Source organism: Condylostylus longicornis, unplaced genomic scaffold (genome assembly GCF_029603195.1).
Source record: "Condylostylus longicornis isolate FDR11 unplaced genomic scaffold, ASM2960319v2 ptg000125l, whole genome shotgun sequence".
NCBI classification, from domain to species: domain Eukaryota; kingdom Metazoa; phylum Arthropoda; class Insecta; order Diptera; family Dolichopodidae; genus Condylostylus; species Condylostylus longicornis.
This window is the reverse complement of record NW_026578093.1, coordinates 52,991-125,079: the sequence shown is the minus strand read 5'-3', so window position 1 is coordinate 125,079 and position 72,089 is coordinate 52,991. Positions and strand designations below refer to the sequence as shown.

Below are 72,089 nucleotides of genomic sequence, written 5' to 3'. Positions count from 1 at the left end.
TATGTACGTATGTAGTTAGAATTTTATTTTTATTGTTCCAAACGGAAAACTGTAAAATGCTAAATTTTAATACATTTATATATACATACATATATTTGAATAAAATTATTATTTTGTTTTTGCCTAAACCTTTTCTTTATTTAAAAAAATTACATTCATATGTACATATATATATTTGAATACAATTATTATTTTATTTTAACCTAAACCTTTTCTTTATTTGAGAAATTTATTTCTATATGTTCACCCGCAGTTTTAAAAAAACTAGGTATACATTTATAATAACGTGTGTTTGTGTTAATAATTTTATTTCTAATTTTTCCAACAGCAAAATTTCAAAATTTTCGATTCTAATACATTCATATGTACATACGTTCATATGTTGGAACGAAAAATTTTAAAATCTTCAATTCTAATCCATTCATATATACATACATACACACATGTATTCATATATACATACATACATATATTTTTACATACATAAATTATTATTTTGTTTTTGTTTCTTTTTTAATTTTCGATTCTAATACATTCATATGTACATACGTTCATATGTTGGAACGAAAAATTTTAAAATCTTCAATTCTAATCCATTCATATATACATACACACATATATTCATATATACATTCATAGAAAGCTTAAAAAAAATTCCTCAGTAAGCTTTAAAAAAAATATACATACTACATACATATTTATGTACTTAAAATTTTTGCGAATTTTTCCAAACTATTATAAGAATATTTTTTTGGAAATTTTCTTTAAACTTTTATATAACATTTATCAGTTATATATTAAAAAAAAATAAAACACAAAATTTAAACAAAATAAAAAAAAAAATTTTAAAATAATCCAAAAAAAGAAAAATACAACATCCAGGCAAGCATTGATCCAATAACCTTCTGGCTATGAGACTACCACTCTAACCACTAGGCTACGCAGTACCTTGAATTTCCCTTAATAATTCTATATTTTATTCATATATCGTATAACTCTTCAAAAACCATCCTATTTTACATTATATATATATAGCTACTTCTCAGGTGGTAAAAAGTACGGGTACTTCTAGAAGGGCTAGAGACATGGAACAAAAGGCATTAGATAGAGTTTTGTCTCCAGGGTCCCAGAAAAAGCAAGAATTCCACCCGCCCTCCCCCTTCACCCCCTCCCAAGATGTTTTGTAACCGTTTTTTACAAAATGGTTTTACATCCTGTAGGGGTAATTTTTTACTTACTTTTGGAAGTATTAATATTGTATATAAATTCATTTTTGGAAGTGTGAGTTATAACAAAAAATGAAAACTTTCTTAAGAAAATTGTTTTAATAAAATCTACATTGTTTTATAATAAGTGTGTACATATGAATTTAGTTGTGCATTCTTTTCGGGATCTGTTGCAACATGTATTAGAAAGCAAAACATAAGTTTACATTAAACTCCTTGACAATATATTTTTAGGGTAAAATTTTATAAGAAAATGTTATTCTATTGCATTAAACTTTTTACAAGTAGGGTAAAATTTTTAGAACGGAAACTCGCTGATATTGATTTGGTAAGGGTGAAGGTTTTTTAATTTTATTTAAAAAAAAATAAAATTATCAATAAAAAAAGTTGATCTGGCAAATCGCATTTTGCAGGGTTCGAACCTGAGACTTTTCGCATAGAAATCGTATGCAATACGTATTACCCTATATACGTTAGTATTGGTGTTAACTCATTCTACAGTCACGCGTTTTATTCGCATGTATTATAAACTCCAAATACATACGTGCATGAATTGTAGTTTATAATTAACAATAATTTATGGCTAAAAGTGTTTATTGTAGAAGGTATTTTACGATTTTATGCGACATAACTCAAAGTGAAGTTTTAAAATAAATTACTCAAAAGGTATTAGATTTCAAAGGAACTAATTATTTGTTTAATTATGTATTTTTGGGTAATTATTTCTCAGAACTTTTTTATTTTAAGTTTTAAGTTTTATCTTATTATTTATCAGGAAAAAACATATCTATATGTATATTATGGGTGTGTTTTTGAAGAAATAAAGTAAACTTAAAATATCTCAGCCACAGAATGGAACACAATTTCAAAACTACAGGCATCATACTTGCAAGGCTTGCAATGCAAGCACACACGACTAGTATTTTATGTAGGGGATGTTAAAATAACAGTTGAAATGGTAAAATATTTTAACATTCCACGTTTAATTTTACAGCTCAAACTTTCATAATCCTTAATGGCTTAGTTGTCAAAATAACTAGCGAACAGTTAATTCCATACAACAATTTAATTCCATAAACAATTATGTTAGCCTTGCAACCGAAGTCCGTAATTTCTTTTTAACGAGTGAATCGTTAAATTTGATAAAAATTTAATAAAAACATATCGGTTGTTTTTTTTCTGGCATATCAACTGTTAAAAAATAATTGTTGAACAGTTAATTTTAAACAACTGTTCAATCAGTTAAATTGAATGACAACTTCAACGTACGAAATTCAACAGTAAATTTAAAAGTTTAAAATTCGCATTTTTAATTGTCGAATTCTGTGGCATAAAAAGTACTTCAAAATACGTTGAATCTATTTACCATTTCAATTAACTGTACAGTGTTTGTTCGTTCAGTGTACTTAAATATCCGATTTAAGCATTATGTTCTCCCATGCAACACGCTGTAGTTATTATGATTACCATTTTCCTGAAATATTATTGAGAAAAAATAATTATTATTTTCTTGGGTTTAATATTGAGAAAAAAAAATTTTAGATGTTTGTTTAACCATTAATTCTCTAACAGAATAGTTAAATACAAGTGTTTATACTCGTATAAGGTTTTAATAAATAATTACATGCTAATCTCTTTATGGCCTATTTTAATTACAAAATTTACTGTTGATTTTATTTCGACAAATTTGTAAGGAACTTGATAAGATTATAATAGTACTTTATTTGTTTTATTTTTTGTTTCTAATAAAACCTTATCGCCGAGTTGGGTTGTAGATTGTTGATTTTACAACGGGGCGACGATGCACCGCGACCTAAAAGATCTATTGTGTCCCCCACTACAAGCGCCCACAGTCCCACCTAAAGCACTCCCTCGAGACCCACACTTTTGATGTGTTTAGATATCCGACGACTTTTCGGCGGACTGGGTCATGAAATATCCACAGTAAAGTATGCTTGTAGTGTACTAAAATTTAATAGAAATCCAGACAAGACGGGCTCACAATCAGTAACTCTCTGGTTTGTGACTGATCCCTGTGGGACGGTAGAAATTATATGTGCTGCCTTACACGAGGGAATTTTTCTTAAAGGCTAGGAGAAGAAAACTCCGAAATAAAACAGACCACTTATTGTATAGTAGATCAACGTTGATGGACCCATCTAGAAGGAGATCGGGGGTCATGCGATCACCCCCATTGGTGATTGCCGACAAAAATGACAGGGTTGAGGATGATAACTCTGAGAAAAACTTCAATCAAGTCTGCAGAAAACAAAAAAATGAAAACCCAAGAGGGTAAAATGAGGAAGCATCTTATACAGGAGAGTAAGTTGGATTTAGGGTGCTACGAAACGAGATCTTCAAACTACAAACAGAGAATATTAATTCAAAAAACGAGTGAAGACAGTTGAAAAAAATAATGAAATGTATTTCAGCAAAATTTTCGCACTTTATGTTATCTTCTGACCATTCGGAAGAGATAACCAAAATCTACAAAATAGAATATTTACAGCACATGAGAGTAAAAATTGAAGCTCTTGGAAATAGCAGGTCCATTCCCCAATGCAAAAGATGCCGGAGATTTGGTCAAACAATTTGCCAAAGAGGTTTAACCTCTCTTTGGCCTGTATTTGTAATCACATGAAGGCAGAGTACAACAAGAAGCATAATTTTCAGCCCAAATGTGCGAGCTGCAATGAGGCACACTCTGGTAGCTCTCGAGGTTGATTGATTGCAAAAGAATTGCAAAAAGGAGGATTAAAAAAGAATAAAACCAAACAAAATCAAGTTAAACTTAATGAGCAAAGGGCTCCAAAAATAGTCAGAATAACAACTCCTAGGAAAGTGTTAAAGAGAGTATCATATTCACAGGCTTCAAATCAAAACAGGATATAAGAATAATAAGGAACCTGAGAGCACGGACATACCAAGGGGAGTTTACAATATCCCGTTATACTCTATTTTGAAATCTTTGTATAGATTGGATATGAGTCTCCGCAGCGCAGCCCCATAACTGAATATCGTAAGCCCAGACAGGCTTAAATATTTGATTATATATCAAAACTTTGTTGTATATTGTCAATTTGGAACGCCTCCCCAAAAGCCATTCGAACTTTCTGTATTCCACCTGTAGTTGAGATCTCTTTTTCCTTATGTGCTATTTCCATCTATCCAACGTCATTCCCAAATACTTCGCTGTGTTTGCGGACGGAATCAAGACGCCATTTATTTGAACCGAAAATGAATTGTCAATTTTCCTATTAGTGAAATTTACGTGTACTGATTTCACCTCGTTAAGTTTTATATTCCACTTTCTAGTCCATTTTGAGATCTCATTGGCCCTTTGCAATTTTTGTGTAGATTCATTTTCATTTCGCCCTATTGCGATAACTGCTGTATGGTCAGCAAATGTAGCTGTTGTCACTCCTTCCGATTCAGGAATATCACAACGTCTATAGCAAGTATAGTATGGGACCCAATATACTCCCCTGTGGTATCCCCGACTTGATATCCCTAAGCGAACAGTACTGGTTCTCTTCCTGTTTAACTCGAAATACCCTATTAGTCAGGAAGGACGCGAGTAGGTCAACATACTGCCTTGGTAGTAATCGCTTAAGTTTTTTTATTAATCCACAATGCCAAACCTTATCGAAGGCATGGGTTACGTCCAAAAATATGATTATAATATATTGTTTTTTTTTCCAGTGAATTTTCTATTAGATCAGTTATTCTATGAATGAGTGGTTCCGACAAAAACCAAATTGATAATGCGGGATTAACCTTTTACTTTCAATTATAGGCTGAAGTCTTCTCAAAAAAAGTTTCTCTAGGAGTTTTGTAATCATCGGCAACAAAAGATTCGTCTATAAGAAGTCGACCTGTCTGTAGGTTTGCCAGGTTTGTGCAGCATGATTATCTCTGCAACCTTCCAAATGTCAGGCACGTAATTAAACCTTATACACGCATTTATTAGGCGCGTAAGCATCGTTATACCCTTTTTGTATAACTTTTTCAAGATATCGGCCGTTATTTGGTCAAATCCCGGAACCTTTTTAGGTTTAAGAGCACTGATTTCCTCTATAACATCTCTTTCCTTGACAATTGGAATAGTTACACCATCCCCAACAAAAGCAGATACCTCATTTTCATACACGCCCTGACTGTCATGCAGACAGAATATATCGGCCAAATGATCGGCAAACGCATTTGCCTTGTCCTTGTCAGTTTTTGCCCACGTTCCATCTTTGTTTTTAATATTGCTCTTTGTATTTTCTAATACAGCATCTTAGTTGCTGCGATTCACGATTATATCTGCTTTTATCAGTAGGATCACGCGTTTGCTACCACCATTTTCTCGCCCACCTGCTTCTTCCTACTTTTGCTAGTATATGTGGGGGATAGTTAATGTCTACCCTTCTAATAATATTAATTTTGGAACTACTCCAAGCCGCATTTTGAATAATTTTAGTAAAGTTTTCGGCCTCCTCATCTATGTTGGATGCTGGGTCGTTTTTATTCTTTTCCTTCTTGTTGCTCAATCTCTAAGCGAAATCTTTTCCAATCTGTATTTCCATTTGTCACCGCAGGTTTCGCTCTTTTCATATATATATTTTCTTTAAGTTCAAGAATAACCACTGAATGATCGGAGTTAAGATCATAGTTATCATGTACCTCGATGAAATTTTTCGCAATCCGTTTTGTTATGAAGAAATTTATTAAATCTGGACACTTCTGTTGGCCAATACGTTATTAAATCTAGCATCCGTTGGCCAATACGTTAGCATCGCAGTCGAATGAAAAAGGCACCCCGTGCCGCCAGTTGCTGTCCTAAGTTCTCTTCCTCTAGTTGAAGTATGCCTTGAACCCCAATCAGTGTGCTTGGTGTTAAAGTCACCCCCCAATATAAATCTATCGCCTAGGTCTGTCAGAACGCTTTGAAACATTTCTGTCATAATTTTAAATCTGGGGTGACAATATAATGCAGCCACTCTAAATTTTTGCTTAGTCGAAGTGATCTGAACCCCCGTCATTTGCATTCCCTCGGTTTGCATCTGGTGCAGATCGCAATGCACCACATTTTCTTTTATTATTATCGCCGTTCCGCCCTTCGCTATATTTCCAGGGTAGCTCTAAATTCTATAACCTTGAAATCGAATCCTGCTTCTTAAGGTCATATGTGTTTCAGTTACGAGGCACACGTCTATATTCTGTATATGTAGAAAAACTTCAAGCATGTCCTTTTTATTTGCAATACCATTGCAATTCCATCTTGCTATTTTAAAATTACCTCGTGCTATCATTTACCAGGTTTTTTGGTACTCGATTTTTTCCCTTCGCTCTCTAAAATGTTCAATCTCTAAGAGATTTTGTCCATCATATCTAGCATGTTCTGCATCATATTTTGCATTTTAACTAAGATGCTCTATTAGAAAATACAAAGAGCATTCGGTTGCTGATTATGTTCAAAATTTGACGGCGTTTGAGAAAACTAATTACTCACTGTGGAGGGTAACCTATCAAACATCTCGCTCCTATTAAAAACAAAGATGGAAAGTGGGCAAAAACTGACTAGGACAAGGCAAATGCGTTTGTTGATCATTTGGCCGATATATTCTGTTTGCATGACAGTCAGGGCGTGTATGAAAATGAGGAATCTGCTTTTGTTGGGGATGGTGTAGCTATTCCAATTGTCAAGGAAAGAGATATTATAGAGGAAATCAGTGCTCTTAAACCTAAAAAGGTTCCGGGATTTGACCAAATAACGGCCGATAACTTGAAAAAGTTATACAAAAGGGGTATAACGATGCTTACGCGCCTAATAAATGCGTGCATAAGGTTTAATTACGTACCTGACATTTGGAAGGTTGCAGAGATAATCATGCTGCACAAACCTGGCAAACCTATAGACAGGTCGACTTCTTATAGACGAATCTTTTTGTTGCCGATGATTACAAAACTGCTAGAGAAACTTTTATTGAGAAGACTTCAGCCTATAATTGAAAGTAAAAGGTTAATCCCGAATTATCAATTTGGTTTTCGCCGAAACCACTCATTCATAGAATAACTGACCTAATAGAAAATTCACTGGAAGACAAAACAATATATTATATCATATTTTTGGACGTAACCCATGCCTTCGATAAGGTTTGGCATTGTGGATTAATAAAAAAACTTAAGCAATTACTACCAAGGCAGTATGTTGACCTACTCGCGTCCTTCCTGACTAATAGGGTATTTCGAGTTAAACAGGAAGAGAACCAGTACTGTTCGCTTAGGAATATCAGGTCGGGGGTACCACAGGGGAGTATATTGGGCCCCATACTATACTTGCTATAGACGTTGTGATATTCCTGAATCGGAAGGAGTGACAACAGCTACATTTGCTGACGATACAGCAGTTATCGCAATAGGACGAAATGAAAATGAATCTACACAAAAATTTCAAAGGGCCAGTGATGAGATCTCAAAATGGACTAGAAAGCGGAATATAAAACTTAACGAGGTGAAATCGGTACACGTAAATTTCACTAATAGGAAAATTTACAATTCATTTTCGGTTCGAATAAATGGCGCCTTGATTCCGTCCGCAAACACAGCGAAGTATTTTGGAATGACGTTGGACGCGAAGCTCAGATGGAAATAGCACATAAGGAAAAAGAGATCTCAACTAGAGGAGGAATGCAGAAAGTTCGAATGGCTTTTGGGGAGGCATTCCAAATTGACAATATACAACAAAGTTTTGATATATAATTAAAAATATTTAAGCATGTCTGGGCTTACGGTATACAGTTATGGGGCTGCGCTGCGGAGACTCATATCCAATCTATACAAAGATTTCAAAATAGAGTATAACGGGATATTGTAAACTCCCCTTGGTGTGTCCGTAATGCCGATATACACAAGGATCTCACGATCTTAAGTGTCACAGACGAAATTAAAAAGCAAGCAGCCAATCATAAAATGCGTTTATCCAATCATGTCAACATCGAGGCGGCTCGATTGGTTCACAATCAAAACTTTGTTAGGAGACCTTAAACGTACAAGACCTCTCGAGTTAGTTTAGAATTTTTTATCTGGAACAATGAGTACTTAGTACGCTATTTTGCCAGATCAAAAGCTTGTAAATAATCAAAAAGGTTAGAGCAAAATTATAGTTTTATAGTTAATTTTGAGGAGGTTGTTTTTTAGTGGGTTAAAGTTCCACACTTCTGGCAGTGTCTTTCAAGATTTTTTACCCTTCTTCTCGGTAAGAAAAAAAAAAATTCTAATCAACATAGCACTACGTCATTAGTGCTAGTGCTATCTACGGCCTTGCCTCGCAAGGTTTGCCCAACCGCAGTATGCGAGGTATTGTCAAATTCGCCTTCGGTATCTAGGAAAGCACACATCGCTTTTTGTTGGTGCTCCAGCGTCCAGCTATGGCAACGGCCAACTTATTCAAAGCAGTGTCCGTTGATTTTCCCGCTTGGTGTGCGTGGTAGCAGCCGCTGTTTCGTCCTGATGTACCGATCGATCACCTTCTTCATTGTCCGCAGAAGAAAGGATGTTAGGCTTATCGTGAACGACTTGGGAACCGTATCCTTCGTCGCACCTTCGGGATGAAGACTATTCTGAAACCGAACCGAAAGGCTTTCTGTGTACCTTTCCCAATTCGTCTCTTGAAAAGTAAGTCTCCTCAGTGATTCCCCCAAGGTTAAACTAGATGATTCTGTAGTTCTAATTGGAAATCTCTTCAGATATCCTCCCACACGAGGTTTCTCACATTCGGGCTGCCGAATGTGATGTCTAGCATCTCTTTTCTAACCCTTGCTATAAAAATCGGGGAATTTCCTACATTATTTATATACTCGTATATCTAGGTTTTCTTTAAATAAAAGTTCTAGTAAGCACTCACCTCTGTGATTGTTGTTAGTGCTTCCCCAAGAGCTGTGATGTGCATTTGTATCACATCAAATGAAGAGAGGTAGTCTCTGCCTGTTGCAGTAGTCTATCAACCTCTGTATTTCCAATGGCAGCACCAGGTTCACATTTCCTGCGAAATAGGCTGACGCTAGAATTACATCCACAACTCTGCTCTCCGCGTTAACGCGGGTTCTGATAGGTGTCAAGTCCCTCGTCATGAATTCTAAAAGAAGAATATAGTTAATATTTTTTCTTATTAGAATCAAAACTTTAGGTAGATTCTGCGCACAATCATAAACTATCTGTGTATCTCTAATAGACAATAATAGACGTACCCAGAGCTGTTGGATGAGCACCAGCTCCAATTGTTGCTTGGTGAAAATTCTTGCTATTACTACTAAAGAAGCTCCGACATGATGAAGATTCACCTGGGCCACCTCGGTTCCCTTCTGTGTTCTCATTGGAAGGTTTCTTAACTGGGAGGATCTTCTCTCCGTGGTTCGTCTTGAAGACTGAGGAGGGTGAGTTCCAGGTCTTTAGCCATCATCTCAATCGTGACGGACGTCTTCTTTCCTGGAGAGCCTGGAGAATTGTCAGCGTCTTTCCCCATTTCTGGTCGGTATTTCTAAGCAAATACAGCATGATAATGTGTGGCTTAATGATGTTGTCTCCCCTCTGTTCCGCTTTTAATACAGGTGCCCGGCGGATGAGCCAGTCAGGTGTCTCCTCGCTGGAACACTCGATGAGAAGCATACCCGGCTTGAAATGTATAGCTTCAAACTGAATGATGACATTCCATCCAATGGAAACTCGTCGACAATCGCCTCCTCAAGGTGCGTGAGATCCATCTGGCCTAGAATCATTTCAGAGTAGTCCCTGAGGAACACAGCAATTCGTACTTGCTAGCTCCCACTTCTGTTCTTCTCCTTTTGGCTGTTCTAAAGGAGTTCTTTTTGTGTTGTCCCCCGCCGTTGCCTATCTTTGTTCTGCCAACTTACTAGACTGATCAGATTATTTCCTCTGCACCAAGAACCGCAGGTACCATCTTACGTGCGCGCCACTTAACCCTCGCCTTCTGGGGTGATCTCGGCATCGTCTTAGTTTTACGAGTTTCTTCACGGAGGTTGGTCTCCATTTCACTCGCTGAACTGTCTGCACCGATATCTCTCCTTCCGGCAGTGTCGTCTCGTCTTAAGTTGTTTTCGCTTCCGAAATCAGAGAAGAGCTGTTTATGTAGCGTTGGAAGAGAAAAAATTCGCCAGGATCAATTCAAAAATCGGTGATCCAGAAAATGGTGCATTAAGAAGGCTCTGTGCCAATTGCAGCCGTAATCCCTATAATGAACTAACCTTCAGACAACCAAATAAATTCAAAAGAAGAATGCAGAAAATGGGGCTACAACCAAACAAGAAAAACAAATCATACTCTGACAATCATACAAATTCGGGAAACCCTCAATGGCCTGGGTCATCAGGGCAAAAAGAAAAATAAACGAAAAATCAATTAATTTAAAAAGAAACATCAAGCAAGACGCGTATATTAAAACACAAAGTTCAAATCTAAATTCAAAACTAAATATAAATAAAAATCACAATCAAATGCTTAATATAAAAAAAACTCAAAATCAAATTCTAAATCAAAACAAAAAACAAAATCAATTAAATTAAAATCTATTTCAAAATTAAAGACATTCATTACAAAATCTAAATCTCAATCCAAATCTATAAGAAAATGAAAATGTAAACCTTAAGTTCTATAAAGACACATACTTCTTGAACAATAATAAAGAGGATTTTTTCAGCATAAGTGAACCAGCAATACATATATACATGTGCAGTTATCTATATTTTCTTCTATTTAAATACTATCTATTTATTCTTCTGTTTTGATATTCATAATACTTTATATAACTTTTTCTATAAAAGGTATTTCAAAATTAAATGTAACAAAGTAACTGCAAGTCAATGCCCAAATCCGCCATCTCTTGCGGAAAATTCGGTCAACATCACTTTGCAGAAAAGAATACAAACGGAAAATCCTCAATTATTATTTTATAAAAAAAAGAAAATAATAAAGAAAGAAAATGAAAAATTTATTTTTATGTACTATATATGCTATTGATTTTTGTAGCTATAATCCCGAACTTGAAAATTGTATAATATAACTTGAACTTGGAAATATTATAACACATTTTATTTTATATTATCATATAAAACCTTGTAATGTGGCCATTAAAAAAGAAAAAAAAAATAATAACAAAAAAACTTAAAAAAAAAAAATTTAGTGGTACTCGTAGATGTTACGAACTATTTCTAATTTTAAAATACAATATGTATGACTTAACACAACAAATAAATTAAAACAAGAAACTCTAAAAATAATAAAAAAAGAGAAAACAAGCAAAAATCATAAACAGCAATATAGGTCATTCAAATCTTATTTTAGTTTCACATTATGTATAAAGAAAAAGTTATATGAAGCGTTCTATTTGAATATTTTATAGTACGAGTATTACTTGACACTTTTTTTATAAACAAAAAATCTAATGTGGTCAGCAGACTGCAATGTATATTGTCTAGATTAGAAAGAGTTTTCTACATAGCTATTTTCATAAAAAAAGATTATGAAAATGCGTTTTAAATAAGGACACTAATAAGCTTTCAGTTTACAAATGTGAATTTGGCTCTTAGTACAGTTTCAATTTATGCCATCCGAATTATACAAAAAGTTTGTAGTAATTTCTGGGCCAAATATACATTTTTGCGCACATAAAGAGAAGTAATCAACCGATTTCATTGAAATTTAATTTTTAAATTAGAGGTATTAAAGCAATGAATCTATAATTTTTTTGGAAAAACCAGGGCTCGGAAAGCAATTTAGGGGGCCGATTCTACATTTTTTACTATATCTACGAAATGCAAATCTGTTATCCGCAAGTCCATTCCGCAATATAAGAGATGCCAGACACACACAAAAGCTAGATGTGTAAAATGTGGTGGTAATCATATGCAGCAGAGTGCAAAAATAAGGATAATTTCTAGCCCAAATGTGCGAACTGCAATGAGGCACACTCTCCTAGACTTCAAGGAGTAAAACGTTATAATAATACAATCAAACCCAAAAGTGAAACAAGAAAACTGAGTCAGAACTGGTTTTTTAAAATTTTGTCTAATGGCGAAAAGCTCTTAAGATCGTGGATGGTCTATTTACCATCGAAGAAAAGTATTTATTGCTTCCTCTGAAAACTGTTTGATAATCTTTGTCAAGCAGGTTTTAATACGAAAAATTGTTTTAACAAATGGTGAAAACTTAATCCCAAAATTATTCAACAGGAGTTGAGTCCACTGCACATTCGATCATATTCCAAATGGAAGGAATTGGAAGTAAGACTTGGACTTGGTGCAACTATTGGCAAACTACAGCAACGGAATATTGATAAAGAAATAAAAAAATGGAAGGAAATCTCATCAAGAATACTTTATATAATTAGATTTTTAGCAAAACTAAATTTTTCGTTTCGAGGACATCGTGAAAGTGTTCATCAGAAAAACATCGATTCAATGGAAAATAGAGGAAATTTTTTTGAGCTTGTTGACTTATTGGCTAAGTACGACCCAGTATTACGAGAACACGTAATAAAAATTAAAATGGGTAATAAATATAGTATCTCATATTTGTCGCCGAAGATTCAGAACGAATTCATATAGCGATTAGGAGGCGCAGTCACATAAACAATTATAGATCGAAAAAAGCAGGCTAAATACTTTTGTATATTATATTTGACAGCGCTCCTGACATTTCACACAAAGATCAAACCAGTCAAATTATTAGATATGTAGTTATTGATGGTAGCGAAGTTAAAGTTGTAGAATCGTTTATTGACCTTGTAGAAACTAAAGGAAAAACTGCTGGTGAAATCCCAGATATGATTTAAACGAAATTAAAAAATGGCGGTTTAGAAATTAAAATTTCAGAGGACAGGTTTGCGGTAATGCTGTCGTCATGGCAGGAAAGCACAGCGGTGTTCAAACTCGTATTAAAGAAATAAATCCAAATGCAGAATTTGTAGCATGTACAAATTATTCTTTAAAGCTGGCATGTTTGCACGCAGTTTCTACAGCTATCAATTCCATCACATTTTTTGGAACTATCGAACAGTTGCTTTCGTTGTTTTCTTCTTCCACTCATAGATGGAATGTTTTACTTTCTGTCACTGGTCAAGGTGTTAAACGCAGTGTATAAACCCGCTGGAGCGCTAGAGCTGCCGCGGTAACTATAGTAAAAAAACATTTTTTTTATATTTTAAGCGCTTTGGAAAAATTGATATATAGAGAAGAATCAGATGCTGGAGTATTACTCAATTCTATGGAATCTTTTTCTTATCTATGTTAACTTCATTTATAGGAACCCGTTCTTTTGTAAATTAATGACGCTCAAAAATACCTGCAAATAAAAGGGTTAAATGTCCCCAATGCCATATAAAACCAAATTCTTTGCAAATACATTTTATGGAACAAAGAGATACGCTAGTACAAAACGCTGTTGTAGCAGCCAAAATAATTGGAAGAGTTGAAGATATCGACTGAGCGTCGAGTTACAAGGAGAAAAAATATGCGTGGGGAAAATTCGCGAGACGAGGAGCTATCCTTAGAAAAAGAAGTACGAAGAGAAAGGTTTTAATCTATGGACAGAATTATAAAGGAAATAAAAGAACGCTTCAATCAGTTGCATAGCCTTGCAAGAAAATTTTTATGTTTAATACCGATAATACTAAAAGAAGAATTTGAACGTCAAATAAATGACTTGATTGACATTGATAAAGAACAGTTCCATATTAAAAGAAAAAGGTTCCAGGTTTTTATGGCTATACCTACACTAAAAGAAGAGGCAAAACAATGGCAAAACGGGGAGAAGGACCTCTTTATCTGCTAAAATTTATTCAGCAGTATAGGTTGGAAAATTCAGTTCCCAAAATTGTAATTTTGTTAAGAATTTTTTTAACAATTTCAATCAGTGTTGCTAGTTACGAAAGAAGCTTCTCAAAATTGAAGTTGATAAAAAATTGTCTTCGTTCTACAATGAGTCAATTAAGGCTACAAAATATTGCAATATTGTTGATTGAACAAGAAATTACAAATAATATAAATTTTGAGAGCATTATACACGATTTTTCTAATATGAAAGCTAGAAGAGTAGATATTATATAAATATGTTTATGCATACAAATATGTTTAAAAAAATTTACTCGGTGTATTAATTAATATTGATTAAACAACTTAATAATTTATTTATGTGTATTAATTTATAAAAACCACTATTTGATTGACTTAAAATAGAAAGGACGGCACCTGGAGATCGCCCCGGGAGGCAAAAGTTCTAGGTACGCCACTGATGCCAAACATAAAGATTTGGGTTCTAGAATCACCTCAACTACAGGAAGAGAGCTAAGAAAAGCTATTCAAGAGCTAGGTTGTTGCTCCACTGGCACTCCTACTTATTGGCCTACTGACACTAACAAGATTCCTGATGTCATTGACTTTTTTATAACCAAAAAAATATCAGAAAACTTTCTAAGTCTTAAAGATTACTGTGATTTTAATTCGGATCACTCTGCTGTCATATTAAAACTAAGTGAAAAAAGAACGAAAACATTATTTAAACCCACTTTGACAAATAGCACTACAGATTGGGCGAGATTTAAATACGAAATAATAAACAATATTGAAGTAAATATTAATATACAATCAAGAAAGCAATTAGATCTTGAGTTAGAAAAATTTATTAAAATCATACAAAAAGTTGCATGGAACAATACAAAAATGTCAAAGTATAAACTGACAGCAAATAACTATCCTAAAGAAATAACTGAGAAGGACCAAACGTAGATGACAACGTTCGCGTCGCCCTGATGATAAAACTATTTTAAACAGACTTTCCCAGACTTCAGAAAAATCCAAGACAAAGAAAAATCCAAGAATTTAAATCGGCAACATGAAAATTACATAAAGACCTTGTCAGCTACGAAGGAAACGAATTATTCCTTATGAAAGACTGCGAAGAGCAAAAAGAGACCGATTAAGCATGCTCCGCCACTGATGAAAGCAAATGGCAGTTCGGCGATGAGCAACATAGAGAAAGCCGAATTATATGCTGATCACTTAGAAAGAATATTCACACCAAACGGAATTACATCAGATGTGAGTTTGGTATAGTCTATCGCAAATCAAGCAAGCAGCATGCCTCCATTCACGCAAGTAGAAATTCCGGCAGAGATGAAATCCCTGAAGTTGGAAAAATCGCCAAGTTTTGATCTTATTAGTGCGGAAGTACTGAGAGAACTAGTATACGAGGCATTGCAACATTTAACGAAAATCATGTATGCAGCTATAGATTTTGGGTATGTTCCTTGTGCTTGGAAAGTCGCAAAGGTAATAATAGGAAATTCTTGAGGAAAACAAAGTCTTACGGGCCCATTTCACTGTTACCAAAGATGTCTAAGCTTTTTGAAAAACTACTTTTAAGGATATTAAAGCCAATAATAGAAAATAGGGGTCTTATACCGAACCATCAATTTGGTTTAAGTAGAAACCATTTTACAATAAACCGAATAGTCCATAGAATAAGAAATATTATAGAAAAAAATTTAGAAAATAAAGAAATTTGTTTTTCTATATTTCTAGATGTAGCACAGGCATTCGAAAAGGCATCGTACAAAGGCCTTATATTTAAGTTGGGACAAATGTTACCATCGCCATATTTTGGAATCTTACTTAGCTGATAGATTATTTAGAATAAAACATGACACTGAATACTCTACGCTAAGCGAAATAAGAGCAGGTTCCTCAAGGCAGCATATTGGGCCCATCGTTGTACTTGCTTTACACGAGTGATTTGTCACAAATAGAAAATGCTACGGTAGCCACTTTTGCTGACGATACTGCAATATTGGCAGTAGCATCGAGGCAAGTAACAAAATAAGCCAGTGGACTAGGGATTGGAAAATGAAGCCAAATTTACATTTTTCTAGGTATGTTAACTATAAGCTTACTAATGCCCTAAAAATTTAAAGGAAGTATAAAGAAGAGGGATTTTTATTATATTCTGTAACTAAACAATGCACAATATATGTATAAAGGTATGTGTACCTAAGTCGACAATAAGCATTGCGGTCGGTTATGTGCTGATCACATCAGAATTTTTGCTGTTTATAGTACTAGAATATACAAATGGTATAATGAAAGGATTGATATTAGAAATAAGTTTATAATACATGATTAATTCGTTGCATATAATTCTGTAAAATTATTCATTAACAACAGAATGACTATACAATGAATGTAATATGAAATGTTCGGTTCATAACCCAAATGAGCTGACACATTTTACTAGAAAAAAGATTTATTTTCAACAATTGAAAAATTTGCATAATATCTTTCCATAACAAAACTTTCCGAAAGAAATAACGTAACAATCGTTCAACCTTTCTTTATTTGGGAAAACAAATAAATCCGTATTTGATAATGAGTTTAATTAAAGACTTAACTTTAAAAAACTTTTGCCAAAAAGTATTGAAGCTCTTTTTACTTCGCCCAGAAGTCATATTCGCAAGTCGGATATTGAAAAAGTTCATGTAATGAAAAACAGTAATGGAACATATACGAATCTTAAACATAACAGAACTTGACTTATATACTGAAAGTAAAATTTTGAAAGCCGTAGAAGTTTATAAAACCAAAATCAAACAAAAATAAAAAAAAAAAAATTCAACTACCAAATATGGACGAAACATTTATAAATAATATACAACAGAATTACCAAAATTACAAAAATAAAAATTAATATAAATAATAATTGAAATCCGAATTGAAAAATAATTTAAACTTACAAGTAACAAATAAATGATAAAAATAATTCTAACATTCAAAATAGTAACAACTTAAGGCCAAGCAACAACTATGGTGACTAAATTAGATACCGAAGCAGGTTATTAAACATACAAGTAATTGATTCTTTAAAATCTCATTTAATGGAATCGGCTTGGGTCTAGAGAGAGGTTGGAAGTCTTCTAAACTCAGAGGGACAACTTCGTTTGTGACCAGTGCATAAATGATCACATAACATCTCCCACTAGTTATTCGAAAGAAAGACTTACTTGAAGACCAGCGGCAGGTTACTGTGAAGTCGAGTAAATCCAGCGATGCCAATTGTGAGATTTTCTCTCATTTGTGCAATCGCGTTTATAACAATGAGCTAAGAAGTTCTAAAATGTGTATGGTCTCATTGAGAAAAATTAAAACGGAAATCCTTCAAAATGAACAAGAGGAGATAAATGCTTGCAAGACTATATCTTCGTATTTCGGAAAAGTGTCAGAATCTATTTATAATATCGATACAATATTGACCTCAATCGGCCACCTCAAAGACCTGGATGAACATATGGTTCATGCTGACACTAAATGGTTGCCAAACTTCATTCGAAAATATTTTGGACCGAACAAAGTCAAACGCAAACTCGTCACGCCTAAAAAAATTCAGAAAAGGAATCTGTCATTCCTACATTTTAAAATAACGACAGACTCAGAATTTACTACGGTGCTATTGGACCAGCGGAACCGGAAAAATGGAATAATATGCAATGTCAGCAATATAATGGCATTAGCAGTTTCGAAAAGAGGTAATATTTCTCATAAAATAAAAAGTCTAATTATTAATAAAAATAATAAAGAAAGTTTAAGTATTAAGTAAAGGAACAAAAAGAAAAATAAATTAGAAAAAACTATAAAAATCGATACTAACTCAAGTAAAATTAAAAGTAATAAAGATACTAAACTTGATAGACCGCATAATATAAATACACATTCACCTACATCTCCTTCTTTTTTAAAACGATCTTACTGATGATAATTTTAATTTTGGGCATTGGAAATGTGAATCTATCGAAATTCATGACACACTACCAGTTTTTAACCGTTATACTAACTTTTTATGTAAGTTTTTACATATCAAAACAATACTTCATTTCCGAAATTCATGGCATTACCTACATATTCACTGCCATTGAATAGTTCGTCTCACTTTTTAGATGCCTAATAACATTTCTAGGGGTTATTGTAACCCATTATTTTTCATTTCAATACGAGGTTTTCTGTTTTGTAGATCTTCCCAAAATAACGTGGACCCAAAATAACACATGACGGGGAACCCTTTTTTGGTTCCAATAGATTGTTGTGGCGAGTTGAAGTTATTTTTTGTGGATTTCTTTTACTTGAGTAACTTACAGCACTCAATTTTCGACATTTTGAACCACCAATCAAAGCAATAGGTTAAATTGGTTAATAGGTTAATCCATTGGTTAAAGTTAACTCCTTTCATCCTCCGATTTCTAATTCATATTGTATTGGTCAACCATTAATGATGAGGGCCCTTACTACCGACTTGATTTTAAGGAAGCTTATTTCACAATGTTAGATGATTTCATTTCTGCTTACGATTTTTCTTCTGTATTTAATATTATTGATATCGTGGCAATTACGGATAAGTTTTATGAAATCTTACTTGCTGCGTTTGAATTATGTATTCCAACTATACGGAATAAGGATTCCGATTTTGGTCCTCCATGGTTTTCTAAGGAAACGAGAATTAGTGCTAGTCATTACGGAAACGTTCAGCTTGCATATAATGCTTTCAATTTAGGCTAAATAACATTATGATATTTTAAGAATTTCTGAAGACATTATACATAATCCTACATGTTTTTGGAAATTTATTTATCATAAGAGAAAATGTGATAACTATTCAACTTTTTTGAAGTTTAACGGTTCTTCAAATAATAATTCTAAGGTGATTTCTGAGCTTTTTCGTCACTTTTTTGCGAAATCGTGTTCTTCTACTCCATTTGCAAAGAATTTGGATGATTTTCGACACATAAATAATTTCCCAAAAACCACTTTTTCCAATTTTGCCACAAACTCGACTACAGTTGAAAAATACCCACTCAACTCAGGTTCTAGCCCTTTTCCCGGGCCTGATGTTGTTCCAGAAATAATTTTGAGTAAGTGCTGTTCTCCTTTAGCGGCTCCGTTATTTTTTGTTTTCAATAAGTCTTACTCTTCAGAAATTTTACCTTCCATTTGGAAGAAAGCCTTCATTAGACCCACTCGTAAAAAGGGCAATAAAAGTGACGTGACTGTTGCTAAACTTCCAGCCATTCCAGAAATTTTTAAATGATATATGATGGCATTTACTTCCATTGCATTCCATTTGTTAGTAGTTGCCAGCACTACTAACAAATGTGTCTGAAGAAATAACAACGGTGACTTATCTGGAGGAAGCTGCTTCTGTTTTCTTAAATAATATGGAAGATGGGTGTCAAATTGATGTGATTTACACTAATTTTAGCAAAGCCTTTGATGTTTTACATCACGACGTAATTCTATTGAATTTGAGGGTATTAGGTTTCCCCAATAATTTTCTAAGTTGGGTTGGCTCTTATCTTTCTGGAAGGTAATACAGGGTCCTTTCTCGTTCATCGGTGTCATCCTTTCGCTTGTGGCTAGTTCTAGAATTCCCCAGCGCAGTCACTTTTGTCCATTGCTCATCGCTTTTGCAGGTGGTGCACTAATAACAACTTGAAAATCAACGTTAGCAAGCGCGCGTTTATATGTTATTCCAGGCAAAGGCAGCCTAGAGTGCTCAAGTACTTTAAATGCTCAAGTTCTTAGTATGGTTGATTCAATTATGGACTTAGACGTTTGCTTTGATAATAAGCTATCATTCGCCAATCACTGCAACTATGTTTTGGCAAGGCAAGATCTGTATTGGAATTTATCAAACACTGGTCAAGGCAGTTTAATGACCTCTATATTTTCAAGTCCCTATATTTGTCTCTGGTTCGTCCCCATCTTGAATATGCCTCACAAGTTTGGTCGCCTTAATCATATTAATAGGATTGAGTCAGTTCAGAAGAATTTTTTCCGATTTGCGCTTCGTTAGCTTCCTTGGGAGGATCTTATTTTTATATCCTCCTTATGAGGAAAGGCTCAAATTGATTAAGTTACCTACTTCAAGTAAAAGACGTGATGTCGCGGACGTGCTATTCACTTTTCAACTTATAAAATCTGATTTGATCTCTCCCGTCATTTTTTGATAAGATCGTCGTCAATATTAATGTTAGGTATCGTTCTCCTGATTTTTTTATAGTTCCGTTTCATAGAACTAATTATGGGAAACACGAACCTGTCAGTAAAATGTTGAACCTGTGTTACAAGTTCAAGAACATACTTCACTTCACTATAACAAAGGACACTATAAAAAACTTTTATTTTCTTATAGATAATTCATCTTTTTTCTAGACAATTCTAACTTAATAATAATACATGTATTGTAATTTTATAATATAGACATATAAACTCTTTTCTTGTTTTTATTTTCTATTTTGGATTTAATATAGATTTTTAAATTGATATGTATATTATATTGTAATGTTTTCGAGCCAAGTATATAAAATAAAAATAAAATAAAATATAGAATACGAGTAGTATTCTATTTTTTATTTTATTCACAATAGAAGATATATGAAATTTAATGATGCTCTATCCGAAAATATCGATTTTCGTAAAAATGTTAGTTAACCCCTTTGTCCATTTCAAAAATAATATCCGTGATTTTAATAATATCCGTGCAAATGTTAATTTTCAACAAACGTTACCACATCATTAAAAACATAGCATTTTTATACTGCATTTTAGGAAAAAAATTTAATAGGTAGCACTTTATTGCTGAAAATATATACTAGCTTATTTAATTGGTTATTTCTGGTAACATTTAAATGAATATATTAGAAAAGCGTGCTCGATTTTATTGACACCTGATACACCTGACACCTGGTTAAAAGTGTACAATGTCAAGAGCTTTTACTAAACTTTTTGAAACGTGATACTTTGTTAAGTTTGCGTTATAAGCGCTTTATTTTATTGTCACGGTATAAGTCAAAACCATTTATTAATTGCAAAAATCTCCAAATATACATAAAACGATCATAAAAATGTGTCGAACCAATTACTAAATTTAAATATTCCTTCTTAAATAAATCTATTGGACAACGATGTTGAAAAAACAAGAAACTGTCATGTCAGCGAAACGTCAAACAATGTTAAGATAAATTCTGACCCTAAAAGAAATTGATCATTATGACAGGCACGATCCAGATGCATTCGTCGCTCTAAGCGGTTCCTAAAAAGTGCCCCCCCCCCCCCCCTTTCACCGTTTCACCTATTTTATTACTGTGAACAAAATTTAATAGGCATTGCACATTGTGCACCATAAAGCACTTTCTTGTAACCTTATTATGCTGAATACTAATTATAGAATTAAAGTCTGGAACTAAACTTTCAATTTTTTGTTTTATAAATTCAACAACAAAGTAATTTATTTAACTGTATGTTTTTTATGAAGTTATGATTAGATTTATTTCAATCATTTAAACCTGATTTTTTGATTTTAACAACCAAAAATTTACTTTTTGACGTAAGTGAAACTTAGTGTAAAAGGTTTTAAGAAAATTATATCAAATGAGAAAACTTATTTGAATATGTAAAAAGGTAAAAATTTATTTACTTATATACTTAAATGATTGTAAATAACGAAATTTTATTCGTAATTTTAAATTTACGAATAAAATTTGGCTTTTTATTTCACAAATCGCCTGAGAAATGAAGCAGTGTTCGACTTGCATTCAAAAATTTAAGGAAAATCAAAAATTCGGTCTACAATTAATAAGCTTTTCATGTACATAGGTATAAGCTTTTATACTGTTCTTTATATATTTTAGATTTTATTAAAATAAATGCATTTCTGGTATTTATAGGCTTGTGGTTTTGAAATTTCAGAATGTCGTTATGTTTAACTGTTTAAATTTTGGAGATAAATGTGTGAAACATATTATGTGCCATTTCATTTTGCTTTTATTTTGTGGATGACTTACACTACATCAATTCATCATAAAATTCTTAACATTCGCTTGATTATTAAGGAACATTTTTTCAATCCAATATAAGTAGTAGATATTACCAATTAATATTTAATTCTGTGATTATAATAAAGTCAGATGCAATAAAACTTGGCAGTTGTGTGTCGCGTTATAGATCAGACATATTTCTGAAGTTTTGGTGGAATTGCTTGACAGGTTCGAGTAGCTCCCATACAAGTCCAAAAGCTTATTCCAAATATTTGGAAAAATAATATATTCAGATTCATGAGACTTGGCAGTCGCGAGTCCAATTATAGGTCAGATACTTTTCTTAATTTTTGGTGGAATTGCTTGACAGGTTCGGGTATTTGCCATACAACTCCAGAAGCTAATTTTAAATATTTGGAAAAATAATAAAGTCAAATTCATGAAACTTGGCAGTTGTGTGTCCAATTATAGGTCAGATATATTTCTGAAGTTTTAGTGGAATTGCTTGATAGGTTCGGGTACCTGCCATACAACTCCAGAAGCTTATTTTAAATATTTGGAAAAATAATAAAGTCACATTCATGAGACTTGGCAGTCGTGTGTCCAATTATAGGTCAGACATTTCTGAAACAACGAAAAGTGCAGGGTATAATTCAATCGGTTTATACCGACTGAAACGTTTTTACTTGTTCTATTTTCTTTCTATACTCTCATTCTTAATTTTTGTTTTTTTTTGTTCTTGTTTTTTACTAATGCAATAGTATACAGAAAAAGTAATACATTATAATAATGTGTTTGTTTGTTGGTGAGTGGGCGACAACTCAGCATAAATAAAATTTTGCATATATGAAACAACTTAAATATAATGTGTACGAAATCTTGCTTTGTGATATAATTATATGTGTACAAGCGAATGTTGATAGGAACACAGACTTCTTTATATAAGACTTGACAATACACAATTTACTAATACATTCATACGGTGTATTGAAAATTGATCATCGTACTTTTTGTTAAAAAATATATTTTGTACTAGGTATTTTCGAATAAATTAGAAATGTTCATATGGTGATTTGGGATGTTTGTAAAATAAAAAACGTTTATATACAAAAAATATGTAGAAATTATTTTATTTCATTTAAATATTAACAAAATTATATTTCTTGTTGTTACAAACTAGTCACTTATTACAGGTAACAAATTACATTATAATAAATTCCAGGTAACAAAATATTTTTCAGGTAAAACCAAAATACAAAATACATAACAAAATTGTTTTTGAAAAAACTGCATGACATATTTACATAAAAATATAAAATTTTTAATCAATATTTTTTAAAACTAGTAATATTTGATGAATAAAACAATTCATTTTATAACATAAATGTACCTATGTATTCAACTAAATTCACAAAATTTTTTGTCTTTTGTAAAAGATTAAATTACAGTAAAACACGGTTAAGTGGAAATCGATCAGCCAAGAAAATTTTGTCCACTAAAGCGTGTTTTCCACTTATACGAATTCGACTATAATATTATAACTTTAATTTTTCAACACTCAAAATTTGACAATGACAGAAACTAAAATATTTTGTGTAGCTACATAGTGTTGCTTTTCTTATTTTGTAGTTGAGAGTGTAGTTTTTCATTTTTGACATTTATGCTAAATAAAAACAGGGATGTGCAGTTAACCGAATAAATTTACATATTAAGTATTACATGAGGGAAAAAATATATGTGCAGATAAGCGTGTTGTGCACTTATCCGAATTCCACTTAAACGAATTTTTTTATATGAAAAAATCGAAAAAAGTACAAGCCACGAAAATTTGATGCAATTAAGCGTGAAATCCACTTAAGCGTGATCCACTTAACCGTGTTTTACTGTACATACTTATTTAAATTGTTAAAATCTTAACATCAGTAGGTACTTGATTAAATTATATTTGCAACAGGCAACAAAATAATATTTAAAGTTCTTACAAATTAAAAACAGTTCGGTGGTGTAGAACTCCTTTTTCCTAATGCTTGTATCCATTTGTCCCTGATGACTTCGTTCTTTGGTAAAGTAAATGTAGTTCTCGTAGACTATTGCTTCTGCATCCTTCGACGCAACACTTTCAGGGCATTTTTATTTATATGAACGTAATCAAATATACTTTTATATTTTATTTAAATATAATTACAAATAAAACTTCGAAAAAGTAAGCCAAATCTTACTAATTTATTAAGTGATTTTTCTTTTTAAATAAATTTTAGTACTATTTTTTCAAAATCTACCTATGTTTCATACAAAATATGATAAACAAAAGAAAAAATTTAATTATATATATTATAAATCTTCATTTTTTTTAATAACACGAAAAATTAATATAATTATTCACTAAATTTAAATTAAAATTAAATTTTAAACAGGAAATCAATTATTTTACTGCATAGCAACGCAGCCTTCCCGTACGAAATTTATTTATGGACTAAAGAATATTATAGTCTAATTTTTTGTACAATAATCAAAAAACACAAATACAAAAATATTAACATAGCTTGTACATTATAGTAGTCCATGATGATTGATGATAGGCAGCAATCCCAGCAAAATAAAAATTTTGCTTTATGAGATAATTATATGTGTACACATAAGTGTTGATCTTATCCATATTAGACAATAAAAATTATGTGTATTTTTGAATATTTTTATTTTTTGCGTATCTTGCTTCTATGTATATACATATATGAGACGATTTGACTTATGTATATGTAGGATTTAATGTGTACAGCTGTATGAAATAACATTTTATATAATAATACATTATAATACATTATATATATAATGTCTTTATATCTAACAAGTCCCAATACTCAATTTTTTTACGAAATATTACGAATTTTTGGCTTCGTTGCTGGTTTTTTTTTTTAAATGCCACTGATCGTGTCATATTTTTTATTATTTTTTTCTTTTTTTACGTAAAAATGAGTTTAATAAATAAAAAATCTCAGGATATTATACACATTTTTTAAAAAGCTTCCCATTTAAATTCTATTGCATGAAAAAGAAAGAAAGGTAGGAGGAAAAAAAAATGAAAAATTTCAAATTCATATTTCAGTATGGTTTCAAATATTAATGAGGCATGATTTTTCATGCACATTTTGTATTTCCCAATAAGGTAAGTTGAGTAGTGTCGGCTAACAAAAATGTTAGTAAAAGTAATATAAGTTGACACATTTCAACAATTTGAATTACTCATTTCGGTTATCTATAATTACTTATAAAATTGTTTCAAATAATTTCAGTTAGTTCTTAAGTTATTAAAAATAAATATGTATGTACCTACTTCCAATAAAATTTTTTTTAAAAATTATTTTAAAACTATTTGAAACATGTTATATTGAGTGCTTCAAAAAATTTTTTGTGCACTTCTTTCATATTTTATTAGCAGGTAAACAAGAGCAATCTATTTATAAAATGGCTCTGCCTGTGTATGAATCTTAATAGTAAACGCAAACGGACAAATATTTACATCAGTACCTACTACCTGTCATTTTACAATCGGAGTTTTTGAGTCATTTGCTATTCGTAAGATACTATTTATTTAAAAATTAAAAATATATTCGAATCCGGTCATAAAAATAAACCTTTTAAATATTTTTTACTTAGGTAATATATTAAGTTTTAAAAAATTTTCTCACAGATAGAGGTAAAATTTAGAAGTGTATATAAAATTTATATTTAAAAAATAATATTTGATTGTATTTTAAATATTATTTTCTAATTCCCTCTTCAAATTTTTTCTTTACTACGTATTTATATCAATATTTAATAATTATCTTTCATTTATTATATTTTCAACTTGACACCACAGTCACTTTCCATATCTTGAGTTAACTTACCCATTTTTTTTTTTTTTTGTTCTACTGGGTGAAAAAATCTCGAAAGACGAAGAAGGACGTGTCATATTTTTTATTATTTATTTTTGACACATTTCAACAATTTGAATTATCTCATTTCGGTTATTTATACGTTACTTATAAAATTGTTTCAAATAATTTCAGTTAGTTTTTAAGTTATTAAAAATAAATATGTATGTACCTACTTCCAATAAATTTTTTTTTAAATAATTATTTTAAAACTTTTTAAAACATGTTATATTGAGGCTTCAAAAATTTTGCTGTTCTCTTTTTTCATATTTTATTACCAGGTAAACAAGGGCAATCTATTTATAAAACGTACCTGCATGTGTATGTATAACCTATCTTAATTCTAAACGGAAAGAATATTACATAAAGAACAAAAATTTTAAAATACCTGTTATTTTACAGTCGGAATTTTTGAGTCATTTGGTAAAATACCATTTATTTCAAAAATAAAAAAATATTCAAATCCGGTCATAAAAATATATGATTGTTTTTTCTAAACATTTTAAATATTTTTTTTTCTTAGGTAATTGATATAAATAATAGTAAGTTTTTAATATTTTTTCAAATAAAAATAGTGGTAAAATTTTGAAGTTTATATAAAGTTTGTATTTAAAAAATAATATTTGATTGTATTTTAGATATTATTTTCTAATTCCCTCTTCGAATTTTTTCTTTACTATGTATTTATATCAATATTTAAGAATTATCTTTCATTAATTATATTTTCAACTTGACACCACAGTTACTCCCCATATCTTGAGTTAACTTACCCTATGAGAAAAAAAAGCTGTTCACTTAAAAATAATGAAATGCTTTCAGTAACATATAAAACGTTGAAGGCGAAGGATGTGCTTGTTGTTTTTCCGCTTTTTTTATAATTTTAAAATAATTACCAATGAAAATATTAATATATTTTTTTGATTTTTCAAATATATTTTCTAAATTTTACGTGCTTTATAATAAGTGTGAATTTATTTTAATATTTCTTCTCAAAAAATAGCCGCTTCGATTTAAAAAAAACCCATATAAAATAAGGTCGTGCTTTCAAGTTTCTCCCTGAGCATTGGGACTTGTTAGATATAAAGACATTAATGCATGTTAAAGGAAAAATTAATAATTGCAATTCTGATGATTCATATCATTAAAAAAAATATTTTGCGTATTCGTACAATAAATAAAAATAAATGAGTAGTGTAGAGTAAGAAAATGTGTGAATAATTTTCATTCCATGAACATTTCATTGTATGTTTTTAGTGTTCTTAGTGTTTTGCGTAACTGACCGTTTTTTTTCATCCACATTTTTTATAGTATTAGGAATAAAATCTTATGTTTGTATGTAGGTAAATTTTATCAAGTTAATTTCGCTGTAAATTCAATTAAATTTGTTTTAAAAATTTTTTTTTAAATATATGGTTTTTTTAAAGCTTTTATTGGTGCTCCTGCTTTTTGTCGCCCACTGCAAATGCATACTTTGCATATATGAACCGTCCGACTCTGCATTATGATATTGATGTTTTCAGAATTCAGGAATTAAAAGTTCACTAACTATTAAAAAAATACACTAGCTTTCATTTTACAAATTCCTACATTAAGCGAATAAAAAACAAATCGATTTAAAGTAATTCCAACTCCAAATCCAAATTTTGAACAAATCTCTATAGATATTTCAGACTTTATTATATTTTCTAACAAAACATTTCATCACAATGAGGAATAGTATAAAAATAAGTTAAAACCAGTTTGAACATATTTGTCAAGTTTAGTTCAAAAATAATTCGAAAATTATTCTAAAAGTGTTGAAAATATGTTTAAAGCAATTAAAATTGAAATTGGCGTAGTTCTAGTATTAAACGCCAAACGCAAAAAATTATTATAGAAGTTATTGGAGTTACTGGAGTTTATTCTAAATAAAAATCATATTATATTTTTTAAGAAATCATATTAGAATATAAGCAAAAGTTTGTAATAAATAATTACCTTAGTTTAGAACAATACATAACATTCGTAGACTTTGAGAGAGCATTTGATACTATAAGACGTGAGCAGATTTGGAGGACGCTGGCCAGTAGGGGAGTACCAGAGAAAATAATAAACATTATACGGGCCCTATACAATAACTCAGAAATCGGAGTGCTGCACGGCAATGAATTAAGCGAGCCATTACAAATGAACAATGGTGTAAAGCAGGGTTGCCCACTCTCCCCCCTACTGTTCAACTTAGTTCTCGACGAAGTAATGCGTGGAGTAACAACAACCCCTAGAGGTATACAATGGTCCATTACGAACCGTCTAGAAGACTTGGAATACGCAGACGACATTGCCCTACTTTCCCACACGCACGCAGATATGCAAAATAAATTAAATGAGCTAAAGATAGCGGCAGAAAAAGTAGGTCTCAAAATTAACAATAACAAGACCAAATCGCTCCGAATAAACGCATCTAACTCAGCCCCGTTTAACATCGGTTCTATGCCAGTAGAAGATGTGGATCATTTCAACTGCCTTGGAGGCATCATATCTACATCGGGAGGTGCCAAGGAAGACATGGATAATAGATTAAAACTGGCTAGAATGGCGTTTGGCAGACTGTGGGCGATTTGGCGATCCTCGCACATAACAAGAAAAACGAAACTTGCCATATTCAACGCATGTGTAAAGTCTGTGCTTCTATACGGCTCTGAAACTTGGCTGGTCCAGAAAAATGCAACAAACAAGCTCCAGGTCTTCGTAAACGGATGCTTGAGGGCCATCTGCAAAATATACTGGCCCCAACGTGTAAGCAACACAGACCTATGGGCGATAACTGGCCAAGAAAGAATTGCGATTGCAATAAAGCGTAGAAAGTGGGGTTGGATTGGTCATACCCTAAGGCGGCCACCCAGTGCGATTGCCAAGCAGGCTCTGGAGTGGAACCCTCAAGGAAGAAGGAGTGTTGGGCGCCCTAGAAACACATGGCGCAGAACGATATACAAAGAAATAGAAGGTGCAAATACCACATGGACAGAAGCAAAAAGAATGGCCAACAACAGAGTACGATGGCGAAGCTTTGTAACGGCCCTATGCTCCCGCGTGGAGTAGAAAAGGCAAAAAAAAAAAAAAAAAAAAAAAGAACAAGTAAATTTTATTGTAAATTTAAAAATGCTTAATATAGAACAAATTGAAAATAACAAAACAAATATCTGATGTCAGCCGCACATAACCGACCGCAATGTCTAATTCCTAGTTTAGTGAAAGTGTTATAGAAGATTGTGAAAATGCGTTTTAAACACTTAAATTTACAAATTCAAGGGCACTAGTAAACTTTCAACTAACATTCATAGAAAAGTGTAAATTTGGCTCTTAATAGAATTTCGCTTTTCGCGGCCAGAATTCCCTGAAAAACTCATGACTTAACTTCGGTAACAATCAGAACTCAAATATCAAATCTCATGGAATTTCCACCGCTTAGGTTTCCGAGCCCTAGTCTTTTCAAAAAATTTAGATGTTAATTTTTTTAACACTCCGAATTTAAAACTTTTATACGCCAAAATGTAAAATTCGCCCGCAAAAAGGTCCAGTTTCCGAGATCTGATATGTCACAGAAGTTGCCACATTCCAAATAAACTCACATATAAAATTCCATCAAAATCGGCTCAGCGGAACTTGAGATACACAATTGCACACACAGAACAACAGGCCGACAGGCCAACATCTTTCTAAATGTTGTTTATTTACGCTTCCCTACAATGGAGAAGTGCGTTCCCGTCGAAAACTCGACATCCCAAATTAGGTGCCATCACATAATCTACAGCACTCGAAAACTAAATTTTAACATATTTCAATACATCTTTTGATACTTTCTTTATATTATTAATTATAGCCGCATTTAACTTGTACAAAAGTAAATGTTGTATATAGGTTGGGGTAGAGAAAGTAATGAAAAATTCAGGAAAAGGAGGGTGAAATTATATATTCGTCGGTAATACCAGCCAAATCATTTTAATTTCAAACTCCCGCTTCTATAAAAATACCTAAAGTAAAATATTGCATCATAATTAGATGTTTATTTTTTTTCAAACTAAATTCAAAATTTTAAAGATACGTTTTGTTAAATGAAAATTTTTATTGAAATATCATATTACAAACTTATGCGATATCAACTTTTAATAGTGGCAGTTTAAATCATTAGTTTGCTGCGTTAACATCCAATTCTTTTTTTTAATTGTTTTATTGGAATTTTGTGATTAGAATAAAATTGCACATTAAAAGCTAAATTTTCGTTATATATATACAGCTCCTTCTCAGGTGTCAAAAAGTATGGGTACTTCTAGAAGGGCTAGAGACATGGGATAAAATTCATTAGAAAGGGTTTTGCCTCTAAGATCCCAGAAAAATCTGACATTGGAATTTTTTAACCCCCAAATAGCCCTATTTTATTTTTCGAAGCTTCTTAAACCGCACCTCCAAATGTAGTATCGGATCCAAATAACGTAAATAAGCACTACTTCTCCAATTTCAGGTCAAATAACTTACACTCCCTCTAGTTTTGAAATTCGTTTTTTACTTTAACATATATACAATTTATTTTATACCGTTAAGTTTATAGGTAGAAATTTTGTATATTTTTCTTTACATAAAAATTATTTGATAATGAATATGGATGAAATTGGGCATGGTTTATGTGAAGATGATAACGATGGAGAAAATTTGAGTGATTTTTCAGATGGAAGGGAAGATTTGTATGCCACCGAAGCTTAATAATAAAGAAATTGTTTGAGTTTTTTGTCGATAGGTAATTTCTTACCAATATATTTTGAATTGTGTGGAGGCTTTTATTCGTCCTGTTCATAAAAAGGGCCTCAAAAACGATGTAACCAATTATCGGCCGATAGCAAAGATATCTTCTATTTCTAAATTATTAGAACTCGTAGTTTTCGATTCAATCTTTCACCATAGTTCAACCTTTTAGTTCCAAATAAACATACATAGTTTTGTAAAAAAAACGTTATACAAGAATGTCATTTATACGGACTTATCAAAAGCCTTTGATCTATTACCATATAGTGTGATTCTATTTAAATTGGAGAAATTTGGGTTCCCTTCATATCCGCTGAAATTGTGATCTATGCTGATGACATGAAAATTTTTAAGGTCATTGATAGTTTGGAAGATACTATTAAACTGCAAAATGATCTGCTTTCCTACACGACTTCGTGTAATCACAACAATTTACTTCTTACTATTGATAAATGTGCAGTTGTTAGTTACACTAGAAGATCAATTCCTTTTATTGTGGATTATTTTATTAACGATGAGCTTAGAGTTAGTCAATTCGTTATTGTGCCAAAGACCAAATTAAAATATTTTGTATGCTATTTTATGAAACACAAACTAATTTTGCGTAGAAAAATTTTGAAAATCCGATCCTGGTGAAATTATGTCATTTGAAATAATTTTAATTTAAAATAAAAAAAAAAAAAAACAGATGTTTTCTTTGCAAAATTAAAAACTTAATAAAATTACAAATTATGAATTAGTCAAAGAACTATTAAATAATTATTTCTTTTAATTATTGAAATTAACATGTGTATGATTTAAAACAACTATTTGTTTCTACAAATGGGAATAACAATTGAGAACTTCACACTTTTTTCTTTTTCAACAGATTCTTTTCTTCTTTTCGCTTGCTATATTTTTTGCATAAGTTTTGATCAAATAGTATTCTTTTTTAACACTTTTTGTTAAATATTTTATAATTTTTTATTTACAAACTGCAGTAATTTTATAAACAGAATAAAAAAATCTTCTTTGTTTACTTTTTGTATAGCGGGGCGTAATTTTCTAAAAAAAAGCACAACATTTTGCTCTTAATGTTAATTTGACAATACTCGGAGCAAAGGAAGACTTACCTAAAGCTTTTGGCTTCACTGTGTTTGTTTTTTCAAGATATGATTTTTTATAAACATCAAAGAAACAAAGATGCTCCTTCCTTTAGTATTTCTAATTCGTTGGACGGCAATTCTAAAATTTTAAAATATTAGGTGTCAGAAATTTTAATGGGTGATCAAGTCTCCAAAGGGATCAAGTTTCGCCCCAATATGTATGTCAACAAAATTTTTAGTAAGCTATACAACTTTCAACGCAGTACTTCATAGTTATATTCCAAATATTGCATTTTTTAAGCGTTTAATTTTGCATTATTCTAAATTACTAATTTTAATTACATACATTTTTTTCATGAATTCATTCTTATTTTCACAAATACTTTACATAACAAATATAAAAAAATATCATTAAGGAACTAAATTTTTTTGAATGTAAATAATTCTAGAAGGATCTAAAAATGGGAACTTAGCCGCTCTCAGTTTTGAGCAGAGAATATTTATCCACAAATTAACATAAACCAATTTAGTATTGGTGACTTTTTTTAACCATTATTATGAAAACTTTGATTTACCAATATAGTTACGACGTAAAATTTTTAATGGACAAAATTCCTTTCACAGAAATTATTAACCTGATGCTTTTTTACTCACTGTTAATACTTGATTTAGTAATAATAATTTTGTTATAATTTTTTTTGGATTGATTTCGACAGTTCATTGTAACTTTACTTTTTTTCTAATATATTCTAATACTGTTTAACTCATTTTAATAAATTTATATGTAAGATTGTATGTGTATACATGTATGTAAATTTGTAATTTTCGAATTTCTTATTTTCTCTTGCATTTTTTTTTACTGTATTATAAATTCTCTTAAACTTAATTTTACTGTTTTTTGAATTAACATTAGCAATGTCTTAAATTCTAAAATATTCCATTCGCAAAAACACCGTCGAATCGATCGAACATAAAATTGTTGGTATTAAATATAATTAGTTGTCGAATTATAATTCATTTTTTTTATTTTATTTGTATACAAGTAATTTTCCGTGTCCTATTTTCAAAAAATTATTATAAGCTTAGAAACACCCTGGCTAAATTAAGCCAGAGTCAAAACACTCACTTTTTATTCATTTTCAAATAAGAATTCTCAGTATGGAAAGATCTAATGGATGCTATCCATTATCCTTACATGTTTCACTTTTCCAATAAGATTGCTCATTTTTTTAATTGGATTTTTGCATTTTTTTTCAATTTGTCGACTGAATATTTCATTTTCAAAAACAAAGTGTCAAGTGAATAAATTTTGTATACGTTTTAGGAAAAAACGAGATACGAAATACCAAATAATTCTTCTTCCTTGAAACTCTATTTTATTTCAACTGTTAAAATGTTTATTTAAATTTTTTATATTGCTATTGCAACAACATCAAATTTCACATGAATTTTTACTACAAATGTAATTTTATGAATTGAATTGAAACAAGTATGTACATACTACAAACGGAATTGAAAATATAACATTAGTAATTTTTATACCCTGCACTTCGTGAAGGGTATATTAACTTTGGTATGGAGTTTGTAACTACTTGAAGGAGTCATCTGCGGTATGGACATATATATATATTCTTGCTCAGCGTAAAATTCTGCGTCGATTTAGACATGTCCGTCCGTCCGTCCGTCCGTCCGTCCGTCCGTCCGATCGCACGATAACTCAAAAACGAATAATGCAATCGACACCAAACTTTCACAAGTTTTTTCTTTTGTGCCAAGGACGAACCCTATTGTTATTGGACTAATTCGGACAACGGGTTCGGGTAGCTGCCATACAACTCCGAGAGTTTATTTTAAATATTTCAAAAACTAATAAAGCTATAAATATAAAATTTTGTATACATGTGTCCAATTATATTCTACATATGGTCTAAAAATTATAATAGGATAGCTGCCCCGGTTCGGGTGGCTGCCATACAACTCCAACAGCAAATTTTTTATATTCGGCAAAATAATAAAGTCAGATTCATGAAACTTGACAGTCATGTGTCCAATTATAGGTCAAATATATTTCTGAAGTTTTACAGGAATTGCTTGACAGGTTCGGGTACCTGCCGTACAACTCCAGAAGCTAATTTGAAATATTTGGAAAAATAATAAAGTCAGATTCATGAAACTTGGCAGTTATTTGTCGAGTTATAGGTCACATATGTTTCTGAAGTTTTGGTGGAATTGCTTGACAGGTTCGAGTAGCTCCCATACAAGTCTAAAAGCTTATTTTAAATATTTGGAAAAATAATAAGTCAGATTCAAGAGACTTGGCAGTCGTGTGTCCAATTATATGTCAGACATATTTCTGAAGTTTTGATGGAATTGCTTGACAGGTTCGAGCAGCTCCCATGCAAGCCCAAAAGCTAATTCTAAATATTTTAAAAAATAATAAAGTCAGATTCATGAATTTTGCAGTTGTGTGTCCAAGTATCAGATCAGATATATTTGTGAAGTTTTAGTGGAATTGCTTGACAGGTTCAGGTACTTGCCATGCAACTCAAAAAGCTAACTTTAAATATTTGGAAAAATAATAGTCAGATTCATGAAACTTGGCAGTCGGATGTCCAATTATAGGTCAGACATATCCGTGAATTTTCTATAGAATGATTTTGCAGGTTCGAGTAATTGCTACACAATAACGAAAGGTGCAGGGTATAATTCAATCGGTTTATACCGACTGAAACGTTTTTACTTGTTCAAATGTCAGTACTACGGGAAAAATTTAAAATTTAACGGTGTATGCACATTTAAAAAAAAAATATTTTTAAATAGAAACCAATTGCAACGTTAAATTACAGCACTCCTTGGAAAGCAATCACTAATTTAAGGCCGGTGTCGGTCAAAGATTTACAATGATGATTGAGATTAAAGAAAATGTATTATAATTTACTTTTGCATTGCATCTTTCTATATGTACTTAAAATTTAAAAACTGCTACTCCACTATTAAATAACAAATAGCAAAACAAAAACTTGTGTTTACATCACTTTTTATTTTATTCCTACCAAAAATTATTAGAATATAGAACCAATATCTATTTTTTCGTCAGTTAATAGTTTGATGAAAGTGATAGATTGATGATGTTTATATGGTCAATCTTCATCAATCCCAATACTGATTGTCAATCTGTAATTTTAAATTTAAATCAAACGATTAAAATAGAAGCTTGATTTTTCTTAATTTAAGCTCTTTTTTTGTTTGATTTTGCTTGATTTGATTGGACCTTTACCAATCAAATTTTCATCAAATCTTCATACAATCAAATGAAATCATCAAACTTTGTTTGATGTGTAACCGCTGTCTTTTATATCAAAGGTTTGTTAGTTTTTTCTTTCTATAGCAGCAGAGGTTTTAAAAATCAAACTCGAAAACCGTTTGCTTTATAAAGGTATTTTAAAATTGTGTATGGATTTGAAAATACATACACTTAGTAGAAAAAGTCGGCGTACACTGAGTGTTCCTATATATTTTGCTTTAAAAAAAGATCAATTATATTGTTTAGAAATTTTAATTTTTTTTAATGATTTTTATAGAATTTAACATTTCAAAATATAACATTTCATTTTATAAGAAAAAAAAACCACAAAAAAACAAACAAAAACAAAATGTCATACCAAAAACGAGCAGAAAAAGTCTGCATACAGCATCTGAATTTTTAAACAAATTAAGAAGGGTTTTTAAAGTAAGTTTTCTTTAAGTTTTCAAATCTTGTTAAAATTCTCTTATTTTGCACCGAAGAGTACTGGGATACAGAGAAGAGTACAATGTCGTTTCTGTTATTTTCGAACCACAGATTATTAGTTTCAGAATTTTTAGACTGTGTAATTAAAAAGAAACTTAGCTAAAATTTTCGCATAATGTTCAACGCTGCAACTTAGAAATTTTAGTTCTAATTTAGGACCTTCAGTGCAGCGTGCATAAACGAAAACCTCTTTTGTTTACGGATCTTATACTCTAATAAATCCCAAAATATTCTATAGGATTGTGGTCAGGAGATTGGGGTGATGTATGCACCTGCTTTCTGACATTATACAATAGCCACAGCTTCACAATTTCAGCGGTATGATTAGGGTCATTTTCATGCTCAAAGCAATATTCTGCCTGAAGACCTAATTTCTCAACACTATTCTTTAAATTTTCTGTCAATATCTCAATTATTCTCTTTTGATAATTCTCATAATTAATTTTATAAACTTTAAGACTCCTACCCCACTAGCTGCCATACACCCCAAAATTATTACCGCAACTCCCCCATGTTTTACTGTTGGAAGTGAATTTTTTTAAGCGCGCTTTCACATTTCCTCCACATCAACTGACGTCCTTTGATTCCAAAAATGCAAAATTTACGTTCATCCGAAAATAAAACTTTCCCTTAGAAGCTAAGAGACATACGAATATGTCTTTTCACGACTATATATTAATGTCTTTCTACGTACCAGTCAGCCTTTAGAAGCAGCCTTTTTGAGAGTTTTGCATAGTACGAGTATTAGCGCAAGAGCTTTTTAAAATTTAAATTTAATATTTTTTGCAATTTCAGAAGCCGTCAATTTTGGATTCACTTTTACACTTTTGACTATATCGCATTTCTCCTTAGGCGTCAATTTAGATGGGCAACCAGAACGGGGCTTAGAGACTAAAGAACCTGTTTCTTTAAAATTATTACTTTTTGTACAGAAGAGTGTCTTCTCTTTATGACTTTGCCTATTTCTGTAAAATTTTTACCCTCTTTCCAGAAGCTTAATATCATTACCCTTTCTGTTACGGATATTTATTTTACCTTTGAGGTCATGTAAAACATTTTTGAATAATTTTCAACTGCCAATGTTGTGTAACATCTAGTTCTTACAAACTCAGCTGAGAGTACATTTCTGGGAGCTCTCTTCTGAAAATCATATACTGTACGTAGACTTTTTGTGCTCGTTTTTCATATAGACTTTTGTTTTTGTTTTGTTTTTGTAAATAAAATGTTAAATTCTATAAAAATCATTAAAAAAAAATGAAATTTCTAAGCAATATAATTGATCTTTTTTTAAAGAAAAACATATAGGAACGCTCAATGTACGCATCCTTTTTCTATTTAGTGTACATTAAAAAAATTTCCCCCTATTTTAATAAATATTTATCCCTTTCTATATTTTAATGACCCCAACACTGTATGTCAATTTGAAATAAAATAATTTTTTGTATTAGAATTTTCTAAAAAAAAATTCTTGATTTTTATGTAATATGTAGAATAAATTAGACAAGTAAAATTACCGTAAAACTTTTAAAAACAAAATTTGAAGAATGTTATGTAAATCTTAAACGTAGTAAAACAAATTTCAAATAAAATAAATAATTGGATTAGCATTCACAGTTTCCGATGTCCAGCAGTGACAAGGACTTCCCATAAAAACTGGAACAATTGTTACCCTTTCTCTAATTACCTAACTAATTTTCTTCGATAAAACGGCTACAAGGTCAGTTAACCAGTAAAACGATTGTCTTAAATCTCCTTCACATAAATATGGCGCCTTGGTCCATGCTTCTAACTTAAAGCCAAAATTTTCTAAGGTCTCAAAAAATAATATAGCTTCAGTTTCAAAGGAAAGCTTCCTTGCTTTACTTGGCCAATGATTCAACAAAGGTTGGAGCGGCATATGTGAAGTATCTAAAAATATTTGAAATTATCCAAGCTATTTAAGTTTCATAGGAAAATATATATTATGCAGTTATTTGAAAGAATAACTTACTAAATTCACAGTAATGCTGATATGGAAGAACTAACGCAACTAAAACTCTGCCATTAGGTGCTAGTACATCATAAATATCTTTCAAAAGTTTAAAAGGATCTATACACCGATCTAATACATTCAAACAAGATATCAGTGGTATATTAGCGACGTCTTTTATTTGGTTTATAACAATAAATTGTCTTTCGGATAAACGATTTCTCATAGTCCAACTCGTTTCAGTTGCATATATTCGTATGTTAGAAGAGTTATTAAACATATTAGCTATTGAATTGGCCAGTCGAATTGTAATCTTTCCATCGCCTGCTCCAATGTCTAATATGTCAACCTAAACATAAAGTGGAAATTTATTAAATTGTAGAAAGCACTATTTACTTACAGTTTTATATTCTGCAAAATTTGGGGGGTAAAAACCCCCAATTTGTAATAAATTTGAAAATTGTTTTTCTGACAAAATAAACATTGATCCCCGTTTTAGGAAGCCGTTTATATCAGTTTGTGTCATGAAAAAACCTAAAAATACTCTAGCCACAGTATGCCATAACTGAATCCAAATATTGGCTGATAACATTTTTGCTTTCTCCAACCAATTTACGGTTATTTCATCCGGACACTCTAAAAATACAAACTTACTTTGAAAGTAATCCGGCAGTCTAGTTGAAATTTTGTACCACTGAAAATTAATTATGTTACCAGAAATTAAATTATTATATTGCATATGTATATACCATTCTGGTATCATATTCATCCAAATATTGATCATTATGAACCTTTTCAAAAATTGCCCTTGCGAATGTACCACGAGGCTTATAAAGCGACATTTGTAATATTTCACTTATTTTGATATTATAAAAATAGTAAGTTATTGCATTTTGCAAATTTGTAGTTAATTCCCTTTTAGTTCTTGAGTTGCAAGTTTTTTTTAGTTTTAATCGGTCAACAAAACTTCAAAAATATTACTAAAATAATAAAAAATATAAAATTAATTTTCTTATTTTGTATTCTAATATATTACATGTGTAATTCTGTATGTACATGCTTGTATACCCATATGTCAATTAATTTTCATTTAAAATTGAATACCTAATAATTATTGTAAAAATTTTGTAATAATAGCAGTAAAATTAATAGAACTTTCTAACTTAGTGATGAACTATAAATAGCAATACTGATACTGTGGCGAAACTATCGATGTTTTCACATCGATATAATTATAAATCATTAAATAACTTAATATATTATAAATCCTGTTAAAGCATTATTAAATTTTTTAAAATTTAAAATATATAATAGTACATCAAAAATTTTAAAAAATTTAATATTATTTAATTTTCCAAAAAAAACATTTGTTCTTGTTTGGTTTCAAATTAAAGTTACTTTGAATGACATAATTTTATAAGATATATCACATACGGAATTAAATTTTAAATTAAAAATTAAAACAATCCCTCTTTTTTACTAATTATTAACTAACTTTACAACGAATTACAAATATTAAAGGAAGGAGCATCTTGAAAAAACGATGAAGCCAAATTGTTTCTAGTTGTTTTTTCCTTTGTTTCGAGCATTGTCAAAGTCAAAACAGGAGCGTATTTATTTTATTTTCTTGTCTGACCTCTACTATAAAATATGTGTAATTTATAACTTATCCTTCATAAGTTAAAATTTTTGTTTAAAGTAAAAGTTCAAAAATATTTAAAAAAATTATTTCATCTTTATATCTGTGAAAAAAAAAAACAAAACTTATTTTTCTTTTCTCTTTGAATAGATTTATTTTATAAATTCCAAATATTTATAAGTATTTTAATATCACAATATTTTATGACGCTCGAAAATGAACATATTTTGTTTAATTTTTATAACTCATATGATTTCTTATATAATCAGCTTTGTTTGACAATTTCCTTGAACAACTCTAAACAATATTAATAGCAATATATATAAATAAATATAAATTTTAATGACTCTAAAACAGTTTAATTTTTAACCAACTTTAATTAATATGATGGTATGTTGTCATATTCTTCCTTATTCATTAATTGAGCTTCATATACTAATTCCTTCTAAGACAAAATATTTTAGAGTATAAATAATTCACGCTGAAATTTTATTTTTCTTTCTGAATTCAATGGCATCAGAACATCTTCATGTATTTTTTTGGTAATCAAACCCTTACTCTATAAAAGAAATATATTTCATTTCATCATTTCTAGGAAAACTAAAATTATACAAAAAAAAGATAATTTAAAATATTTGTTGGTATGCTATATTTTATCAAACACAAACTCATTGTGCTTAAATCCGGCCCAGATAAAATTATGTTATCCAAAGTCATATTAATTTACAACAAAACAGAAACAAATGTTTTTGCAAAATTACAAACTTAATAAAATTACAAATTATGGATTATTTAAAGCACTATTTTTTTTAGTTCTATTACGTGAAAAAAAATACCGAAAGACGAAAAAGAACGGCACTACCAGACTTTTTCCTCAGACAGTGGGAAGGGCGTGTCTCCTACCCTAAAAGTCACCTATACTCTGAACGGATAAAATTGGTTCTGCAGAACTACTATAACCTTTGCGCTTACTTGGTCTTTCCCTACAGGAATTAAACACCTTCCATAAAGAAATTGGTATTTTGTTTTAAATCAAAAGGTCTTGTTCGTTTAACTCTTTGTGTCATAACGCCATTGTCTAGAAGCTGAGCTGCTTCTGTGTTTACATGCTGTGCTAAACGAGCTCTATGCTTTCTATCATAACTCCTAATTTTATCTACAACCAAAGGAATTCCTAAGCCCTTGTGGATGTCACTGTTACGCATATACCATGGCGCATCTACCATGCCTCGTAGAACTTTATTTTGGAAGGTTTGAATTTTGTTAATGTGAGTCTTCTCGGCTTAACCACACAGTTAAATGCCATATAGCCATATTGCTTTAATGATTTGGTTATAAATCAATATATTATTATCAATTGCAAAATTGGACTTGCGACTTAGGAGCCAATGATTTTCTATATTTTTATTTTCTAATTCTATGCGTTTCTTTTTTATATGCTCTTTCCACCTTAGCTTGACATCTAAAGTCATTCCTAGGTATTTTGCTGAGATATGGATTACTATGTTCGTTCCATTTACGTTAATTTGTGGTGGATTCACTATTTTGCGATTAGTAGCAAAAGTTGCTACTGTAGTATTTTCGATTTGTGGTAGATCACTCGTGTGAAGCAAGTATAACGTTGGGCCCAATATACTGCCTTGAGGCACACCTGCCTCTTTTCTCTTAGCGTGGAGTATTCAGCATCTTGTTTAATTCTAAATAATCTATCAGCTAAATAAGAAAATAAAATTGCTACAAACTGGATGCTATCATTTGTCCTAACTTAAATATAAGGCCCTTAAGCCACATCTTGCTGAATACCTGTGCTACGTCTAGAAATATAGAAGAACAGATTTCTTTATTTTCTAAGCTATATTTTAGTTATTCTATGGACCTGGTCTATTGTATAATGGTTTTATTCTAAAGCCAAACTGATGGTTTGATATGAGACCCCTATTTTCTTTTATTGGCTTCAATCTCCTTAATAACAGTGAAATGGGCCTGCATTCATGATTTTCGTCAAATGTTGCAATACCTTGTCTGCACTAATGGCGATTTTGTTAACTTCAGGGATCTTATCTCTTTCGGAATTTCTACTTGAATAAGTGGAGCTTGCTTTATTTGCCATAGGTTCCACTAAACTCACTTCTGATGTAATTCCGTTTGGTGTGAATATGCTTTCTAAGTGATCAGCAAATAAATCGGCTTTCTCTATGTCTCACCTCGCCGAACAGCCATTTGCTTTTATCAATGACGGAATGTGCTTAATCGGTCTCCTTTTGCTCTTTGCCGCCTTCCATAATAATCCTTTGTCAATGTCCTTTGTATTTGACAAGTTCTTAATATAATTTTCATATGTTGCCGACCTAAATTAGTTTTATCATCAGGGTGACTCGAACGTTGCTTTATACGTCTATCCCTTCTCATTTCACCTATTAAATCCGTTATTTATTTAGGATAGATATTTGTTGTCGGTTTGTACTTTGAAATTTTTATATTGTTCCATCCAGCTTTTTGTATGATTTTAATAAATCCTCCTAACTCAAGCTGTAATTGTTGTTTCGATTGTGAATTAATATTTACGTCAATATTGTTTATTATTTCGTACTTAAAGCTCGCCCAAACTGTGGTGCTATTTGTCAAAGTGGGTTTAATTAGTGTTTTAGTTACTTTTTCATTTAGTTTAAATATGACAGCAGAATAATCTGAATTAAAATCATAATTATCTTCAAGGCTTATAAGTTTTCTGATATTTTTTAGTTATAAAAAAGTCAATAACATCAGGAATCTTGTTAGTGTCAGGAGACCAATAAGTAGGAGTGCCAGTAGAGTGATCAGCAACAACCTAGTTCTCGAATAGCTCTTAATAATTAGTAGAAAAGAGGGATTGTTTTAATTTTCTTAGCTCTCTTCCTCTATTTGAGGCGATTCTAGAAGCCCAATCTGTATGTTTGATATTATAGTCACCTCCTATTAGATATCTATGTCCATGTTTGTACAGGAGATCTTTAAAAGTATTTTTCTTAATGCAATTTTAATTTGGTGGATAATATACAGCACCAACACTAAAGTCGTGTTTAGTAGACTTAACTTTAATCGCAATATGCTGAATTTCAGTTGTCTCTATCTTGAATTCTTTATTACGTTCTATACTTTCTTTTATTTATATTGCATTACCTCCTCTCGGCTGATTGCTGGGATGTACCACTTTATAGCAATCATAACCTTTTATTTTAAGGCCCGTATTATATGTCAAATGATCCTCCGACAGCAAATAAATATCTATATTTCTCGTTTTGAGAAAAATCTTCAATTCTCGTTTCTTATTAAGAACACTATTAGCATTCCAAGTTACTATACGTATCTCATTTACGTACATCTTTTCTAAATTTCTTTGGTGTCCCCGTATACATTTCAGAGTATCTATTTTCTATTTTTAATAATCCTTTAAAGATCTTGTCAATTCTAATCAACATACTATGCATCATTTGCATAATGTCTGCGTGAGTTATTTTTATTTGTGGAGTTTTATTATCAGGTTCCTTATCATTCTTATATTCTGTTTCCTTCTGAAGCGCCTGTGAATACGATACTCCCTTTAACACTTTGCCAGGTGTCGTTATTCTGGCTATTTTTGGAGCTCTTTGCTCATTAAATTTAACTTGATTTTGTTTGGTTTTATTCTTTTTTGCAATTTTTTTGCAACCAAACAACCTCGATAGCTAGCAGGGTGCGCCTCATTGCAGTTCGCACATTTGGGCTGAAAATTATCCTTCTTGTTGCACTCTGCTGCATATGATTACAAGCACATTTTACACATTTAGCTTCTCTTTGGCAAAACTTTCGTGTGTGTCCAAATCTGTGGTATCTTTTGCATTGCGGAATTGACTTGCTGTTTCTAAGAGCTTCTATTTTTACTCTCATTTACTGTTTATAGATTTTGGTTATCTCTTCCGAATGGTCAAAAGATAACATAAAGAGCGGAAGTTTTATTGAAATATATTTTCCATTTTCTGCTTTCCTTTTGATTTTATTTACAACATCTAGACATTTAAAGCCGTTGCTAGTGAGCTCTTTTTTTATATCCTCTGGCTCACACTGGATGGAGTATCCATTTACTCTCCAGTATAAGATGGTTTCTCATATTACCCTTGGGTTTTTATTTTTTTTTCTGCAGACTTATTGGAGTTTTTCTCAGAGTCATCATCCTTAACTCTGTCATTTTCGTCAGCAGTTACCGATGGGGGTGATCGCATAACCTCCGATCTCCTTCTAAGTGGGTCCATCAACGCCGATCTACTATGCAGTAAGTGGTCTCCACTAGAATCCATGAGAGCAGCCTACCAAAAGTGTGGAGAAGAGCTTCCGAACTTCCTGCATTACTGGATTATCACCTTTAGTATACTATCCTTGTGTTTTGTTTATTGCATGTTTTTTGTTCTATTTCGGAGTTTTCTTCTCTCGTTCAAGGTAGCACATACAGTTTCTGACGTCCCTCAAGAATCAGTCGCAGACTATAGTGCCGCTCATAGTGAGTCCGTCGCGCCTGGATTTTAGTGGACTCTTATTAAACTTCTATTGGATTTTAGTGGACTCTTATCACAAGCATATCTTACTGCGGATATTTCGTAGCTCAATCCGCCGGGATACTTAAATCACTATTGAATAAATATTTCTTTTAATTATTGAAATGAAAAATATTCACGTGTTGTAAAAAAAGTAATTGTTTTTGGAAATCGGAATGACAATTTACAACTATACACTTTTTTCTTTTTAAACAAATGTTTCTCTATTTACCGACCGTATTGTATAAACAATAGGTAGGTTATGTGATGGCAACAAATTTTGCATATCGAGTTTTCGGTGGGAACGTACTTCTCCATAGTAGGGAAGTGTAAATAAACTATTTTTAGCAACCTGTCGGTCTGTCGGTCTGTCCGTCTGTCGGTCTGTCGGTCTGTCCGTCTGTCGGTCTGTCGGTCTGTCGGTCTGTGTGTGCACGCGTGTATCTCAAGTTCGGCTGAACCGATTTTGATGAAATTTTATATGTAAATTTGTTTCCACCATGGCGTGGATCGATCAACTTTTGGTATATATCAGGCCTCGGGAACTGCACTTTTTAGCGGACCTGTTTTACATTTTTGAACATTTTGAAGAAAATATTCAACCGATTTACTTGAAATTTTATATATAAGCTCAGCTCGACCGTCCACAAAAATTCGTATGTTTTGGAAGAAATCAGGCATCGGCAACTAGACGTTTACTACGGGCCAAACATACACTTTTGTGTATATAAAAAGAAATAATCAACCGATTTCATTGAAATTTCATATATGAATTCCTCATACTAACGAACATATAACTTTTTTGGAAAGATCAGGACTCGAGAACTGATTTGCGGGCCGATTTTACATTTTTCACCATATCCACAGAACAAATTGATGGAATTTCTTTAAATTTGATATTTGAGTTCTGGTTGTTACCGAAACTAACTGGCGAGCATTTCAGGGAATTCGGTTAGCACAAAGCGAAACTCTACTAAGAGCCAAATTTACATTTTTCTAAGTATGTTAACTATAAGCTTACTAATGTCCTAAAAATTGGAAAGAAGTATTTAACAGACATTTTTATAATATTCTGTAACACTTTCATTTAACTAGACCAGCACCCGGCAAACTATGACCCGCGGGTCACGGAGTGACCCGAAGCATGATTTTATGTTACCCGCTTCGAGTTTTTAAAGTAACTTTCCAAATCTATGTAAGAAAAATAACAAAAAATTGAAAAAAAATTGTTTGCTGTTGCACTCTGAAGTTCGTTGGTTAAGCAGAGGGAAGGTACTTATAATAGATTTATAGATTGCTTTGATGCAATACAAATATTTCTGGTTGAAATCGGAGAAAATTATCCCGAACTTGATGATAAGAAATGGTTCTTAAAACTTTTGTTCTTAACGGATATAATGAACCATTATAATGAATTCAACAAACGACTTCAAGGTAACGGTCATACAATTTTAAAATTATTTGAAGAATGGAAGAGTTTTTGCTCAAAAATAGTTTTATTTGAAACAGATGTAAAAACTCGTAAGTTTAACTATTTCTTACATCTTAAAAGTCAAGAAGAAAAAGGCACTATTGATGATTCCGACGTAAAGACATTTGAGTCTTATATTAATAGCATGAAAGACGAATTTGAAAATTGATTTCAAACTTTGAAAACGCACGGCCCAATGTTTACGTTTATAACGAAGCCGGATGTAGTTGATGAAACTATTTTAGAATTACAATATTTTGAGTTCCTCGAAATCACCAATTTCAGCTTAGAACTGATTGATTTGAAAAGTTTCACTTTATGGACTGATAAATTTGAAACTTTACGTCGCGATTTAGAAAAAACTGAAGACAATCATCTTGATATAATATCCACATGCTGGGCATCTCTTCCAACAAAGTTTACATGCCTAAAAAAAGTTGCATTTGCTCTTTTATCTGCATTTGGATCAAGTTATAATTGTGAACAAACATTTTCACAAATGAAGTATATATTAAATAAAAACAGGAGTAGTTTGACTACGGAGCATTCTGATGAATGTGTCCGACTTAAGGTATCAACATATGAACCAAACTTGTCCAAATTAACTGCAACAGCACAGCATCATGGAAGTCACTGATTTTGAACTTATAATATTAAATATTGGTTTTGTTATTTTTTGATTTATTTTTATTATATGTGTATTGAATTTATTTCTGTTATGTTTCTATTTATTTTAATATATAATAAATGAATTAACTTTTCGTTTAACTATTCTTTTTAATTGCTTTTTTATAAAATTGCCGCTGACCCGCTATGAGTTTAAAAAAATCTGATTTTTGACCAATTTTACCCACGACCAAAAAAGTTTGCCGACCACTGAACTAGACAATACACAATGCGGTCGGTTATGTGCTGACCACATCAGATTTTTTTCATTTGTTGTAATTTTATAAGTTTTATAAAATAATATTCTTGTATTTTATGAATTTTCATTTACAAATTATTATTTATAAATAAAATAACAAAATCTTCTTTGTTTACTTTTAATATAGCGGCGTGTAATCTTCTAAAAAAAAAAACATCTGACATTTAATATTAATTTCAAGCAAAGCAAATTTATCTGACGTTTTTGACTTTACTACGTTTTTGTTCAAGGTACACTTTTTTAGGAGTGTAAGCGAGATAGAAACAAAGATGCTTCCTCCTTAAGTATTTCTAATTTGTAACTTAAGTATGTAACCTTATATCTAGGTTAGTACTTATATAAGATTGTTATTACATTTACTTTATATTCGTTATTTTTAGGTCAATAAAGTAATATTTTTATGACCAAATATTTTGGTTTTAATTAGATTTATTGAGCACTTTTGGTAATATTTTACGGCGGAGTATTTGCGTCTGTATAATGCAATTCAAGTATGACCTTGAAACGATTTATCATAAAACAAATTATATGGAGAAGGTAGAAATGTAACTGAATTGAAGAAATTAAAAAATTTTATTTTAAGAAATTTTCTCAAATATTTTAACAAATACAAGATTGTTTACCAATTTAAATTAGATTGTTTGCCAATTTTGCGCAGACCGTTGTGAAATATTTGTTAAAGTAATTACTTATTTCATATTTGTCAGTGATAAGCAAGCTATTCTCCTTAATTTCATTTATCGACTCGCTTTTAATAGTATGCTTGTTCACAAGTTCTTTGTTTATTATATTCCAAACCGTTACCACTAGCCAACAAAACTTGGATTTACTTTTCAAAATTTTGTTGCTTAAACCTCTTTAGTACTTAGACCGTAATTTCGTAATGTAAATTGTTAACTGCCATTTTAAACCCCTTTTTGAAGTTTTGATTTTCCGGTTTATGTCTACTTTTCTGAAACCAGTAATTACTTTTTTCATGGAGCTTAATATCTGATTGTTGAACCAAGTGTGACCTTGTGTTTTATAAGTTTTTTCAACGGTGCACTGGTTCTTAGCAACTATAATCATTGAAATTAGCTCATTTTCTTCCGCGATCATCATATCATCAAGAGCTGCTTTGACAGTTTCAAAAGATTTTTCAGCGTTTGAGGTTTTAATCTTTGTTATTGTCATTTATTTTATTGTCGAATGTTGCGATATCTTCCATGTGAATGCTGAATGGGTATTTATTGAATATTCATTATTATTATAGAAACTCTAAGTTGGAGTTTATCTCGTCAATCAAAGTTTCAGTGGAACTAATTACTCTCATGGCTTGATCAATGGAAACTTCATTTATAATGCGCCCTGTTGACATTTCAATTGTATCCATATTAATTTTTCATTTGACTGCATTAATTTTTTCACATATGTATATTCGTTATATATTCTGTCGCAATTCTTAATTTTAGAGGGCTATTTACTAGTTCAAGTACAGCCAGTTTTTCCATTGTGTTGAACTCAATGTCGTTTTTTATAAAAATTGCTTTACCACCTTCAACATTTTCAGTTTTACAATTAAAACCGAAACATGGTCATTATAATTGACATATCTTGGGGCTTTTATATATTCTTTAACGAAATGCTCTATGCAACTTTGTTGTTAGTTTTAATGTTATTTTCAATGTTGTCGAGCCTATGTCCCATTTTTTTCTTAGATTGTTTTTTCTTCAAGAGTATACACTCGGTAAACCAAATTCTGGAACTAATTACATTTTCCGTGTTTTTGTGTATTTGCTTTAATATCGCGACACAATTGGAGTGATACCACCTGCTGCAATATGCATCGCATTGTCAAACAAGATCCTTTTCGTTAACATATTTTTGACATTTAGGCCACTTTGAAATTGCATAATAATTAAATCGGCAGTCTATTTAAAAGCTAAATTGCCAACTCCGTCTCAAAAGTAACGCGAAGTGGATATAAAATAGCCGTGTTTCGAATCAATGCAGTCAAATAGTCAAGGGCAATAACGTTTATTTCAGTGATTTTTTCTGAACGAACTACTTTTTTTCACTGACCGATTATAAAATCTCGTTTAATCGTTCATTTCGTTCACTTCCGTTCTGTATATTATATAATTGGATGTTTTTTGGTTATAACTATATGGCTATTCATGTTTATGGTACATTTTAAAGAAAAGAATATGTATGTAATGGGTTTGTAAGTTAGTAATAAGTTTTTAAGCACAAAATGTCTCTACTTATATAAACCAAAAAGTTTAAAACGTAGCGAAAAATTTAAAACTTACTTAAAAAATTCTTCTAAGAAATTATAATTAATTTCTTAAATTTGATGAAATAAAAATTTTAAAGCATTTGAGTTTAAATTTATTATTCCTTGTATCAGACATCCTTTGCTTAGATCAAGCATTAAGCATATCGCCTACAGTCGCAAATAAAAACATCATCTAGTCGCAACTATACAACTATCAGTTATCAAGCAACGGCGTCTTCATTTATAGGAAAGGGAGGGAACAAGAGGGGAATATGTAGGAAAAAAGAGGAAGGAGAAAAAGGGCAAGTAAAATAAATGACGAGCACAACAATAATAATAACCATAAAAAACCCATAACGAATAAAAAAAAAACTGATCACCAGGCATTATAATAGGTAATATAGATAATATAGATATGTATATAAAGACGAGAAAAAGACAAGAACAAGAAGAAACGAAAATAATTCTACAAAATTAAATTAGACCAAGAAGAATTAGAATTAATAGAAACCTGTCCTAACAAAGAAGGAGCCACAAAGGCCCACGATACTAGATGATGGATAAACACTATGTCAACAACAACTTTACGTGCCCCCAAGGACTGCAAATCAATTAACATCAACCTAGTCTCGTACGATGGCAACTTAAAAGGATCAGACTAGCCCAAACCCCTCAAAGCAAAACGCAAAAATTTCTTCTGAACAAATTCAATACGAGAAACATCCACAACACGAAAGCGCGCCCAAAACCTGATGATCATACTCGAGAATTGGCCTAACAAAGGACATATACAAATACTTAGCAACATACGGATCCATAAACTCTCTAACCCCCCTCATTACGAAACCCAGCCAAGGCAATAGTCATGGCGGACAGCAGAAGACTCCTTCCTTCGCTAAAAACTCATGAGCCGACACATACCAATGTTAAGTTCCAAGCTATTGACCCCACACTAGTCCCAAAAATAATCCAAATCCCTCTGCGACTCTAGACAATCAACCTCTGATTGAACCGTCCTACAATCTTGGCGACATCTGCAAAACTATAAAGCGCGGAACACACAACAGAACCAAAAGCGTCGTTAGTCGCAACTAAAAAAAGTATGGGACCCAAATGGCTATCCTGCGGAATACCCGACCGGCACAGTAGACTTCAGAAAGAGCAGAGCGGGAAGAAACCTGAAAAAATTTGCAAGACAAATAGGAGTAGATCCACATCAAGCTGGGAAGAGAAAAACCCATGCTGGCCAGTTTTCTCAGTATAACCTAATACAGAATAGTATCGAAGGCCTTACTAACATCCGTAAAAATAACATCGACCTGATCACCCTCCTCCATAAGATTAAAATTATCTGAGACAAACCCAACCAAATTGGTAACAACAGACCTGCCCCCTGAAAACCATGCTGGCCAGGGCGAATATGGTAGACATATGGTAGCCCAGTTAAATGCTTCCTTTTTGCTATTTCGTACAGGTAGCTTTTAATTTGAATCAACTAGTCCAATCTTTCAATTTTTTTATTTGGGTAGATTTTTAATTTGGTCACTTTTGTTTGTATTGCATTTATATTAGTGAATCGGTCAATTTTATTTATATTTGATCAGTTCTCGTTCGTTTTTATTTGTATTGGATCTAGTATATCTTTCAATTTTACTTGTATTTTACTTATATTGGCAACTGATTCGGTCACTTGTGTGTAAAGAATTTCATTTATTTTACTTCTCATTTGCTTTTATCAATATTTCATATAGGAGTATATCGTTCGTTTTTATTTGCATTGGATTTATTATATCGTTCAATTTTACTTATATTGTATTTATGTTGGCAACTGATTCGGTCACTTTTATGTGTATAGCCTTTTATTTATTTCACTTCTCATTTGCTTTTATCAATTTTCCATATAGGAGTATATCGTTCGTTTTTATTTGTATTTGATTTAGTATATCGTTCAATTTTACTGGTATTGTATTTATATTGGCAACTGTTTGGATCACTTTTGTGTTTATAGTATTTCATTTATTTTACTTTTTATTTGCTTTTATCAATATTGCATTATAGGAGTATATCGTTCGGTTTGATGAGTATTGGATTTAGTATATCGTTCAATTTTACTTGTATATGTTTTATATTGACAACTGATTCGGTCACTTTTGTGTTTATGGAATTTCACTTATTTTACTTCTCATTTGTTTTTATCAATATTGCATATGGTAGGATATCGTTCGTTTTTATTTGTATTGGATTTAGTATATCGTTCAATTTTACTGGTATTGTATTTATATTAGCAACTGATTCGGTCACTTTTGTGTGTATAGAATTTCATTTATTTTACTTCTCATTTTCTTTTATCAATATCCCATATAGGAGTATATCGTTGATTTTTGTGAGTATTGGATTTAGTATATCGTTCAATTTTATTTGTATTGTGTAATATTGATACAGAAAGAAATAAGGAAAAATATAAAATGTACATCAATTACCAATGTATATGCAGTAATATTTTTTAACCAAGTATATCTATTAATAAGTACTTCGACTCTTCATTTATATCACACTAAAGCAACCACTCACCAATATTTATATTTAAAAAATTCCCTTAGCTAAAAGAGTTAAGCAGTATACCTTCTTATTTTCATTTTTATACACATAAGAATTTTTGGGTGAGGGACAGAGTACGCAATAGATGTCTACCTGTTTATAATATATTTTTAAAAGCGGGAGTTATTTATTTTTTCCTATATAAAGTGTAGGAAAAAATATTAAGAATTTTAAAAGCGGGAGTTTTATTTTTGTAACTTATTCCAGTACAAGGTGGCAAAAAAAGTGTATTCATATTATAAAAGCGAAGTGGAAAAAAGTGTTTAAAAAAATTATTATAATTTATATAATATAATTTTGAAAAATAATAAAAATAAATTTGAAAAAAGACGTATAATATTAAAAAAAATTTAAATAGTTGCGAAAAAAAATAGTTTTTTTTATAATAATGGGTAAACATCATTTGAAGTGTTTGGGGAATAATTTTGGAGTGAGGAGAAAAAGCCGACATGAAAACTTCATTTGTTGCCATAAGATGTGAATAGGTAAATATGTACTTTTGAAAATATTTTAAATTTTTAGTGTTAAGCATTTGTAATTAATAATTATTAATAAATAAAATAAATAAAGTATCTTTAAATTTTTTATTTCAATCTTAATAAATTTAAAACATCTTTTTTTCTTTATAAATTACTTTACTTCTATGTATTACATGTACATGCAAGTTCAAACTCTTTTGCTTTCATACATTTTAATTTTTTACCTTTAATAATATTTTTAATATTTTTAAAATTTTTAACTTTAATAAAATGAAAAATAAATTTTATTATTATCAAAATAAAAATAATAAAATTTTTACCTAGGTTAGGTTAGGTTGTGATGCCGTCAGATCCCCCCTCTCTCCCTCACTAGAATCTTAGCTCGAGTTCCTCAGAAACCGGCCAAGGTTGCTAGATCCGTGGGTTGCTCACAAAAGTGGGACCCCAGAAATCTCTGCCTGGAGTTCGTCAACGCCGGGCACGAGCATAGCAGGTGGGTCACCGTTTCTCCTTCCTCCTCGTCATAGCAGCTCCTAAAGAGATCATTTGCGGGGCGGCCCATCCTCCTGGCATGATCGCCAATCAGACAGTGTCCAGTTAAAACACCTATCATCGCGCCAATATCCTCCCGTCGGAGAGATATTAGATCGCTAGTGCGACGCGCGACGCAAGTCTAGCTTTGGCCACAACTTCCTTACCGCGTTACACATAGTTCCATTCGCCCATCTGAGATTGGTACGTACCATCGCCGCACTGCGTAGCAGCAGCTTGTGAGTGCTTAGAGGCATGCCAACGTTCTTCTTTTCAGGTAGAATTCCGAGGGTCGTTCCATGTCTCGCAAGCTCATCCACCTTGTAATTCCCTGAGATCACACTGTGTCCGGGAACCCAAGAAGAGGTCAACCAAGAAGAGATCTCCTTTTGCGGCTTGGCTCTCCGTGAAGATGCTAGCACTGCCCACGAACACTACATGCTCACCAAGCCGGTGCAGAGCTTCCGCAATTGCGACCACCTCTGCTTGAAAGACACTGCAGTGGTCCGGCAGGCGGAAGGAACCCACCTTTCCATCAAGTTTGGATCCATCCGTGTAGCAATGGACGGAGCCATCCTTGACCGCGTCCCGCCAGCTTTGCCTCGGCAGGACTGATGCCTCGAAATTCCTCACGAATGAGAGCACGGGAGAAACCAAATCAATTGACCCCACCCAGTGCCGCCAGTCCGCAAGAATCGAAGTGTGGTCCGTGGGGCAACACGACCACTGTGGTGCGGCCCCAAGACGCACCTCAGACTCCCCAGCCATCTGGCTCCCAGTTTATCTAACAGCAGCAGATGCAAGAGAATCTCAAGAGCCTGTGTAGGGGTGGAGCGCATAGCTCCACCAACACACAACATTGCCATCCTCTGAGCCCTGATGATTAACTTCAGGTTTAAGGAAGTACGGAGCGCCGGCCCCCACACCAAAACTCCGTACATCAGAACCGGTCTCACCACCGTGGTGTACAACCAATAAACCATGTTTGGTTTCAGGCCCCACCTCTTCCCGATGGCCGAGCAAAGCGCAATAGTTGCTTTCGTTACTCTCTCCATGATGTTAAGTCTCCAGTTCAGGTTTGAATCCAGAAAAAGCTCCAGCAATCTAGCCTCCCTGCTGAAGGATAGGCCGATTCCGCCAAGTTTCGGAGGAGCCACGCTCGGGATCTTACATCTCCTACTGAAAATGACTAGCTCCGTCTTTTGAGGGTTAAAAGATAGCTTAGTGCATGGAGGTGGTTCCCAGGCACGGCCACTGCCACGTCATCTGCGTAGGCGACCACCTTGTACCCCTTCCCCTCCAGGAGTACTAGTAACCGATTGATTACCAGGTTCCAGAGAAGAGGATAAAGCACACCCCTTTGCGTCCGCCCCTTGGTTCCGATCGACAGCATATTCCCTTCAATGTAGTATATCAAGGAGTGTGGGGCCGCTTTCGCTGACCTACCCTTCCGATACGCATGTTGTGCCGCACCCACCACCTACCTCGGGTTAAGGTTGCTCCCTATGTATGCGTCTATCAATTTTTCTAATATTTTTAGTAGAAACCATGTTAGACTAATTGGTCTAAAATTCTTTGGGCAGCTGTGAGAGCTCCTCCCAGTTTTAGGAATGAAGACGACCCTGGAAACATTCCACGATTTTGGAATGTGAGCTGGGTCTATACAGCATTCGTAGATAATTTTCAGCCAGGGCAGGATGACTTCTGCCGCATTTTCTATATTGTTCCGGCCCGCCGACTTCAAAGGCTGAAAGTTGCGGATAGCCCAAAGAATTCCTCTCCCGGTGACCACTTCTGAGGAACAAGATTCGCTGTCGCAGACATTTAAAGCAGACTCCCCCAAGGATTCTGGGAAGTGTGCATCCAGCAGCAGCTCCAAGGACTCCGAAGCGGAGCTGGTCCAGGAGCCGTCAGCTGGCAGCATATAACTCGGCGCGACTGGGTCACCTGCCAGGACCCCCCTTAGCCTAGATGCCTCCGCAACCCTGCCAATCCTTCCGCAAAACTCCCTCCAGGAAAATCGTTGCGCCCTCCTCAGCTGACGCTTGTATTTTCTGAGGTCATCCTTATATGCGTTCCAATCAGATGATGCCCTGCTGAACTTTGCTCTATTGAATCGAATTCTGCATTTTTCCGAAGAGCATTCAACTGTTCGGACCATCATTGCGGCTTTCTTTTGCCTCTTAACCGAGTGAGTGGACACGCCACGCTAGAGGGTGGTAGACACGCCATTTATTGCGTCGGTGAGCGTGCAGACCATACTATCATGGCCCTCACTTGTCCTAGGACGAGGTAGGACCCCACTACCAGGAGGTCGCTTAGCGAGTCTCTGAATTTTCACCAATCAGACCTTTTGCGGTTTCTGAAGATCAAGGGAGCGTTTCGGTTGGTTACCAACTTCTATATAACGGTTATATCTATAACCTGCCGATTTTTAGTAATAATCCTGCCGATTTTTAGTAATAAAAGTGGGCTCTGAGCCTCTATTACATAATGTGAGCTTCGTGCTTAAAATAAATTCTAAAAGTGACTCACCTCTCATGTTGGTGCCCGAGCTTCCCCAGATTACATGATGCGCATCCGCTTCGAAGAGATTGAGCCTTCTCCACCATGTCCTTCAAATTCTCGGGTGGCAGCTCTCCCTGGAAGTCGAAGGGCAGGTATTCTGATGCTCACCAGAAGATACTACCACCAGCTTCGAGACTGACTGCAGTCAAGTCTTCATTACTGTAAAGAGGTAGTAGAAAAGCATTTAAGTTATTTTTAATAAGTATGAATGACCTCACCTTCGAACTGCCGCGCTATAAAACAGCTTTTATCCTGGCGTCTTGAGTCCGCAGATCTTTCTCCCCGCTATCCAGGGCTCCTGGACCAGGACTATATCTTCTCCACCTATTTGTAAGCGGAGAAGAAGCGCAGCCGAAAATGCTTTAGAGTGGTGGAGGTTGATCTGAATTGCACGAAGCATTACTGCTTGCGTTAACCTCCACCAGCGTCTTATCTGCATCCTCGTCCAGATCCAAGTCCAACAAAGATCCCTCCAGATCCAGATCACGATGCATTACGTCATCGTCTGTCAGCTGCGCTTCATTCAGCATCTCTGCTTCTGATGAGAGCGGGGACTGACCAAACGATTTCTCCGGAGCCCTATTGGCGTCGGCCCAGAGCCCACTCAACTCTCGTGTCTGTTTTATCCACTTTAAGGGTTATGGAGGAGAACCCATAGTTAAGGATAAATCTCTGACTTTCCAGAGGTGCCAAAGATTCCCTATTTATTATTATGAGGGCCTGCCGATAGTCGCCCTTTCTCTCTTCCAACTTTGCCACCCGCCAGTTGGCTGTCCGTAAGTTGGGATTGCCTAATCTGATCATCTCTAGGATGGTATTAGTGTTCGACGGCTCAACTGGAATCCAAGCTCGAGCCCGCCGTCTTCTTGGGATTTGGTCTTTCGCAACGACCGCGAGCCTAGTCCCGGGCCAAACTCCTATCGCTTTTTTGTACAGGTCGAGAGACCTGCCATCAGCACAAGCCACAAGTTTGACAAATCCCTGGTACCAACCTTGGACTATGCACGGGGGATATAGGCCGGGATTAATCTTCATGATTTGAGGAAAGCCCGCCATTAATCGGCTTTCAACTTTCCTCCAATTCTCAGCAGAGATCCTGCCATCTTCTTGCGCCTGATCAACCATAGCGACAACAAGATGGTCCTTCAGGATTCACTCTAAGGGATGCGTTCAAGGGTTTGTTCGGTGGCCTTGGCTTTTTAGCTTCCCGAGGTGATTCCTCTGTGGAGCGCTGTTGTTTTGTTGCCACAACCCTCTCGCTTAATCGCTTGTCTACAATACTCTTGGCCCAGTTGTATGTGGGCCTTTCTTCTTCAGACCTAAAAATTTTTACCTAACTTAAATTAATTTTATTTCAGTTCAATGTTTTTGATACACTCGTTTGTTTACAATATTTTGTTTCTCTCTTGCCTACACAACTCTTATTACCATCTATTTCTAAATAAAAATGAAATATTTTATGAATTTGGAAGCAAAATGCAAACGAAAACTAACCGAATGGAGCGAGTTGAACAACATATTATAGATATACTTTGTTTTTTAATAACTGAAAAAGAATATTGGAATTCTTAGTGAACAATGAACGATTCATTTTTGAAGAAGTGAACTAATCAGTTAAGTTGAGTGAAGTGATTCGTTCTTTAAGATTAGTTCGTTCGCGAACGACACATCATGACTAGTTGACATATAACTATGTTCATTTTTCCCCTCAAAATTGCATAAGTTGTCTTTGCTTATATAAAAATTAGTTAATCCACTTCAAAAAAAATAATCTGCAATATGTAGAAGCGTATTGTATTAACTAATGAGCTAAGAATTGAGAATCCGCTAAAACTGTACTGTATGTAAATTTTTTTTTAAAATTTAACCATTACACAGTTTTTTGACAACTTCTATCGGAATATTAGGAAAACTATAGATATTAAATCCGGATAATTACTTTCAATTTGGTGGTAATTTTATCAATAAGTGCTAACTATTTTATTTTAATTTTAGAATCAGAGCAACGCTTTAGGTATACTTCACTAATCAACACTGCTAAGAACCCTATCTTTCTTTTGTGCATCTTATTTTAGACTTTCCAATCTGTATTTTCATATCTTTACAGGAGTATAAATTCCTCAGAGATCACTCTGTTTAATAGCAATATTTTCCTTTTTAGTCATTGAAGTTGTCTTTATGTGTAGAATCATGTGCATGTGATATGTTGGCTACTACATTTTCCTACAATATTGCAAAATTGTATTCTTCCAAATTTAATTTCATTCTTGTATGTCTTGAAGAAGGATTTTTTAATGAAAATAGGTATGAAAATTGTTGATGGTCGCTTTTAATTATAAAATGTATTCCATAAATGTATGAACATTAATATTTTATTGCAAAGTGTATTGCAGCTAATTTTTTTTTTTATCATTGATTTATTACTTTCTCCTTTTGTGAAGGATCTTGACGCAAATGAAATGAGTGATAATAAACCGTTGTTTTCCTGATTTAATGCTAATTATAAATATTTTTGTAAAGTCAGTATAGTGAAGGATTGATGCTTTTAATAGACAATTTTTTAATTTTTCAAATGATTTTTGAGCCTCCTTAGTAAATTTAAAACTAATTTTTTTCTTACATTGTTAAGTGATTTTGCTAGTTCTGCAAAATGTCGAATAAATTTCCGAGTAATTTATAAAGGCTTACGTGAGGATAGATTCCCTGATCAGTGCAGTTATGTGCCAAATACGTTACTTTTCCAAAAAATTGACACTTATCTGGATTTAATTTTAAATTATATCTTGTACATGTTGAAAATATCGATTCAAGATTATTTAGATTATGTTTTTCAAAACATCCCACTACTAATGCAGGTAAAACATTGTAATGACATCATTCTTGAGAATGAATTTGGTGAGACATTAAGACCAAATGGGGGTACGTTCCAACGGATCACTTAAAAGAATTTTGCCCTTCCTATAATATTCAATATATGTATCTTTCATACGTGGTAATGGAAATTTATCAACTATTATTTTTTTGTGGCCCCGGTAGCCGAGTGGTAAGGCACTCAGATGTAGAAATGTAAACAACCGGGGGAGCGTGGGTTCAAATCCCAAGGGTGCCGCATTAACTATACGTTGCCTTTACACCACAGCGGAACCAATATAGCTAAAAAAGAAATATCTAATATTAGTATAAAATTAATATAAAAATATTACCTTAATAACTCCAATATGAAATATTATAGGTTCAAAATAAAACAATACATAATATAACCTAATAATACTAATAATAATAACCCGATACTGAAATACAAACACCATATGTCACCTGTCACCAACACCTGACACCTGTCATCGTCTGACAATACTGACAATAAATAATCCATCTAATGCAACTAACACCTCTATGCGGCGGATACAGACAATAAAAACAGACGACGTCTCTCTACTAGACGATAGATGGCGCGCTTCACGCTACGGCAGGCTAATCACCTAGCCTAGTGAACAATAACGATTCACGAAATTGAAACAGAGCCTCGGATATCAGATGAAAACACGGTAACGACCTTTAGAACTAGAAAAACGACACGAATAGGAAACTGGAATGTAAGAACACTAAAAGAAGCGTCAAGACTAGCGCAAGTTGAGAAAGAAATGTCAGACTATGGGGTTGAAATTCTTGGAATAAGCGAGATGAGGTGGCCTGGCACTGGAGAAATGACAACTGCAAAAGGAAATGCTCTAATATACTGTGGAAATGAGAACAGCGAAGATGGAGTTGGGCTACTAATATCTAAACGCCTAAAGAGAAGCTTAATTAAGTGGCATGCAATCTCTGACAGAATAATAACTACGAGACTCTATTCACGCATCAGAAAAATCACTATCATCCAATGTTACGCACCCACGGAGATGACTAATGATGAAGCAAAGGAACTGTTCTACTCACAACTAACAACGGAGCTGAGCAACACACCCAAAACAGACATAGTCATTGTGATGGGCGATCTAAATGCGAAAGTAGGCTCAGACTGTGATGGAAAAACAGAAGTGATGGGTAGAAATGGTATGGGCACTAAGAACAACAATGGTGAACGGCTGATCGAGGTCTGTCAGGAACATGGCCTGATGATAGGTGGAACTTTGTTCCCACACAAAACAATACACAAATATACATGGACGTCACCGGATCAGCGAACCCGCAACCAGATAGACCACATATGCATTAGTCACAGATGGAGACGATCCCTGCTCGATGTAAGGACATGGAGGGGTGCAGATATACAATCGGACCACATGCTTCTCACGGCAGATATCCGCCTAAGACCTGCAACAATAAGAAACGAAAACCCACTAAGAAAAAAGAAGATCAACACGCACAAACTCAATAACGAAGATACAAAAAGGAAGATACAAAAAGGGAATTTGTATCGCAACTTGACAATAGGATTACAAATCAGACAAGTGTGAACGAGAATAGTCTTCAAAATATAATTAGAGAGGTGGGTGAAGAAGTCTTAGGCACATAACAAACACATAGAAAAGAATCGAACAGAGAAAACAACTAAGAGCAAAACTTCTGATGCAGCCACACGACACAGAACTAGCATCGCAATATAGAGAGAAGGCCAGAAAAGTAAAGAAATCAGCAAGAAAAGACAAGAGAAACTACTTCAACGGGCTGGCAAAAGAAGCGCAGAGAGCTGCAGCAAACAACAATATGCGCGCTCTATACAAGAACACACAGAAACTCTCAAACAAGTACAAGAAGCAAAATCAACCAGTCAAAGACAGGGAACGGCGGCCACTCACATTCACGCAAGAACAATTACAGAGATGGCAGTAATACTTCGGGGAGGTCAACAATGGCGACCAGCAGTATCAGCAAGAACAGCGTCCACAAGAAAGCAGTGACAACACCAACAGAATAAATCGGGGCCCGCCAAGCAAAAGAGAAATAATTGATGCTATCCAAAAGCTGAAAAATAACAAAGCAGAAGGTCTCCATGGAATACCAGCGGAACTCCTGAAAGCAGGCGCTAACACAATAGCCGACACTATGCTTCCAATCCTGAACACAATATGGAGCATAGAAAGTATACCTAGAGGCTGGAAAAATGGCATCATAATAAAGATACCAAAAAAGGGTGACCTGTTAGAATGTCAAAATTGGCGAGGTATCACAATACTAAACTCTGTTGTCAAAGTGCTAGCACTCATAATCTACACAAGATTAGAAAGTAAAATAGAAGCGGACCTCAGGGAAGAACAAGCGGGCTTCAGAAAGGGACGAAGCTGTATCAAGCAGACTAACACACTAAGGATAATAATAGAACAGTCAGTTGAGTGGAACTCACCGCTATACGTCGCCTTTGTTGACTTTGAAAGGGCCTTCGACACGATTGACCGAAAAGCATTGTGGCGCTCCCTGACAGCTAGGGGAATTCCTCAGAAAATAATAAACATAATCAGGGCACTATATGAAGAAGCGGAATTGGCAGTGCTTCATCATGGGCGCTTGAGCGACCCAATAGAGCTGCGAGCAGGAGTCAGGCAGGGATGTCCATTTTCTCCCCTCCTGTTCAATGTGGTGCTTGACGAAATAATGAAGAAAACAACAAACACTGCTAGAGGAATAAAATGGACCCTCTCAGATAGATTGGAGAGTCTGGAATATGCGGATGATATAGCTCTTCTCACACACACACACACCGACATGCAAGAAAAATTAAGGAGCCTGGAACAAAATGCCGCGGAAGTTGGTCTTCGTATAAATATAAACAAGACGAAATGCCTAAGAATTAATGCGAGAACAACAACACCTCTTCAGATAAATGAGAAAACCATAGAGGATGTCTCCGAGTTCTGCTACCTGGGTAGTATAGTTACTACAGATGGGGGTGCTGAAAGAGACATAGAGAACAGGCTTAAGCTTGCTAGAATGGCATTCGGAAGACTGTGGGCGGTTTGGAGGCAGCGTCACTTGGCAAGGGGCACCAAAATTAGAATCTTTGACGCGTGCGTAAAGTGGGTGCTCCTGTATGGCAGCGAAACATGGCTGATTAAGAAGAGCTATACAGATAAGGTGCAGACCTTCATAAATAGATGCCTACGAATAATATGCAGAATATTCTGGCCTAGAACAATTAGTAACAAGGATCTATGGGATTTAACGGGGCAGGAACCAGTTTACGACCAGATTAAGAGAAGGAAGTGGAGCTGGATAGGTCACACACTTCGAAGGCCAGTAAGTAACATCCCGCGAAGGGCCCTTGAATGGAATCCACAGGGTAAAAGGAAAGTAGGCAGACCAAAAGAAACTTGGCGCAGATCAGTGAACAAGGAGGTGGGGAGCACCCGAAAAACATGGCCCGAAATAAAAGAAATAGCACAAAATAGAGTCAGACGGCGAAGCTTTGTAGATGCCCTATGCTCCCAAAGGGAGTAGAAAAGGAAAAAAAAAAAAAAGTTATTTTTTATTAATTTTCCTATATTGTATAAATCTATACAAAGACTTTACTTCCTTAAATTTCCTTTCTTGGCTACTAAAATAAATGGACTATTAAAACTTGCTTTACTTAGTGCGATTAGTTTGTTTTTACCTATTTGTTTATTAATCTTTTCTTTTTGTGTTAAAAGTAATCTATAATTTTTTTATGTACACCGGATTATTATCAATTATTCTTAAGTTTTGCTTACAAAAGTTGTTCACAGTCATTTTGTCATTTTCCATTTGAAAAATATTCATTATATTTCACACATAATTGTTTTAACCTGTAATAGTAATTTTGCTCTGTATTTTTAGGAATTATACTTTCGATTTTTTTCGAACATTTCTGCTTAAATTAATTTTTTTGAGTCTTCATTTTTGGTAAAATGAGATGGTGGTTGAGCATTTAAAATTATGATTGATTTTATTGTTTTGGGTTCTAAATTAATATTCATTAGACGTACTATGGGATTTTTAGATTACACAATTGTACGAGGATTTTTAAGGAGTCTTTCCTAATACATATATCCTGAGCTGATATATCAGGTGTGTCTGGTACCACGTGAAATAAACATTTTAGTTTTGCTATTGTTAATATATTTTTGACAATAAAGTTCCTAGAGATTTAATTGTATCCTCTGTTATTCCTTTCATATTTATATTTTCTTCTTCATCTATTCTATGATGTTCATTTATTGCTGAGATTTTGATCAGTAAAATATCTGCTTGGATATCTACTAGTAAATTAATGTTACTTGTATCTAAATTTGGCGATATATGTATTTATATACTCAGAAAAATTAAGATCTAAGAAAAAAATATTTTTTATCAGTGTTTGAAATTTTTCGTTAAATGAGATCTCATTCATAGTTTTCTAAAACGTCTCATAAAGAGAAATACTTTATCGTAAAAATATGGATTTATATGATACAGCTTATTATAACGTAAGTAAGCGTATTTTGTCATATAGACTTCTTACACAAACAAAATATAAACGAAAAAAAAAAAGAAATAATCTGCGAAATTTTTGCAGCGATTTTTTTGTTTTCTTTACATGATCTTTTAAACTATTTTAAAGCGATAAAGCGTTTTCTCATTGGTATAAAAAAGAAGAAAATAAAAAGAGTTCTGTTTTGCAGCATCGTTTTAATTCGTTTATAAATTTCGCTGTAGAAGTTAAAATGTATAAGAAATATTTTTTAGTATTAAAAAGTATAAGTCAATTTCTCCTTTTTCGTTATTTGATCTAGTGAACGTAATTGAATATTGATATTTAAGCTGTAAGCTGTATTAAAAAACTAAGTTTTAAGCTGTATTAAAATTAATTAAATAATAAGTGTTGAATATGGCATCTTAGTAAATAGAACGTAGAACTTATGGATTTTATGTTTTGTTTTGTATTTTTTCTTTTTTTTAAATAAATATAGGAGTAAATATATGAGTACTCAAAAATATTTTATTTTTTGTAAGAAATAAAAAATTAAATGTATTTTTTGAAAATGTTTTTACTTTAAAAAAAAGAACAAGAAATAGGTAACAAAAAAATTTTTAAATACTAATTTTTAAAAAATTAAAATAAAAAAATTTATTTTGTTTCGTTTTTCATTTTTCTTTAGAAATTTTTTCCCTTTTTTTTATTTTATGTTATATTACATACTAATATTGAAGAAAACTTAAAATAAACATATTCCATCTGTTTTTGAAAAACTTAATTGAACTTATAATACTCCAAGCAAAAACTTGAAAACTGCAGGTCTAAATATTCTTATTTATTCATATTAACATGAATTTGTATATTGGAAATCAGAATAGCACCGTAACAAGATAATTCTTCCAATTTTTCTCCTGACAAACAATTTCTATTATGCATGTTGTTTATAATTATGCATTTACATATGTATATAATATACGTATTAGTAATAAAAAATTAAAACCTTTCTTAAATTGAAAATTTTAACTCAAAAAGTAAACAAAAAATTAAAAAAACCTTTCTAATAAACAAATATAAATCTTCACTGAAAAGATCCCAACAGAATAAAAAAAAAACCTTTGCTCACAAAGCTATTAAAACCTGTCACACAAATGAAAACGTTCAACTAAATAAAAAATTAAAATCGCTTCACGACATACATAAAATGTCTCATAAACGTCTGATAAAAAAACGGATTATACTTTACTGATTGACTTTCTAATTGTCTTTTTTTTGGATTTTATTAAAAATTTTTGCAATGGTATCAAGCCAATTAAATAAAACATTAATTCTAGTATTCTAGACGAAATTATAATAGTATTATAATTTCGTCTCAAAATAATAAATACTATTGAAAACAAAAACAAGTAAAAACGTTTCAGTCGGTTTAAACCGATTGAATTATACCCTGCACCTTTCGTTGTTGTATAGCAATTACTCAAACCTGTGAAACCATTCTATAGAAACTTTACGGATATGTTTGACCTATAACAGACACACAACTGCCAAGCTTCATAAATCTCACTTTATTATTTTTCCAAATATTTAAAATTAGCTTTTGGAGTTGTATAGCAGGTACTCGAACCTGTCAAGCAATTCCACTAAAACTTCAGAAATATATCTGACCTATAATTGGACACATGACTGCCAAGTTTCATGAATCTGACTTTATTATTTTGCCGAATATAAAAAATTTGCTTTTGGAGTTGTATGGCAGCCATCCGAACCGGTGCAGCTATACTATTAAAATTTTTAGAGCATATGTAGAAAATAATTGGACACATGTATACAAAATTTTATATTTGTACCTTTATTGGTGACCAGACACCTCATCATACGAGACATTTCATCATTGTAACATTTCATCATAGTAACATTTCATCATTGTAACATTTCATCATTATAGCAATTCATCATTGCACATTTCATCATTATAGCAATTCATCATTATTGTATTTCATCACCATAACATTTTATTACTGCAGATGGTCGCCCACAACCAAAAAAGAAGAAGTATAGGAATTTAAATGATAAGATAATTGCAGCTGTACAGGGGTATTACAATGAAGAGGATAAAATGAAGTACTTGAGAAAATTAACTAATTTGCAGTAGCAGACCATAAACTCAAAACATATGGTAAATTCTTAAACGTCAAATTTTACAAAATCTGAGTTGTCTGAGTTTACGAATACTCTACTGCGTTTTTACTTTCAGTCAAAGTTTAAATTCTTAAACGTTTAAAAAAAGTCCATTAAGCGTCAAAATTGTAAATTTTTTTTTTTACATGTAGACAGTCTGACGTAGTAATTCAGTAAATAAATTTGATGCATTGAGTGACTATCATTACGTTAAAAATAATATAAAATATTTTTTTTGTTAATTTTTAATATGTAAGTATAAAATTATTTTAAATCTAAAAAAAAATTTTTTTTTGTTTTGACGTTTACGGATGATCAAAATTCAAAGTCAATTACGGGTAAAAAGTTTACTACATTTCTGTCCGTAAAAGTTTTATACGTCAGACAGTTTGCAGACTGAAAACAAAATTTTGATGTTAAAGAATTTGCGGTTAGTCTAGTCAGTCATGTTATTTTTATTATTAACCCTTTTTTACAGGAGTCTATGCACCTGGCGAGTCAGAAAGTTGGAAATATTTTCAAGAAATGATTTGATACATTTTTGTGTGTTTCGAGATTAAATTTGTTTCGTGTGTAATGTCTTTGTGTTTTACTGTAATGAATTCTGTTGTAGGATAATAAATATATGAAATAATAAGTCAAGAAAAAACAAAATTGCCTGTTTGTGGAACAAGCCTTTACGTGGCAAAAAGGATAAGTAACAAAAATTGGTGAAACCAATATGTCCTTTAATTTAATTACCTGTACAAATTTACTTTACACCCTAATCCTCTTAAATTTTTGTTCCATTAGTTGCACTGTGCAGCAAAACTGCAAACTGCTTCAACATGTTGCCAAAATTGCTCAGTATGTTAATTACTTAATTACACCTACATGTACTTATGTTTGCAAAATGCACTTTATACAATGATGAAATATTATGGTGATGAAATACAATAATGATGAATTTCTATAATTTTGAAATGTGCAATGATGAATTGCTATAATGATGAAATGTTACAATGATGAAATGTTACAATGATGAAATGTCTCGTATGATGAGATGTCAGGGAACCACCTTTATTAGTTTTTGAAATATTTAAAATAAACTCTTTGAGTTGTATGGCAGCTACCCGAACCCGTTGTCCGAATTAGTCCAATAACAATAGGGTTCGTCCTTGGCACAAAAGAAACAACTTGTGAAAGTTTGGTGTCGATTGCATTATTCGTTTTTGAGTTATTGTGCGATCGGACGGACGGACATGTCTAAATCGACGCAGAATTTTACGCTGAGCAAGATATATATATATGTCCACACCGCAGATGACTCCTTCAAGTAATTACGAACTCCATACCAAAGTTAATATACCCTTCACGAAGTGCAGGGTATAAAAAGAATAAATTTAGGTAATCAGACAATTTCAAAATAAAAAAATATATGAAATTGTTCAATAGACGAAATAAGAAATAAGCAAATTCTTTTTCTTTTTCCACGAGATTTTTTTCTTCCTTTCAACCTTACTTCCCCTACTGTAACAATAATATCAAGTGAGAAAAATGATATATTTTTAATACGGAATACTATTTAAATGGTAAAAAGCTCTTAAAAAATAGAATAAAACACACACAAGCTGTTTTTCGCTGCGGCTGTACATTCGCTTCATTATTTTATTTGTGTATTGTATCATACGCAACAAAATGTGAGCCATCAATAATAAAATTTCAAACACTGTTTTTTATTAATGAATTTATGGGCTGTGGTATTCCCCTAGATTTCGGTGTTCTGTCATTGCCACTGAGGGTGGCTAGTGTTTCTCATATATCTGACATTTATATTTCCATTAAAATTTTGTCTGTATTTGTTCCTATTTTGGAATCCACTATTGTTATTATAATTATTATATCTATTATTATTACTACTAATAAAGGATTTGATATTATTATTGCCGAATGAATTATTGTTATTTCTTCTACCCCTGTTGTTGCTATTATAGTTGTTATATTTGTCAGCCTTTTTATTAGTTTTGTACTCTTTATTTCTATACGCTAATACCTGCTTTTCTTTATTTTCTTCGTTTACAACTATAATCAATTTTGCTACTACTTTAGTCAGTGTATTAGCTACTTTAGGCAGTCAATCTATTGGTGGACAGAGGAGATAGCAGAACTACGAAGAAGATGTCTGAGACACCGAAGAATGACACAGCGTGCCAGAAATAGGTCCGGAGAGGGAGAAGCATAAGTTGAGTATAGGAGCGCCAGGAAACAATAGAGGTTGGCCATAAAGAAAAACAAAATTAAGTGCTGGAAGGAACTTTATGAAGATGTAGATGACCACTGTGGATTGGGATATAAAATGGTCACGAAGAAACTCAGAATGCCAACCACAAATGGTCAAACGCCGGAAAAAGTAATGGGAAGCATTGTGGGTCCACTTTTTCCATCGCACAGTCGTCAAGCGTCACCGAGGGTGGTCGAAATGGTCCCAATATTTACTCAACAAGAATTAGAAGATGCCGCAAGAAGCATAAAAAGCAGTAAGGTGCCTGGGCCAGAGGGAATTCCAGGTGGAGCAATAAGGCTAGCTTTAGCAGTCTGTCCTAAAATTAACCTGTACAACGAGGAAGAAACTTTTCTTAGAACCAGTAAGACCGTGAATCAGTAGTAATCAAGGGAGAACGGCTGTCCCCGTCATCATATAGACCACTGTGTATTCTAGACACGACAGGGAAATTGCTTGAGGGGCTTATAAGAACCAGATTGCAGGAAGCTATTTCGGTCACCAGAATTATTGGCTCTGCAATGACTGGCAGCTGGAAAATAGCTCTATTAGTAACACCTGATGTCAAGAATGTTTTCAACTCAGCAAGATGGATCAATATAATCAATGCACTTCAGCATGAATTTAATATTCCTGGATACCTACTGAGGATAAAAGGCTACTGCATGAGGGATCGCGGCCTGATTTATACAACAGAGAACAGAACACGTGTGAAGGAAATAACGGCAGGAGCGGCTCAGGGATCAGTGTGGGACCAGATTCTTGGAATGTCATGTACAACGGCATGTTAAAAATGGAGCTGTCAGTGGCTAAAACGGAGATAGTAGTCATTGCCAGGAGAAGTATGCACACCAACATATCATTTCAAGCTGAAACGAAAATTATTCAATCAAAGGAAGCAGTTACATATTTGGGAATAAGCTTGGATACAAGATTGGGCTTCTCGTATATATGCAACTAGCGGTATTAAGTTTTTTGATATGTTGCTAGCAAAGGTTGATGATTAGTTCTGCTAATAACGTTTCTGCTATTATCACTACCTGTTCGTGATTTTGTTTAATCTACTCTATTATGACGTTGTTGTTAATACTTCCATTGGAATTCGAATTGAAAAATTTCTGATGCTGCTCTTCCCATATTTTGTTTTAACTTTTTAAAAATTTTATTCAAAACTCAATTTTTCATTTTGGGTTATAATGTTTGTTATTAATTACTTACGTGATGATGTTCAGGACGACCTGACAGGGTATGTCATCTGTAGGTTTAATTAGAAGTATCAGGTTACCACTAATGCTCACATATCATAACCAGAAAAAAAAATTATGCACACGTAGATTTAAATAAAATAATTAAAACTAGTGCAATTGCAAAAAAGCAGTTAAAGTTGAATTTAGCTAGAAAACCCTGTAGCGAACCAGAACATGAAGCATTGAAATAGAGTGTACCACACCGTACATCACTATGTTGGCAGGGTGACGAATCGCCTCTGTCCCGAGATTACCCTTCCATGAGTCTATGATGGTGTTGAGACACCCAATCTTTGCTCGAAAACCTCCAAATTTCAGAAACACTAAAGGAGAAGGAAATTACCACACATTCAACATTAGAATTGAAGCAAAAGTGCAGTTTAAATTTAAATTCCCTTTTTTTCGTCATTATATTCTTACATAAGTGATTATATTATTCATATTGCATAAAAATAAAAAAACTGACATATAAAAGTTTCTATTTTTTTTCCTTTCTTTTTTTATATTTAAAATATCAAAATAAAATGTATTTATATTTTATACAAAATTTTTTTTTTCATATGTATTTATAATTTTTTTTTTTTGCTTATAAATTGTTTTAGTTTAATCATATTATTACATTTTTTTCTTTTCTACATCTTTTTTTTTGTGGTAACGAAAAAAAACTTTATAAAAAAAGGACTGGGTCCAGTACTCACATAAGCGGCGTTCTTCGGGATTCCATGCGTGGTGTTCTATGGTCCAATTATATTTTTTTTCTGCTTTTTTCCTTCATTTACAGCTTTTTTTCCTTCTACAATTTAATATTTTTTTCTAAATAAATAATTTCTTACATATTTTTCCTGGTTATTTTAATTTTAAATTTTTTTTTTCTTCATTTTTTTTTTTAGGAAAATTAAAATATGAATTTAAAAATATGCTTAATATTAATTTTTGTTGCATTTGAATTGTTTTTTCAAGTGTGGAAAACTAAAGATACTAGCTCTGACCCTCCATGGTTTTCACAAGAGTTAAGGGTACTTCGCAACAAAAAGAATAAGCTGTAGCGCATATATTTCTCCACTAAGGGCGACAGGGACTATGATAATTTTCGAATGTTCAATTTAAATTAGCAGTAGAAGAACGTTACGACTACTATATCTGTAACACTTCGGATAACTTAATACGTAATCCCAAAGTCTTTTGGAAGTTCATAAACCATAAGAGGAAAAGTGATAGTTATCCAACCTTCTTGAAATTCGGCGGGGATACAAGTAATAATTCCCAAACTATTTCCAAATTTTTTCGTAACTTTTTCGCCGAATTTTACTCTTTTTCATCTTTTCAATTAGATGTTGACGACTTTCGGCACATTGATAACTATCCTAAAACTACCTTTACAAATTTTTCCACGAACTCTTTTGCGATTGAAAAATATCTTTTCAATTTTGGTTCTAGTCCTTCTCCTGGACTGAAAAAAATTTTTAAAAGACGTGACATCGCGGATTTGTTATTCATTTTTCAACTTATGAAAATTGACTTAATCTCTCCCGACATTTTAAGTAAAATTGTGATTAACTCTAACTTTAGGTTTCGTCCCCTGATCTTTTCATGGTTCCTTTTTATAGGGTAAATTATGGGAAACATGAACCTCTCAGCAGAATGCTGCGTTTATCCAACAAACACAGAGTTAACTTTTCACTGAAGAAAGACACGTTTAAAAAACTTCTATTTACTTGTAGTAAAGTATAAGCCTTTTCTTTATTTTAACAAATTCTTATTTATTAAAAATTATATATTTATTTATTTAATCATAATAAAATTCTTATTTATTATGTTTGTATTCATATTTAATGGAGTATGATTACTAATAAGTTTTATTTTGTATAATTTTTAAATTTAATTTTTAAGTCAAAAATTTATTGTGTCTCAAAAATATGTATCTGTATATGCATTCTTTAATTTTAAGTTATGTAAAATGTTTGAGCTAAACATATATAAATAAATAAATTTATTTAAGTTTAATAGTTTAATATTTTTTTTCCATTTTTAATTAATTCATAAGCTCCAGATTTTTATTTTAAAATATTTTAAATTTCATTTTCTCATCTAAATTTTCATTATTATTTTTTATACTTTATTTTATATTTATTTTTGTTCTGTCAATGGATTAAAACTAGTAATATTTTATGAGAATTTTATGACATAAATGTACCTATGTATTTTTAGAAATTAAATTACATACTTATTTAAATTGTTTAAATCTTAACATTAGTAACTCATTGATTAAATTATATTTGCCACAGGCAACAAAATAAAAAAAATAGTTTACTAAATATTATGAACAAAAGACAAAATTTAATTAATATAAATTATTAATTTTCGATTTATTTAATAACACAAATAATAAATATTCACGAAAGAACGAGGTCATAAGAGATAAACGTATACAAGCATTAGGAAAAAGGAATTCGACACCACCAAAGTATTTTTAATTTGTAAGAACTTTAAATTTTATTTTGTTGCAAAAATAATTTGAACAATTACCTCCTAATGTTAATTATTATGTTAATTACTATGTTATTGCGGATATCATTAACACCAAATAAAAAGTAAGACATCTGACTAAATAGAGATGTAGCACGAAAAATGCTTGTGCAAAAATGATTTTATACTCGTACATTTTAAATTAGATTTCTAAATGAGCTACGCGTCTAAACAATGTATTAATATTTTCGGCTTTGGTAACAGTAGGTACATTTTTTTCTGTTTTTTTATTGTTTTTTTTTCTAATGTCAAATTGATTGACTGATTGACAGCAAGCAGTCAATTTAAACAATATTAAACAAAGCGCGAGCTCAAAAATTAACAATATAAATTTTTTTTGGAAAATAATTTTGAAATCTAGAAAAACGAAGAATTTTACATAACAAAAAATATTTTTACGTATACGTCACCTTTTTTATGAATAAAAAATAATTAATCGAAATTAAAATAGAAAAAAAAAGGAAAAAAATTATTTTCGAAGGAAAATGCTACGGAACTACCAAAAATACAGATAGTGTCACTTGTGTTTATTGACCTCAGTAAGGCATTTAATATGGTAAACCATAATATATTACTAAAAAATCTGATGTGGTCAGCACATAACCGACCGCATTGTGTATTGTCTAGTTAAATGAAAGTGTTACAGAATATTATAAAAATGTCTGTTAAATACTTCTTTCCAATTTTTAGGACATTAGTAAGCTTATAGTTAACATACTTAGAAAAATGTAAATTTGGCTCTTAGTAGAGTTTCGCTTTGTGCTACCCGAATTCCCTGAAATGCTCGCCAGTTAGTTTCGGTAACAACCAGAACTCAAATATCAAATTTAAAGAAATTTCAAGAAATTGTTCTGTGGATATGGCGAAAAATGTAAAATCGGCCCGCAAATCAGTTCTCGAGCCCTGATCTTTCCAAAAAAGTTATATGTTCATTGCTTTAATATGAGGAATTCATATATTAAATTTCAATGAAATCGGTTGATTATTTCTCTTTATATACACAAAAATGTATATTTGGCCCATAGTAAACGTCTAGTTGCCGATGCCTGATTTCTTCCAAAACATACGAATTATTGCGGACGGTCGAGCTGAGCTTATATATAAAATTTCAAGTAAATCGGTTGAATATTTTCTTCAAAATGTTCAAAAATGTAAAACAGGCCCGCTAAAAAGTGCAGTTCCCGAGGCCTGATATATACCAAAAGTTGATCGATCCGTGCCATGGTGGAAACAAACTTACATATAAAATTTCATCAAAATCGGTTCAGCCGAACTTGAGATACACGCGTGCACACACAGACCGACAGACCGACAGACGGACAGACCGACAGGTTGCTAAAAATAGTTTATTTACACTTCCCTACTATGGAGAAGTACGTTCCCACCGAAAACTCGATATGCAAAATTTGTTGCCATCACATAACCTACCTATTGTTTACACAATACGGTCGGTAAAAAGAGTTAATCAATAAAACACTACAGAGTTACACTTTGACACCATAGGAAAACATATTATTGTTCTATTTTTCTATTTTTTGTTTGCTTAAAAATTCGTAATTCAGTTTTTTTTTTTTTATTTTTTTGATTTTGTTTTTAATTTTATAATTTTCGAGTAGTAATTCTTGTTTTATATATGTACCTTTCATTATAATATCATTATAACACCAAATTTTGCTTAATACTTACACACATAAATACTTGCTTATTTTTGTTACCTTTATAATCTTTAAAATCTTGTACATATTTGATTTGTATACATATACATAATTATTTTTTTATTTTTTTTTCATTTTTTCTACCATCTTCATGAAATTTAATATTAAGGAGATAGTCAATCATTT

The 72,089-nt window shown here is 32.4% G+C and overlaps 1 protein-coding gene across 4 annotated transcripts; it reads right to left on the bottom strand.

The window, feature by feature from the left end:
- Window positions 1–37,063: 37,063 nt before the first annotated feature.
- LOC129614890 (protein-L-histidine N-pros-methyltransferase) lies at window positions 37,064–57,902 on the bottom strand. Of its 4 annotated transcripts, XM_055529848.1 has the most exons (7): window positions 57,833–57,902; window positions 54,848–57,782; window positions 54,597–54,788; window positions 38,364–38,594; window positions 38,015–38,308; window positions 37,636–37,963; window positions 37,064–37,553 (listed from the first exon to the last, which is right to left on the bottom strand). In XM_055529848.1, exons 4-7 carry the CDS (start codon window positions 38,454–38,456, stop codon window positions 37,330–37,332), a joined length of 939 nt encoding a protein of 312 aa, XP_055385823.1. In that variant the 5' UTR covers window positions 38,457–38,594; window positions 54,597–54,788; window positions 54,848–57,782; window positions 57,833–57,902; the 3' UTR covers window positions 37,064–37,329. The 4 variants fall into 4 exon arrangements, with proteins under 4 accessions (XP_055385823.1, XP_055385822.1, XP_055385821.1 ...); XM_055529847.1 differs by lacking the exons at window positions 54,597–54,788; window positions 54,848–57,782; window positions 57,833–57,902 and adding an exon at window positions 38,671–38,801; XM_055529846.1 differs by lacking the exons at window positions 54,597–54,788; window positions 54,848–57,782; window positions 57,833–57,902 and adding an exon at window positions 38,651–38,775.
- Window positions 57,903–72,089: the final 14,187 nt, after the last annotated feature.

Bases quoted from the DNA above. Each gene is read 5' to 3' on its own strand.
- LOC129614890 (XM_055529848.1), bottom strand. From the start codon at position 38,456: ATGTCGCTTTATAAGCCTCGTGGTACATTCGCAAGGGCAATTTTTGAA. The intron at 38,309-38,363 runs GTATATACATAT...ATTAATTTTCAG, and splicing joins ATGAATATGATACCAGAATG to TGGTACAAAATTTCAACTAG. The intron at 37,554-37,635 runs GTAAGTTATTCT...AAATATTTTTAG, and splicing joins TCAGCATTACTGTGAATTTA to ATACTTCACATATGCCGCTC.